Genomic DNA, 72,089 nt, shown 5'->3' on the forward strand with positions numbered 1-72,089 from the left:
CCTGGGGGCTTTGTAGTGAAAGGTTGTGAAAACAAAGTTTATAAACTGAAAAAATATTTGTATGGATTGAAACAAGCACCTAAACAATGGCATGAAAAATTTGATCATGTAATTTTTTCTAGTGGTTTTAGAATCAATGAATCTGACAAGTGTGTCTATACTAAACTTGTGAATGATGCCTGTGTGATTGTATGCTTGTATGTTGATGATTTGCTTATACTTGGTACAAACATGGATATAATTGATTCCACTAAGAGCATGCTGAATGAGAACTTTGACATGAAAGACTTAGTCCCCGCAGATGTAATCTTAGGGATGAAAATTAGAAGAAATTCTAACGGTTATAGTCTTAGTCAATCTCATTATGTTGAATATGTGTTTAGAAAATTCAATCATTTTGATTGTAAACCTGCTTATAATCCGTATGATCCTTGCTGTAAACTCAAAAAGAATATAGGTAATGGAGTATCACAACTTGAATACTCACGAGTTATAGGAAGTCCGATGTATTTGATGAACTGTACTAGGCCAGACATTGCTTATGCTGTGAGTAGGTTAAGTAGGTATACTTGTAATCCAAGGCAGGAACATTGGGATGCACTTTTTAGAGTGTTGAGGTATTTGAAATACACTTTGACCTTTTGTTTGAATTATGAAAGGTATCCTGACGTCCTTGAGGGATTTTGTGATGCAAACTGGATATCAGACTCAGAGGAGTCCAAGTCTACGAGTGGATATGTTTTCACTTTAGCAGGTGGGGATGTTTCTTGGAAGAGTTCCAAACAGACCTGCATAGCTCGATCCACTATGAAATCTGAGTTTATTGCGTTAGATAAAGATGGAGAGGAAGCCGCTTGGCTAAGATGCTTTTTAGAAGACATTCCTCTCTGGCATAGGCATGTGCCAGCTATAGTTATACATTGTGATAATTAAGCTTCCATAGCTAAAGCTAAAAACAGCTACTATAATGGGAAGTCTATACATATAAGAGAAGACACGATACCCTAAAAAAACTAATCTCAAAAGGTTTTATTTCCATTGATTGGGTTATGTCTAAGGAGAATATCGCGGAACCTTTGACGAAAGGTTTGTCCAGGGAGATAGTTAGTGATGCATCTAAGGGGATGGGGCTTAGGCTCATTAAATAAACTTTCAATGAAGGATACTCAACCTTGCTGACTGGAGATCCCAAGATCAAGGTTTTGAATGAGACAACTAATTTGTGGCGGGTTAAGGTAAACACTATCAGAGAATTTCATTCTCTGCCCCTTCCCCATGTTGTAGACGTGATAATGTGACTGCATGTGAGGATGACTTTCTATTAAGTCTTAATGAGTTCTATAGTTTCAATTTAAGATTAAAGTGGGGTGTAGCAGTAAACACTCTTGATGGAACTCACCTATGTGAATGTGGAAGTGGATCGCTTCCTACGAGAAGAGAGCTGATTCTCTAGAGCATTCGGAGAAATGGGATTTGTCCAGTGCCAAAAAGGACACAACGGCACGAACTCGAAAGCACCTATAGAGATATCGCGCGTGGCTATTATCGCGGATTACACAAAATGATGGCAGTTCAAGACATCCCGTTCACTGTCCATCAAGTAGTTCCGGCAATTTCCCACTAAGCAAAGGTTCAAGACCTCATGGACACCTCTTGCCTACAGTGGTATTTCTCGCTCTCCGTTTTCTGATTTTTGTATCGGTATTTCATTCATGTGGGGGATTATTAGAGAAAATGAGTTTATATTTATGTTTGGTTTTTGGTCTTGGTGGGATTGGAGCTTAGGATCTATTGGTCACTAAGGACACTAGCTCATTTTCACTATTTGTGAATGAACCTTTAGTCCCACATAGGGGAAACTAAAGATGATACCTCTCCATAAGTATTGAATTTCTTGATATTAGAGTGGCCCTTGGGTCATACACACTTTTGTGTGAGGTAGAGGACTTAGGCAATGGGCTAGTTGGTGCAATCACACATTTCACACACGCGCGGTGCTTCGCACCGAAGCACGCACGCACGCCGCCGTCCGGGCGGGCGGGCGGGACGGGCCGGGCTCGGGTGTGGGTCAACCAAGACTTATCTTTTTGGAAAAATTTCTTTTTGAATTATTTCCTTAAAGAATTTAAACTAAATTAATTTTGTCTTAATTATGGGGGGGCGTTTGACCCGGTGGGAATTATTTTGTTTCCATATTTTTCTTTGTGTCGACATTATATGCAGGACCGTTTTATTGCTGTTATGAAAAATCTTGAAATTAATTCGGATATATTTTTTCTTTAATTCAAAATTTATTCTCTCATTAATCGCTCTTAATGCACAATCAATTCGATCTCTCTCTTCTCCCCTATATAAACCACTCGACTTTTCCATTTCAATTTGTGTCCAGAAGAGCTACTATCCTCTTCTTTTCATCTCTCTCCCTCTGTGTGGTTTTTACATTCTTTGTGCCATTGTTGTTGAGTACGTAAGAGTGGGCAAGTACTGTAGTGATAACAGTGCTTGCATCGGGCAGTTTTATCCTGGATACGACTTGACCACAAGGTATAGACATCACTCATTCTTGAGACGTACCGGTCAACTATCGTGTTAAGGACAGCATGTTGAACACGTGACTCTGTCCTCTATTTGCTATCTTTGAGTATTTAAGCTTTCCAGAAATTAATATTTAACAATTTTTCTTGAGTTTTATTGTTACAGCTCAAACATAAAGTCTAGTAACTTTTCTTTATTGCTAGTAAAATTGTTAATCTTACATTCTTCAAGAACATACAAAATATAACTTTCATATATTCATCACACAAAATCCTTCTTTTACAGCAGTAATAAGGGCTTAGTTGATACTTTTTGAAGAAAGTCTTTCTACTACTATTGAAGGAAACTCGTCCGAAGTCCATCAGAATGAACATAAAACTTTAAGAATTTCCTTCCAAGATGAAAATAGAACCCCAAGAACCTGAAAAAATATTACTTTGCGACTCTTTATAACTGATTTGACGAAAGTATGTTATCATTCTCATCCACCTTGTTCACATGCGCGTCATCAAAAGCCACTCAAAGTGCGCGCACAAAAAGGGCAAATAATATAAATACGAAGAAAAGGAAGATTTTCGAAATTGTAGATGTGAGAAGGAAAATGGTTTACAAGTGGCAGAATAAGCTTATCATCATTAAGCTTAATGTTTCTGATAAAATACATGGGAACCTGCTGAAAATGTAGAGGAAAAAAAGATTTTGGGAACCATAAACGTGACAAGGAAGAGGCTTCATAACCGACATACTGAATATCTGATAAAATGACGTGATTAGCCTGAGGGAACGAGTAATCCAAATGCGAAGAAAAGAAAGATTTTTGAAATAGCAGACGCGGGAAGGAAAAGGGTTCACAACACGCATACTGAATATCTGATAAAGTGGCATGGTTTGGCCTGAGAGATCAAATACATGGTGTCCCATGGAGAATGTGGAAGAAAGAAGAATTTTTATGAGCTTGGATTGGGATCAAACCTGTGAACTCAAGTTTGATATCTTGAAGTAAATTACTAGCTAGACAATTTTCCATAGAATCTCTGGTTGTTGTAATAAATCGATTAGAACATATGTTGCGCTTATATTTGAAGTTTTTGTAAATATAAGCATGAGGCAGAAACATGTACATGTTTATGGTTAATTATTGGTACGATACAAGGAAATTAAGAAACATAAACAATGAGGATCTCCCAGTAATAAACCTTGTTGCTAAAATAAAACGATGAACGAAAAGAGTTTATGCACAATTTATAGATGTAAAACGCAAAGTAAAGTGTGTTTAATTGTTTAGATACTGTCGAATTATGACGACATATTGCAACAATTTGCCAAGGTTCAATGCACTTATCTCGTGCAGTTTAATGTTCATTGTATATTAGTAAACAAGAGAAAGAACTAAGATTAATGGTGGCATATGCCATATGGAATTAAAAGCACACAAGATTCCAATTAAAGATTTGGCAAATCTAACCTATTATTATACAGATTAATGTCCTAATAAAATTTGATCAACAATATTTCTAGAAATCTATCATAGCATAAGATCGATGTACATATATGTTGGAAGCTTCTATTTTTTTTCCTATGGAGTTCAATCTACAGAGCACAGTCCATTGCTTTGTCAATGAAAGTCAGACCGTTTTTTAGGGGTTGGCCAAACAAGCCTTAAATAGTAGGACTAAAAGCAAGCACGCAAAATAAATCGTTTTATTCAAAAACCAACATTCCTAATCATTTCAAATTCTAACATTCCCTTACACCACCACCTATCATCGGCAAAGGTCATTCTCTTGAAAAAAAACACCAAAAAACTCTTGATTGGAGTGAACAGAAGATCGAATTGGAGTTATGCCGCGCTATGAATTATCAACCTGGTCAGAAACAAAGTTTAAAATAATTCTAAAAAGATCAACTTTACGGATTTTAAATTTTTTCTTGAGAAAAGTTGCAAAAAGGAAGTTGGTTATGGACAAGGACGAGCAAACTGCAACTACGTATTTGTGGTATACTGTCTGCGATCTCATCTTTCCTAACCTTATTGGTAACAAGGTGGTTTGGTTTTGTTAAGGATCGAGCAAGAGAGAGGAGAGCATAAACGCGGAAGCATTGAACGTCTACATTGATAATAATTCTTGGTATATTAATTCTCATGGCTTAATAGCCTATTTATATTGTTCACAAACTTGACGACCACTCAAGATACTTTCCTAACTAAGATCAAACTCTAAACATAGAACACTTTCCTAATATAACTCTCACAACTCTCCTAAATATAGTCTTTCCTATATTATTTCCTAATACCCTCCCTCAAGATGGATAATGTAGATCACGAATGCCCATCTTGGACCAAAGAAATTTAACTTCGTTTTTTTTTTTTTTTTTTTTTTTTTTTTCCAACGCTTTTGCGGAAAAAAAATCTTCAGATCATAGTTTAAGGACATTTCGGTCCTCTTCGTAGTTTAAGGACATTTCGGTCCCCTTCGTAGTTTAAGGACATTACGGTCCCCTCTTTGCAGTTTAAGGACATTTCGGTCCCCTTCGTAGTTTAAGGACATTTCGGTCCCCTTCGTAGTTTAAAGACATTTCGGTCTTCTTCGTAGTTTAAGGACATTTCGGTCCCAATGCAAGTTTAAGGACATTGCGGTCCCATCTTCGTAGTTTTAGAACATTTCGGTTCCATCTTCGTAGTTTAAGGACGTTTCGGTCCTCTCTTCGTAGTTTAAGGACATTTCGGTCCCATCTTCGGAAGAATACATGTTGTACTCTTGTTTTCTTGGTTTCTTCGATAGAATACTTTTTGTACTCTCTCGACAACTCATAGGATTTTAACCTACTATTGTTGTTCTTTTTCTCATCACCTCTTGGTGATTGGTTTTTTTTTTTTTTTTTTTTTCACAACATGAATGTTGTTTCTTCTTCTCTCTTGTTCCAGTCACGCACTTCTCGTGAAACCTTCACACTTCTTTGTTCTTCAAGATTCTCTCACAATCTTGTCGTCTTTACAAAGTCTGCCACACTTTGTAGGATCTCTAAGTTTCTGCCACAAACTCTTCAACCACACTTCACTTCTTCCAACATGTTGAACAACTTTCTGCAACACCTCTAACAGAAACTATCACACTTCTTCTGTTACGCTTCTGTAACGATTCTTCTTAACTGTGACATCCTTTAGTCACACTACTTGTTCATCTGTAACAATTCTGTAACTGTGATTGTTCTTTGTAACACATCACGTACTATTACTGACTTGCAATAACACTTCCTCACTGTAACACTGACCTGAACAAGGAATCTAGTTTCTTGTTCATCTCAAACTCCTTATTGGTTCTTCACTGTCACCTCTTAATCCTCTCAGTTAATCAACTCATAGATCTCCGACTAGGATCAACCTCTTCCCTAATCATTGTAGAACTTTTCTTGCTATTCGTCTTCTATTCTCGGCCTCGGCCTTGTTCTCATTCGCAACTATATCTCATCTTTCAACAATGGCAGCAGATCATACATCTCAATATTACTCACCGCCATGAATCACAGTGGAAGAAACAACTCCATCTTCAGTGGAGCACCCATTCTCGAGCTGTCCATCTCCAGCTGATCACGATAACTCCCAACAATCACCGATCATCATCAAAACTGCCATTAATGACAGTTACGTAGTGATTCCTTCACTGGCATCATCTACAACAGCAGCAAAGCCAAGGTCGAGTTATCCATCTCTGCCATTCGAGTTCCATTCAACTGCATGTTCTCGAGTTCTCATCACTGCTCACAACTCCAGCCAGCAATCAAGTACTCCCATGTTGTATGAACTGAAGACGAAGAGTCTCTCTTATTCAATTTTTTTTTTCGTTAACTCATTACCTAAACCCTAACAGCAGGATCGATTTCGTCACCTTTATTGACTGCAACACACAACATCAGTTAAGCACGTCAACGGAAGAAGACTCCAATTAACGACAACAGATTCCATGACTTGCTTCTTGTCTTATGGTTCATGGGATAACCCTAACCCTCACGACACAACTAACTCATCTCAGTTTTTTGTTATATCAACAACAATCACCACCTTCCATCAAAGGAATTCAATGGCATCAAGCTAGTTTCAGTCCCTGTTTCACCATCTGAGATGCATCTCTTCGGCTCAATTACGCACACTAACACGACTTTAACAAGTCTTCTTTTGCAACCTTCTCGTCCAGGAAAAACTCAACTACGAACATCAGCAACTTCTTCCTTTTTTTTTTTTTTTTTTTTTTAATCTAAAAACCCTAAAAACATCATAACTTGAAACAAAAACTACGTACCATCAATTCTCTTTAACTCTTTCTCCTCTCTCTTCCTCTCACCTCGCTCTGATACCATGTTAAGGATCCAGCAAGAGAGAGGAGAGCATAAACGCGGAAGCATTGAACGTCTACATTGATAATAATTCTTGGTATATTAATTCTCATGGCTTAATAGCCTATTTATATTGTTCACAAACTTGACGACCACTCAAGATACTTTCCTAACTAAGATCAAACTCTAAACATAGAACACTTTCCTAATATAACTCTCACAACTCTCCTAAATATAGTCTTTCCTATATTATTTCCTAATAGGTTTCCCTTTATTAACGGATTTTTCCAATGGCAATGTGCATAAGTACTCTCGGGGAACTGCTGTCGTTTTGTACCTACCCGATCAACTCGTGTACCGCTCATTCCCTCGGAATTTTCATGTACACCTTAAAAGAGGCTTCCTTGGACAACTTAGTAGGGTCTCATTTTTTGACGAGCTTTCTGGTTTCTATTCAAACGGCCCTGGGCACAAGTCGTATATGATGAATTCTATGAGCATGTACCACGGTCCAACCATATTAAATGGTGAATTCTGAGAGTCTGTGACCCTAGTCTGGTTCGGGGAGTGTTGAAAAAAGACCAAATTATTCTTCTCTATTCTCTTAATCCTTGTACAGGAGAAAATAGAAAACCGGTCGGGAACCCATCTCGCATCAGCTTTTACACGGTTGCAGTTGTGGCAGACCATTTTGTCGATCGTTCAACTGTACCATGAACCAATACATTCATCTAAACTTCAATTGAGTTTTCATTTTGTGCCCAAACATAAAATACCCACCCATCTGAATCTAAGATAGTCCAAGTTTGCTTCCAAGAAAAGAAATTTTAGGAAACTCAGCTATAATTACAATTACAGGGATTTCTATTAAGAGGTTTCTTAGACTTGCTGCATGGGTCTATAAGCAATGGAGAAGAATTTAGAAAATGAGTTGTAGGGATGCAGTTCCTTTGTGGATAGTAGTAATTACTTTTTTGCAATGTAACTGTTGATATAATCCAGGACCAAGAAGTTATTTTTAAGAAAGGACTGGTACACTGTCACCTAATTTTTTTTCCATTTCTATTAGAGTGAGCTGAATTTTTTTTTCAAATTAAGGGTATTAATTCACGATATATTGTATATTTATGAGTAGATTTTAGAGTACTATAGCAGGTGATACTTTCATTATCAATCCCCAGATGTTATAAGAGAAACAAAAAGGGAATACGAAGAAACAAAAAGTGGACAGAGTTCTACGTTAGTTTCCAAAATGGATATACCCTTGGCCTTGGAAGCTTCAGAAGAAAACATTTTGATGTTTGTAAAAATATCATAAATTCGACGCAGACAACGTAAATAAAACAACAAAGTTTTTGGATCCTATTTTGACATGAACAAAAAATAAAGTAAGAAGCCAAACTCTTACAACCGAGTAACATGGTGTGAAATGGCCATTCCCGTAAACTGCATAGTAGGCGTAATTACCAAAAATAGGATATTTTTTGGTGTGTCTTTCAAAAATATCAGAAATGTAAATTAATATGGGATACTGTACCATTTTTATCCCTAACAAATAATTTTATTACATTTTTGTCCTAAAAATTAGTGGACCTTCCATTTTTTGTTGTTATTATTTTCAAATATTATCATGGATAAACAAATTGGTTAATGATAGTGCGTTCGCGAATAAGGAAGGTAAAACGAATGAGACCAAAACTATAAATGAAAGGATATAGTTAAAAAATTAACTATTTTTTTTTTTTTGTAGAAAAGGCGTTTATTGATTTTTTTCTTTTTCTTTTGCCTGTTGTATAGCTTTTGATTTTTGTGTAGGTACATTTGTAAATATTGATTGTGTTGTATGTAACTTATTTTTGTACTTTAAATTAAATCGTAATGTATTTGATTGTGTTATCTAGGATCTTCCTTTATTTTCTGTTTTACAGTTTTCAATAATGTATTTGATTCTTGATATAAATAGAAGATACAAATCTACACATTGGGTGTGGAAGATATTCACCAGAATCTATATTCTAAGTTGGTATCAGCCATCGATCCAGCTTACGTTTCCGCACCTTCCAAACACACAAAAAAAAACAACACAACAAAACCCAGCAAGCAAAAAAAAAAACCCTAAACATCTGCTATGGCAGCAACTACAAACAACATTCGCCAAATTCAGATTCATCACCTGATCACTTTAAAACATACAGAAACGAATCACTTTTTGTGGAACACCCAATTTAAACCTATCCTCAAAGGATATGGTTTAACCGGTTTCATCGATGGAACCCAACAGAAACCACCTAGAAATCTTCCTGAGAGTGAAGATATAAACCCAGATTATACTGATTATGAATCCAAAGATTCATTGCTAGTTGGATGGCTCAACTCCACTATAACTCCTGAAGTTCTTGCCAAAGTGGGAGGCCTGGACACAACAAAGCAGGTATGGGATACCTTGGAGGAGGAGTTCGCACCTAAAACTAAGGCTCACCAGATGAGTCTCAAAAAGCAACTACACTGCATGAACAAAGGTAATAAAATTTTAAAATCATACTTGAGCGAAGCTAAAAGTTTGTTTGACCAGCTTGCAGCATCAGGCTATTCGGTGACTGCAAATGAGATGAAGCAATCCATTAGTAATGAATTGAATCATTCCTATGACCCAATAGTGACTGCTTTAAGCACCAATGAAGAACTTGATATACAAACATTGACTGCTCATCTTCTCACTTTTGAGATGAGGCTTGAATAGCAGTTAGCACAAATTCCACAACCCCTGGAAAATATTGTTTCTTCCAGCTCAGCATCATCAAGCAGGAATTAACCTAGATGGTTCAAAAATCAACCCAGAGGACCACCACCACCAAATAACAATAACAATCGTCGTCAGCAACAACCACAGAGAAATCTTACTCAAGCAGAACTACTGTGCCATATCTGCAAGAAGCGGAATCACACAGCAGATCGTTGCTGGTGGCGCTACGAAAGAGGCAACACCAATCAACAGAAAGCACCTGCGACTTATATTGCCTCACCTGGAGGACCATCTGAACAACAGTGGGTAACTGATTCTGGTGCTACTCACCATTTAACTGCTGATGTCAACAACCTATGCAATCCTCATGAATATGATGGAACCGATCAAGTTAGGGTTGGTAATGGTACGAATCTACAGATTGAACATATTGGTAACGCTACTTTCACATATAATTCTCGTCGTTATCTTTTAAATCGTGTATATCATGTACCAAGATTAAAACAAATCTACTCTCAGTTTATCAGTTCTGCAAAGATAATCATGTATACTTTGAGTTTCACACAAACTTCTTTGTTGTGAAGGACAAATGCACGGGAGCAACGCTGCTAAGGGGGAGGAATGAGAATGGGCTTTACATATTCGATGGTATAGGTGACATAAACCAGTCAATTTATCCACAGTCTTATCTCTCTGCAAGTCTTCCTGTATGGCACCAGCGCCTTGGTCACCCAATGCTTAGCACAGTTTCAAAAATAATTAGCAATTTTTTGCTTCCTGTTTTAAATAAGAAGTTTGATTTCTGTCACTCTTGCCATGTTCGCAAGAGAAAGAAACTTCCATTTTCTCTAAGCACTACAACCTTTGACAAATTTCTAGAAATTGATTTCGTTATTACATGTAGTTAATGGATGTTTCTCACATTATACTTGGGTCTTTCTTATGGTGAAACGTTCTGATGCTTTACAAATTTTCACTCAGTTTCATAAACAAGTAGAGAACCTAACTGGTCATAAGATTCAAATCTTCCAATATGATAATGCTCTTGAATACAAAAAGTTTACTTCTTATCTAAACAATTCTGGAATTCAGCATAGGTTCTCATGCCCACACACTTCAGCTCAGAATGGTCTTGCAGAGTGTCGCATTAGGCACGTAACTGAGAGTGAGCTTGCACTTTAATTTCATGCACATTTACCAAAAGAATTTTGGTCTGATGCTTTTACTACTGCCTGCTATCTTATTAACAGAATTCCCAAATCTACTACACATACAAAAACTCTTCTTGAATTGTTATATAGTAAACAACCAGATTATAACTTTTTACGTGTCTTTGGTTGTTTAGATTATCCTTGCCTTCGCCCTTACAATGCAAATAAATTAGAGCCTAGGTCTCTTCCTTGCATATTTATAGGTTACAGTACAACACATAAAGGATATGTTTGCCTCCATCAACCAACAAATCGGCTATATATCTCACAACATGTGAGATATGAAGAGAACTCATTTCCATTCTCTCCTCCATAGCAGCAAGCTCCTGATATTTTTCAGCCATCTACTGCTACAAGCACGGATATTCTTGGCTCATCAGTTTTCAGACCAGCACCACAAAGACAGTTGCAACACCAACATTCTGAATCTCCAGTTTTGTCGCAGCCAACATTATTGTAGCACAACTCACCAGCACCTACTCCATATGGTTCACCCATGCACTCTGCAGATACATTAGCAGTGTCACCCTCAACTGATATCTCATCATCCAAAAATACCCCTGAAGTACAATCGTTACAGCAAGAACAGTCACCTGGTCACACAATGGTAACTCGATATAAGGCGGGTTTTACAAAACCGATACAAAAAATGTGTCTTACAACAACAAAGTATCCTTTACAAGATGAGGATTTTATGGAACCTACTTGTTACTCTAAGGCCTGTAAGATTCCGCAGTGGAGAGATGTTATGGACAGTCAAATAAATGCACTCATCCGTAATGGTACTTACTCACTGGTGCGATATGAAGATGAGATGAATGTGGTAGGCTCAAAGTGGGTCTATCGAATAAAGCGAAACCCTGATGGCAGTATACAGCGTCACAAGGCTCGTCTGGTGGCTAAAGGGTTTACTGAAGGCTTAGATTATGGAGAAACTTTTTTTCTGTTGATTAAACCATGTATAATCAGGCTAGTTCTTTCTATTGAAGTCATGAATAAGTGGTCTTTGCGTCAGCTAGATGTGGAAAAGGCGTTTCTTCATGGTCTCTTGGTGGAAGAAGTGTACATGAAGTAGCCTGCAGGTTATGTTGATCCAAGCTTTCCTAATCACGTGTGCAAGTTGCATAAGTCCTTGTATGGACTCAAGCAAGCACCTCGTGCTTGGTTTTCACGTCTCAGCAGTCATCTACTACAGCTTGGATTCACTGCATCCACAGCAGACTCCTCGTTGTTTGTCAAAAACTCATGCGCTTTTATTATCTATGTCTTAATCTATGTTGATGATATCATTGTGACAGGTTCTGACAATACCCTAATAGATAAGTTGATCACTGATCTGGGTGCTGCTTTTGCAGTCAAAGACATGGGCAGGTTGTCTTATTTTCTTGGGGTTGAGATGTTGAATCATGTCCAGGGTATAATTCTATCCCAACGCAAATACATAGCTGATTTACTGCATCGAACAAAGTTAGATGGCATCAAACCTGTTTGTACACCTCTAGCCGCGAATATGAAGATTCACAAACAGGGAAGTGAGAAGTTTGAAGACCCTACACTTTACAAAAGTGTAGTTGGAGCATTGCAACATTTGCATATTACTAGACCTGATATCGCTGTGAATAAGTCCTTTCAGTATATGCATGAGACGTTTGTGGAGCATTGGGAATTTGTAAAACGAATCTTACGATATTTGAAGCAGACAATCAATTATTATTTGCCTTTCAAACCAAACAAGGATTATACTCTTAATGCTTATTCGGATGCCGATTGGGCAGGCAGTCTGGATGATCGCAGGTCAACTAGTGGGTATTGCATCTATTTTGGGGGTAATCTGATATCGTGGAGTGCGAAGAAGCAGAAGACAGTTTCGAAGTCAAGTACTGAAGAAGAATATCGTGGTGTTGCCACTGCCACTTCAGAGTTAACATGGATCCAGTCTTTGTTGAAGGAGTTGGGTATTAACACACCTACACCTTCCTTATGGTGTGATAACCTTGGTGCTACATATCTCACTGTAAATCCTATATTTCATGCGCGTACAAAGCGCATCGAGATTGATTACCATTTTGTTCGTGAAAGAGTGGCTAGGAAACAACTTACTGTGAAGTTCATCATCTCTAGAGATCAGCTGGCAGATATATTCACTAAGGTCTTGTCTTCTCCCAGATTTCAACAAATCAGAGACAAGTTGAACATCCGTCAACTCCAGTTCAACTTGAGGGAGGATGTCAGCACAACTAGTTAGAGTCTCATAGAGAACTCACAGTTATCTCCACAGACTACGGAAGCTGTTGAACAAACCTAAACCTAGTCTGGTCATCAATAATCTTCTCCGACTATTATCTAGGATCCTCCTTTATTTTATTTTTTACAGTTTTCAATAATGTATTTGATTCTTGATATAAATAGAAGATACAAGTCTCCACATTAATATTATCTAACAATGAGAAGATACACTTTTAGTCTCACACTCCCACCAAGAAGACTGTTGGAAGTACTTAGCATGGTGTTATTTGATAAGACTCTAATGCCTAATCCCTCAGATCACACAGGCCTACAGATTCTTTCCGAACTTTCAGAATGCATTTTGTTCTTGCCATTACCATCTTTCCATAATTCAAAACTTGATCTATTCTTTATTTACTCTAAACTGAGAAAATGGGTCTTGACTAAACATACTGGTAGTCCAAACTTGGACCACATAATCAAAGTAACCTAAACTAAGCAACATATTTCCACCAAAATTTCAAATTTTCATTTCATAATTAAAAACCAAAAGTTTACCATTGCAAATATCGGTTGCTTGCAGTTTAGATTTTGTTTTCAATAGATATTTGGTCATGAATAACACATTCATGAAGTCACATGTAATAATCAAAGTAAACTAAGAATACACAACAATTTCCACCATTTCAATCAACAAAAACACCAACATTTCATAAAAACAAACTAACACAAACGGCCTTTCTTGCTAAATAGAAATCGGTCCAATGCATATGTATATCAAATTTTGACACTAATATGAGGCTACAAATAAAAAACTAAAACAAACAAAAACATAAACGAAGGAACGGTTACTTGGACGAGTCTGCGACGGTGGCACCTTTCTTTCAGTAATTGTGAGTTAGTATCGCAATTCCTGTGCTAAGTTACAATACTTTCACAGTTATGACATATCAGTTATTAAGAAATCCAACATACCAAAAGATACTTACCAATCAATTCCAACTTAATTCACTGGTGCTAGTACTAATGCCTGTATTGAATCGTGATCAGCTTCAAAAACCGTGTTATACAATCATATCATTGCCATTCATAACACTCTTTTGGGAACCAACGATCACAAAACTAGTAATAAGATTCCTTTCAATCATATTATTACCAGTAGTAACAAAACTCCTTGAGAATGAACTGCAAAGTACTTGGCTCCAGTACTGTGATAAAATGATGCATCTCAGCTGATGCTATGAGCAAAATCGTAGAACTTGGAAGTGGTGGGTGTGATCTTGTGATAAATACAAACGAGAAAACATCTAGTTGAAATCATAGGTCTAGGGAATACCTACATTACTATTGTCAGAAACCACACCCCTCTCTACAAGGGGCATTGCCCTTACTATCATCCCTCTAGTTGTACTGTTGAAAAATGTCAAAGTTAAACAGTACAATCATTGAATCAATTAAGGGTGAACTTTAAAAAATCAATGAATTAGAGAAACCATTTGTGAGGATGAAAGTGCTTACTGATCCTGCGGCGAAGAAAGAACCTCATGTTAAGAAGCATTTTAGGTATTACTTGTTACCAGCAGTGTTCATTTTGCCATGTCTATGCATTATTACAAGGCTTGGAAAAACATCGACTTTAAAAATATTATCTGGCAACAACAAGATATAGACCGTGCTTTGAAAAGCAGTAATGCAAGCTAATAACGATAGTAAACAACAGAAATAATTACATTTTCGGTTCATTTCAGAAGTGACTGCATGAGACAAAAGAAGGGCTTTAAGTTGGAGATACTATAGTATGGTGTAACAAGTGAGAGACGCCATGAAAATATTCAAACACAAGCAAGTGACTCTATGTACTGATGAACATAACCCCGTGTGCCTGAGCCTCGAGACATGGTGAAACGAGTTTTTGGATCGAAATGATAAATCTCCTTATAGGCCATCTCTTTCAGATCATAGGATATAACTTGAGCAGCATTTATCAACAGCACCAATTTTTTCGATGATTTCTCTTCGGCTTCCCCGAGAAACAAAACTAACATGTGATATTCAACTGTGTTAAAATGCAACACCATCTCTGGGTATGCATTTATAATTCTTTCCAGGTCGAGCTTGTATATAAGATTCCACCCACTGTAATCTGTTTCCATCTCAAAGATGTTGTAATCTCTAGGACAAGATTCAAGAAACCCTACGAGATACAAATGATTTCTACAATCTCCAATGTACGTAAAAACCCACACATCATCATTAGGTACATCTGGCAACGGCAGCGGCTTTACTAAATCTTGTTCGATATCAAAATACACTGACGCCTCGTTTTCACCAGTCGAGATCCAATGGAGACAACCATTCCAGAACACACCTGACCTAAAGAAACTATGCCAGAACACACCTGGCCTAGAGAAACTGAGGGGAAGTGTTGAAAAAGGACTTGCTGCAGATAACCTCCATGAGTTTGTTTTAGTGGAATATATTTCGATGTTATAGAGATCAGGTTCTATTTCCCCTAAATCTTTCCAGATGCAGATAACTTGATAATGATCTGGAGCCTTGACTGGATCAAAAGCTAAGGATACACTACGAACTCCATTCCAAAGACGATCAGTGACGATATCTCTAAAGGGGGAGGGAGGGAAAGATTTGGATTGTTTTGTAGTTGGATTGTAAACATAAATGTGGTAGGTTACCAGACAAGGCTGCTTGCTCGTCTGGGCTGTTATCCTGGTGCAACATAATAGACCATTGCAAGAATGATTGATTCTTAGGCTAGTTTCAATAATGGGACCTTCCCAATTTCGCGGAGGAACTTCCACAAAATCTAGGGTTTTTAAGGGAACTCCTCCGCCAACAGTATTACTATGCTCATTATTGATGAGAAAGACAAAAGGAAATTCAAATTCTGGATCATCAGGAGGACCTGAAGGACGTCTTAATATCTCTATGAACAACCCAGGGATTTTGAAACTGCTGTTCCTTAGAGTATAATTCTTAGCAAAATATGAGTCAGAAATTAGAGAGAACCAATTTTTGGATACTGATTTGAAGATCAATAGAGATTTCACAGGTAGACATAATAAAATCTGTGTTAAAATATCAGAATTGTTGGCTACTTGTGTCGATGATAACGATGAAGAATTTTCTATAGGTAAATTCATACCTGATGACGATGATGATTGGCTGTCATTTTTACTGCCCGAAGACGACATCCTGATCCAAATCAAAGCGAGAAACTGATTCAGATCTACTAATCTATTCAAACGCCGGCGAATCAGAACTCTCAGAACCTAGAATCCCTCTCTTTCTGTCAAATTATTATAAAGAATCCCAAAGACATTGCGGTCCATCCATCCTTTGCACGACTCGGACTATGGGGAAAACCTCCCTAAATAAAACAATGATGCCAAAAAACGATGGTCCCAAAAAAACCGCTCATCCTATAATGCTATAACCTCTTTGTACTCAAGGCCAAAGTTAAAAAGCCCAAGCGAAGATGAGATTCAAAGGACATTTTGGTAAACCCTAATTTTGTGCTGGGGTATATAAGAATAAAAGTGAGTGAGCGAGTGGAAGTGGATAGAGACCAGTGAAGCCGCCGCCGGAATCGAACAAAAATAATCTCAGATATCTCATCTGATTACTAATGAAATTTGATTTCGGCTCTACATTGTAAATGAAGATTACATAAATCCATTTTGGCTCTACATTACATGCCCATAGAACTATAAAACTCTTCTGTGACTTGTCTTGCTCATTGTAAATGTAATCTATCAATTGGCCTTACATTTGTTTACAATTCAATAATTTAAACCCCTCTAGAGATGTTTACGGAGTATAATCTAGTTCAAGAATCTTGTCGGATTGTAAATATAGTACTCCAGTAGTGTTAAGTTATGACGATATTCGATTAATGTGTTCAACTGTTTTTGACGGATATGGCCAACTTCATGGTTGCTCAACGATTGCCAAGATCAAGTGTAGTACACCTTTGTAAGACCCGAGACCTGCAGTCCGAGCAGCAGTCAATACTAAGAGATTCAATGATATCAAGAATTTTTTTTTTGTAAACAACTAGTTGTCCAAATATTGAATTGTAAACAAATGTAAGGCCAATTAGAAGTTTGAAAAATCTAGTTTGGCAACCAACTTTCAACAGAGGTAATTAGCTTTTAGCTTTGATCTTTCTTCAATTCGATACTATGCGATGAGATCATTATTCTTTTTCTTCTTTTTCTTTTGCAAGAAGACGAGTTGTCAAGGAGACTCCAACCAGAACAAGGTATATCCGAAATCCGATCAAAATCCCATACTACACCACCACTTTAACTGTTTTATCCGATTATGTAAATGATATTTCAAACGTAATGAATGATCTCCAAACGAGTACAATGAATTTACATCAACGGGATATGATTCATGTCATGTCTTTGTCCCTGCATCTGGGATGGAGGACAACCATGTGAACTTACTCTAAACACGTTGCATTAAGATGATTTAGAAGAGTCTTCGGATAATACGCACAAATGGGGCACCAATTTTAGACACAAATGAGAGATAATACGCACTCTGCTCTCTATAAAACAGTATAGTCAACATGCAAACTTAAGTCGAAAGATTCCAGGACCATTTGTATGCTCCCTATGATGGGAAATCAGGTGCATATTAGGGCAGATAAAAGGTGGGAGAGTGAGTTATACCAATCCTTGGTAATATTATAAGGGATAGCTTTGGTTATCAAGTGACTCGTTACAGTGATTACAACTCAAAAAAATAAACTATCACCAACAAAGAATTGTTTAACGAATTTCATGAATTAGGGACAAATTTACAATTCACCTTTGAGTGTTGGCATTTATTTTGAAGTCTATTATTGGGCTCCAAGAATTTAGTTACGAGGATTCATAAGATCACAAAGTCATCAAATAATATTCAACAAAATCCCTTATCCTATCATTTTTATTAATGTCTAAAATGCCCTCATTTAATTAGTGTGAAAGATTACATTAACCAAATTAAGTAATATTATTGATCAGATTAGATTAATAATTTGATTTATTAATAAGGTTTGAAAATCAATAACCAAAGTCCCAAAAAAAGGAAAATTGGGATCACTTTTTCTTTTTTAAGTTTATATTTGGTTAGGAAAATGAACCACAGAATACCATACGGTGGTAAATTCAAAATCTTCCAACCGTACACAAACACATACGGTAGTAAATTTTAGAATCTTCCAACAGTACACAAACACATTGAAGACTACGATTTGGAATTGAGCTAATACGGTTGGGATAATAACTTTGATTTTGGTTGAAATTAAATATACAATTCGGAACTCCAAACCGTAGTAAAGTTCAAATGAATCATGGTTTGAGAAAAGCACGTACGATGGGAGAGGTGAGTTTAATTTTCTGGAAAGCTCATCTTATACACAACTTAAGCTCACTTGGAGATATATTTGTTAGAGAAAAATATCATACCTGAGATCCAGAGGATTCGGGAAAGCAGAAGACTGAAGCAGAAGACTGAGGCAATTGTACCTCTGCGAATAACAGAGGCACGAAAGGGGGGAAAGAAGTATAGTAAGGTTATGTTATTGGCGTACACACAATCGCACATTCGCACAGATGCACACATCTTGACACTTTCATATGTGATTAAACAGGGGTATATATTTATCTTCATATTCACACACATACTATCATATTCGCGCATGTATCATTTCACTCACGCAAGAAAAAATACATGCAATACCTTATCTGATTTTATAAATAGTAAAGAAACGAACATGCGCCATCAGAAAAGAAAGCAGCTGAAGAAAAACAAAGAGAGATAAAGAAATGGCATTCATCAAAAAATTGAATAGAAAGCAGTGTATGTACAAAGGAAGGAGTTTATAATACAAAGAACATGGACTTCATCAACATACTAAAAGGAGAACCAAAGCAAATATTTATTTCTTGCCAGCATCATCTTCATCAACCTCCGAATCCTGATCTTCCTCGACTTCATCATCCTCATCATCAGTTTTCGCTGTCAGAAATCTCAGAATTTTCTTCATTCTCGACTGGGTTCTCAAATTCATAATCTGGGAGAGGAATGTTATGTTGAGAGCACATACTACCAACCTCTTCCTTAAGAGACTCATCACGAACGCGAATGGCCTCCTTTGTTAAGTTGGAGACACTAACCCGAAGTTTTCTTTTAAGCCTGCGATACTTAGCATCAAGAGCACCATACTTCGCTTCCGCACAGTCAGATTCTGCAGCAGCCTTCGCTTTAAGACTCTAGATTTCAGCCAAGTGTTTCTTCTCAGCGCATGCGAAAAAAAGGAATCAAAGTCAAGGTCGCACGAGCATAACCTTATCAATGAACAAGAGGCAGAATTATTAAAGACAATAAGGAACCTTCTCTTTCGGAGATGAGGGTTTTAACAAGAGAGGCATGATCAGATTCTAAGATGATATTTGTAGCTAGCCCCAGTCCACTTAAATTCCGAATCTCTCTCTATCAGAAGACGAGAACGAAGGTCTTTCTCGCGTGCGAGGAGTGCATTTCATTCACTGATAGCACTCTCCCTATCTATTTGAACCTTTAGTAGACCTTCATGGTGTTTCTTTAGAGCCTTAGCACCGTTTTCAACCACCTTATTCTTCTGAGAGATAAGAGTATTCCTGCTTGCCTCCAAAATTCTAAATTTTTCCTTATCCTCGCGAAGGCGATTTTGAAAGTTTTTCATACAAACAAGTAAGGGCCTATGATCACTAATAAGAGACTCGTATTTCAACTTCACTTCTCCCCAGACAAGGTCATTTAAGCCTCGCATGGGAAAGTATTCTAAAGAAGCATTAAGGAGCTCCAGAAGGACATCGATATCCTCAGGAAGACGAGCTGCCTCATCAATTAAATTACAAACGTCTGCAGAGTTAAAATATAGGGGGAGCATATGAAAACATGGAAAAGGGTTATAAACTATAGGGGAACAAAAGACAACACACCTATTAATTGATTGTTTCGCCTGCGAAGGGTTTCGGCCTCTTGTGCCTGATTTGAAAGCTCGCCCTTAAGCCTCGCACACTCAGTCTTGAGAAGTACATTCTTCCTGTGCGAATCTGAAGCAATTGCATGAGAAACTCGCGCACCCTACAATTATCAAGAAATAAAAAGAGTAAGAATGATAAGGAAGAGTAAAACTTAAAATTAGGGTCATCACAGTTAAGAAAAGGGCAAACCAAGGAAGTTATAGCAAAGAGGAGTCCCGGAGATATGGCAGAGGCAGACCCTGGCAGGGATTCATGACTTAGAGTGGGAGCATTACACATAGAAGAAATCGTCTGACAAATGCGAGTTAACTTATCGTAACCAGTCGTTGCAAGAGAATCTCTAAAGATATGAGACAGCTGAGTCATGGGCGAATCTAAAGAAGGCTCTTATGAGAATGGCAGCTCGCTCCCTTGAAAGTCAGGGACCGAGAGGCAGGAAGACGAAGCAGAAGGGGTAATCTTCCTCCTCTTTGAGGGGTTGTCCTTATTAGAGACACACCTCTTGGAGACAGTAGCAGCATGGGTAATCTTTCCCTTGAGCTTCGCATCATTAGAAGGTATCGAGCGAGTGAGATCTTCCTCCTCACTATCAAAAGAGCTCTCACCAACCGGGGCATCAACCTCAATATCATCAAGCTTCACAGACAGATAAATATAAGAAATAGAGGCAACAATATTGTTAAAATAAGATAAACAGTATTTCTTACTTTATCAGTGAGTGAGTGAAGATCTTCTAAAGTACTAGGCTTCTTAGAGCGCCTATAATTACTCTTCATTCTGGAAATCTGAAAACGAGGAGAATAATGAGGCAAGGAAAAAAGAGTTATAAAACGGATAATAAGGGTACGAAAGAATACATACCACTTTCTCCTCCTCAGTCCAAATAAATTCCCCAATGGGAGTAAGGCAAGAAACCCGTGGGAAGAGGATTGATCGTCCTATTGTTACCATAAACAGTAATACAGGATCCTTCCAGAACTACAGGGAATACGTCCAAACGATTATCATTTGAATGTCGCGCGGTACGATTGGTTTTATCATTCCAATCAACATCTCGCATGATCCTGTCACTCTCTGCGATGTCGTCCTTCCTTATTAAGCAAACAACCCGAGAAGACACAACCTTCATCATCGCCACATCATAATTGTCAAATAATATCTCAAGATTATACTCTGCAGGATTGATCTCTGCATCAGCATACGCCGTATTCCTATATTCTGTAGGATAAAGGGATCCCAGACCAGCAGCTCTACGAGCGAACTCGATTATTATTCTAATCGCTTCGCCACTTAGTTGAAATATCGCACGCTTGAAATATCGTGCGAGAGAATTCGGTAAAAAAGAGGAATTCGCATATCCAAAAGAGGGATAGGAAAACCAGCAAGAAGTTGTCCCGCTGAGATGATGACCTTCTGATCGTTCCATTGATCAGACCTGAACCGGTTTGGGTTAAGAGTCATAGTAGGACTTGATTCAGGAGGAACGGATAATTCGAAGCCTTTATCTCCAAACTCCACCTTGAGTCTATCAAAGTGATCGATCATTTTCCATCCTGGTTTATGACCCATGATTGTTTCTTAAGAAAAGGGTTGAAAATATACGATGATGATCAAGAAAACAAGAAAAGGGATGGGAAGCGATGGAGAATCAGGGGAAGTGATAGAGAATTTAAACACTAATTAGGGCGAGATGTGTCCGAAAATTGGTTAATCGTATTGAAGGAAGAGTAGGTTGCAGTAGAAAGAATAGGAAAGTTACAAAGCTTGGAAAAGAGAGGAGAAAGTGAAAGAAAATATTGAAGAAAGGTTTGATATATTTAAAGATTTCGCTTCCGTCTTTTCGAAATCCTACGCATTTATGACTGATAAGAAAGGAAGCGACAGTTGCAGGAACCGATCGCAACGTGTCAATAAATAAGGCAGTAAATACAACACGTGGTGAGAATAAAGTCCGAGATCTCGGAAAAACTAATAGAAAAGGAATACCAAAAGATGGTAAGGTGCGAGTAATCGCATGACATGCGAAGAAGGAGGTAAAAATAATTTCTCTCATCATTCCTTCTAGTGAAGATCAACGAGAGAAGAGGAAAAATGTAGGGGTTAAATATCGCACCTTCATATATCGTGCGAAGAAGCCTCATCATAAAGGAGCGAGGTCAGTTCGCAGGTATGGATTCCAGAATGACGAAGCCAATGACGTCACGAACTCACGAGTAAAATATGAAGATATGTGCTAAGTCCATGAGAACGTGCGAGATCTCCAAGAAAGTGGGTGCAATCCAATCGCACGACAGATCCAAAAAAGGGATTTTGTTAGCTGTCCTCCACTATGTAAAAATACGATAAATTGGCCTAACCAACTTAAAGTTGGGGATGATGCTTTTTAGAGAAAATTAGATTAGAATTTTAAGAGAGAGAAAATTATTTGTTCTCCAAGTTAAGGTTAGGGCTGCACAACGGGTAGGGTGGGTAGGATATGGCTTATACCCGCCACCCTATCCGTTTACTGGCGGTTAAAAAAATCTTTACCCGCCACCCTACCCGACAAATAATGGATAGGGTAGGATACGATTAAAAAACTGGCGGGTAGGGTAGGGTTGGCGCGTATGGGTAGGGTATGTGCACCCCTACGCAGGGTGGGTAGGATATGGCCTATACCCGCCACCCTATCCGTTTACTGGCGGTTAAGAAAATCTTTACCCGCCAACCTACCCGCCAAATAGTGGATAGGGTAGGATACGGTTAAAAAACTGGCGGGTAAGGTAGGGTTGGCAGGTATGAGTAGGGTATGTGCACCCCTAGTTAAGGTTTTACTTTATCCTTGTATCCATTGCTTTCACATTAATAAAGATTGTTCGTGTTGTCTTCTTGGTTTGTTTTCTAATACTAAGTAGGGTGTGGTAGTGGGATTTCTCGCTACTACAATTGCAGTTTACAATGAAATTGGATGTTGTTTCCATATTGTAGAAGTTTTATGAGTAAATTTTTCTTTTCAATTTCAGTGAGTTAGTATTATGTCCCCAGAAACCAAAAACTACTAGAGCAACTACAGTTAGATTAGATGAAACCAAACAAAAGAGCAGAATATAAACGAAGGAAGTTCCTTTACTTCAATTGTACGATTAGCCCCATTCAGTTCAGACATTGCGATTCACATCCTCCTCCTACATTTCTGTGGAAGAGACTTGTAAAGCCTGGGACCATGACTTCCTCTTCAAAACAAGCTGTAACCATAGGCCCAGAAGACTTAATCTTACTATCCTAGCATGTTTGGATAAAAAAAGCAGAAATCAATCCCATATGTCTAAAGCAAAAACGATACTAGAAGTAGTAGAAGTCAGACAGTGAATCTAACCGTGAGCGTAATCATTTGTTCGTAATCCTATGAAATTTGTGCGTTGTAGCAGCGACTGTGATGGAATGTATGTTTCCTCACCATTTTTTTGTTAACCGTACACAGGAATGCCGGTTTGATTCTACGACATGTTTTAAACATAACTCGTACTGTTTCTAATGATTTGAGTTAAGTCTAACTTATAAACTTTTGCGTATCTGCTCAGTCTGTTGAAAAATGAAATAAAGTCTAGTAACTTTTCTTTATTGCTAGTAAAATTGTTAATCTTCCATTCTTCAAGAACATACAAAATATAACTTTCATATATTCATCACACAAAATCCTTGTTTTACAGCAGTAATAAGGGCTTAGTTGATACTTTTTGAAGAAAGTCTTTCTACTACTATTGAAGGAAACTCGTCCGAAGTCCATCAAAATGAACATAAAACTTTAGGAATCTCCTTCCAAGATGAAAATAGAACCCCAAGAACCTGAAAAAATATTACTTTGCGACTCTTTATAACTGATTTGACGAAAGTATGTTATCATTCTCATCCACCTTGTTCACATGCGTGTCATCAAAAGCCACTCAAAGTGCGCGCAAAAAAAGGGCAAATAATCTAAATACAAAGAAAAGAAAGATTTTCGAAATTGTAGATGTGAGAAGGAAAATGGTTTACAAGTGGCAGAATAAGCTTATCATCATTAAGCTTAATGTTTCTGATAAAATACATGGGAACCTGCTGAAAATGTAGAGGAAAAAAAGATTTTGGGAACCATAAACGTGACAAGGAAGAGGCTTCATAACCGACATACTGAATATCTGATAAAATGGTGTGATTAGCCTGAGAGAACGAGTAATCCAAATGCGAAGAAAAGAAAGATTTTCGAAATAGCAGACGCGGGAAGGAAAAGGGTTCACAACACGCATACTGAATATCTGATAAAGTGGCATGGTTTGGCCTGAGAGATCAAATACATGGTGTCCCATGGAGAATGTGGAAGAAAGAACAATTTTTATGAGGTTGGATTGGGATCAAACCTGTGAACTCAAGTTTGATATCTTGAAGTAAATTACTAGCTAGACAATTTTCCATAGAATCTCTGGTTGTTGTAATAAATCGATTAGAACATATGTTGCGCTTATATTTGAAGTTTTTGTAAATATAAGCATGAGGCAGAAACATGTACATGTTTATGGTTAATTATTGGTACGATACAAGGAAATTAAGAAACATAAACAATGAGGATCTCCCAGTAAAAAACCTTGTTGCTAAAATAAAACGATGAACGAAAAGAGTTTATGCACAATTTATAGATGTAAAACGCAAAGTAAAGTGTGTTTAATTGTTTAGATACTGTCGAATTATGACGACATATTGCAACAATTTGCCAAGGTTCAATGCACTTATCTCGTGCAGTTTAATGTTCATTGTATATTAGTAAACAAGAGAAAGAACTAAGATTAATGGTGGCATATGCCATATGGAATTAAAAGCACAGAAGATTCCAATTAAAGATTTGGCAAATCTAACCTATTATTATACAGATTAATGTCCTAATAAAATTTGATCAACAATATTTTTAGAAATCTATCATAGCATAAGATCGATGTACATATATGTTGGAATCTTTTTTTTTTTTTCCTATGGAGTTCAATCTACAGAGCACAGTCCATTGCTTTGTCAATGAAAGTCAGACCGTTTTTTAGGGGTTGGCCAAACAAGCCTTAAATAGTAGGACTAAAAGCAAGCACGCAAAATAAATCATTTTATTCAAAAACCAACATTCCTAATCATTTCACATTCTAACATTCCCTTACACCACCACCTATCATCGGTGGTAGCTAAAGTTCATAAAAACATAAAACAAGTTCAAACAACAACAACATAACAACTCCCAAAAAAATCCAACGAAATGATTTATCGAATTCTCATTATTTTTTGGCTAATATGTTTACTAATCCCAACTTTTTGGTTCAGAAAAAATCTATGTTTTGGGTAAGTCCATCGAAAAGATATGAAAACAAATAAATAACATAAAGGAGAGAAGAAGTTTCACAATAGTTTATGATGCAAACACGGAATAAAGAGTGAGAGTTACCCATATCCAAGCTCAAGAGTCTTCTCTCTAAGGGGGGGCTTTCGGGAGAGGAGAAATTAAAAGATTATAAGGAAAGAAAAATGGCGGGCTTTTTAATTTTTTTATATGGGTGGAAAATAATGGGTTGAGATCGAACTCACGGGAGTATGGTACCAACTTTTTTTCTGCTGAACAAATGAAAACAAATTCACGGGAAATCATAATCATCCCTAAAATAAATGTGCAAAACACGCCTCCCCCAACTACCTTCCTCAACTGAACTCCGCCCTAAAATTCACCTTGCCAAACGCACTTTGAATGTGGAACTTAGAATTACGTTTCCTGCAGTACGTTTGGTTGCCCAAGTCCTTGGAATCATGTTTATAATGAAATTACTTTCCAGCAAATCCTCCATATGGAGCCCAATCCCTCACCCTAAGATTTATCGGAAAACTTATCATGGGAATTGTGGACCCATTCTTGTAATTCTAAAATTCCAAATTTATACGATTTTAAGATTCTTCGGGAAATGCCAATCATACATTGACTTCAAAACAAGGAAGTTGTATTAATCTTAGGTAATTTAAATGTGTTAAACGGTCTGATGTAGTTCTAATGCTCCCTCCCACTGTGGAGGTAGAAATTCGAACCCCTCAATTGGCAGAACCAACTCCAATTTAAGGAGTTTGAAAGTAATCTATGAATCACTAGTTTAGGGTATACAAAAAATTACACACGAGATTATGAAACTATAAATTCTTCGAAATTGTGAATTTTGCAACCCACCAACCATAACCTTTTTTTCTCATACAAATGGAATATCACAGAGATACTCAATTGTAATTTAAATCATTTTTTTAAAAGAAAATTAGTGTCCAATCGTATAATCACCGAACACAGCTCTTGGCTAGCTTGGACCTTGTGGTGGGTCTGTAATTTTGACGGCTTAGATGGTGGTCTAGTAACATAAATTTGGTGTGCTCAGATACAATATAACATAGCTTCGATTATAATCTTCAGGACTAGGGTTTGGTCTCATTCTGAGAAATTAAAATCGAAATCGAAATCGAAATCAAAATCAAAATCAAGATGATGATTGATCCAAGAGTCCGGTATAACACGGAGAGAATCAAATCGATGTTTATGGAGCTGCCAGCAAAGAAAAATGTTGGTGATTTGAAAGAATCTGATTTAAAAGGGAAAAAAGTACTGGTTAGGACTGATTTTAATGTTCCTTTGGATGCTAATCTCAACGTTACTGATGATACTAAGCTTATCAATGCTCTTCCTACTCTCAATTACTTGATTAATTATGGAGCTAAAATTATTATCTGCAGTCATCTTGTAAGTATTTTATTATTATTTTGGGTTTATTTCCTAATTAAATTTCTAATTGATGAGCCCTATTTTACTAAAATCACCATGATTTTGCATGGAAATGAAAAACATGGTTTAGGAGCGATCATATACAGTCATAGTTTAAAAATCAAAAATTAGTTTTTCTTCAGTTTATTGCAATGTATGTATATGTTGAAGATTTGATGACAGGGAGAATCTGTACAAGTACAAGAATAACTTGAGGAAATAAGGTTGTGATGTTATAGGGTTTAGGATCAAAAGACCCCTTTGTTGCTTGATTAATGTCTGGGACTCCTTGATTACTGTTTGTGTTTCTATTTTAACTTATAAGTTCTATTCTAATTATAAATTCGCTTTCAGGTAGCCCCTCATGGTCGTAAGTACAGCTTGAAGCCTGTTGTGTCTAGACTATCTGAGCTCCTTGGAGTCGATGTGAGTTTTTTACCTAAAGCGATCTTGTTTATTGGAACTTGTACCTTGTAATTGTTCTTATTTGGTTTTGCCCTCCTTACCAGGTTGAAATGACAAAGGGATGTATCGGGATGAGAGTTCACAGTTTGGTTTCCAGAATGCCAAATGGAGGTGTCGTACTCCTTGAAAATGTGAGATTATACAGAGGAGAATTGAAGAATGCCCCTGCCTTGGCGAGGATACTAGCATCTTATGCCGACCTCTATGTCAATGATTGTTTTTTAACTGCTCACAGAACTGATGCTTCCTCGGTTGGAGTCACCAAGTTCTTACGGCCATCTGTGGCTGGTTTCCTTATGCAGAAGGTATGCCATTTCATTTTATTTAGTGCACCCAATATATTTTGACAGAATCCGTCATCTCTGTTTCTAGTACTGCTACTGTTGAGTGCAGCTGGCCTACCATGATTTCACTGCTAGTTTTCTGGACATTTACATTTTTGGATGACAAAGAAATGAGCTTGTTATAATTCATATCTGAAATATAGGTGTATACAATTCAGAGAGCGACAACAGTTTGCAGATTAGCACATGGTCCGTGTTTAGTTTGCCATGCCTAGATTCTGGATCATATTCTAAAAAGTTTATCATATAGTATGTGCTTTGGGTTCTATGGTGTTCAGGTTTTTCTTTTGCTGTAAATACCGAATGGATAAAATCCAGGTTTAATTTATAATCTTTGTTTAGGAACTTGACTATCTTATTGGAGCTGTATTGAAACCCAAGAGGCCTTTTGCTGCCATTGTTGGGGGTATTAAGCTCTCACGGGAGATAAGAGTAATTGAATATTTGCTGGAGAAAGTTGATATCCTCATTTTGGGTGGAAGAATGATCTCCACATTCAACAGAGCCAATGGCTTACCCGTCGGATCATCCCCTGTTCAGGAAGACATGATTGATACAGCAAAGTCAATTATCGAGAAGGCTAAGGTCAGGGGAGTGGTTCTTCATTTACCAGTTGATGTTGTGATTGCTGACCAGTGTGCACCTGATGCGAGCTGCAAGGTTTGTTTCTTATACTCTTTTGAACTGTGCATCATATCTGATGATGCCTGGGCGTATGGTTCCACTTACATTATTATTGGGTAAATTTTGTTAACTTGGATGTTATATGGTGCAGACTGTAGCAGCAGGTAGTGTTCCTGATGGTTGGATGATTTTGGATATTGGTTCGGATTCAATCCAGGCATTCAATGCATCTCTTGATACAGCCAAGACTGTTTTACATCATGGTTCGTTAGGAGTTTATAATTTTGACAAGTTCGAACATGGAACGGAAGTATGTGTCTCACTTACTATTTTTTGTTATTATTATATGCTGTTCAGTTATATAAATAGCGTACGGCACGCACAGTTAGCTAACTTAATCCTGAAATGTATTGCAACTTATTTCAGGCAATCACCATGAAGTTGGCTGAGCTAACTGGAAAGGGAGTAACAACAATTGTTGGAGGTGGTGAGTCAATTAAAACTATCCACAAACTAGGTTATGCTGAAAAGGTAAGCCACACCTCAACAGGAGGGGTTTCCAGTGATGGGCTATTGGAAGGAAAGTTACTTCCTGGTATTTATTCTTTAGATTCAGGTTGTTGATGATATTGTCTTTTGGAAATACGTTTGGAAGATACGATTGGTTGATATTTTGAACTGGGATATTTATCAGTTTATGTAGGATCTGAGTAAGTAAACACGGTTTTTAGTTTCGATGTTAACAAATGATATTTTGAACTGGGATATTTATCAGTTTTTAGTTTCGATGTTAACAAATGATTTTCTATCAAATGTATTTCTATATTTGCTGGGTAGGAGAAAGAATACCAAATTCACTGTCTTAGTAAACTTTGGGTAGGAAGGTTAGTAGGGTTTTTGTGTGAAGGTGGCATCTCTGGCCCCTATCGAAATAGCTGAGCTGCCATGTAGCATAAAAAGTTTGGAGGTACATTTTGGGTAAGAGTTTCCAGAATTTACCCATTAAGCTGTGTTGCAACGATACGGATACGGTATCGGATACAAGATACCAATACTCTACTATGATACACCAACTTGAAAAACTAAAATACGGCGATACGGCATATCAGTAGTTTAACAGAAATATATTATACACATGATAGAAACTTAACAAAATACATACATGTATGATTAACCTCACTAGAGAGAAGAAGTCTGGATAACAAGGAAGAAAGTCTAGAGCAAGATCACTAGACAGGTTTGGAACTAATATTTTGTCACTATAGTTAAAACTTCTCATAAATTCTAGTAAAATTCCTAATTTTCTAATATTAAGGTATTGAGATCTAATATTTAGTTAAAGTTTTCTAACTGAGTTGTATCTTGAAGTATTGGAAATATTAGTACGCGTATCCGTGTAAATACCTATCGATACGGCTGAAAATTGAAAATGCCTCAATCATGATTACCAACATATCAGATTTTCAAATTTCAGCAGTTGTAGCATGTGGAGTAGCCTCTCTCCATCCAAAAATTGAGAATTTAACAAATCATTCTTATATTTCCAGAACATCTCCAATTGCTTCCAATAGACCAGATAAAGTTTAATACCTATTTCTCCAATGTTTTAATAGAACTTTGAATAAGACTTCACTAATTCGAGATCTGTCTAGTGCAGCACTCATAACAGACTTCATTGATTCGAAATTGGAGATTACCAATTTATCTTTTTGGTTAATTTATCTCATACAGATGGTCCATTTAGTACTAGAGATGACTAAACATTCACCAAAAGATTTTATTATTTATCTGACTAATTTTTTTTTGGGAAATTTTGCATTTTGAAAATGAAAGAATAATTAAGAGCAAAGAAATTGATAAACACAAACACACAATCATAAATTCTTAAGACAGAAAAGCATTACCAACAAATTACCAAGTTCCATGAACAAGAAAATGAAACGAAAATTATCATGCACTCAAAATGCCTTAGATCTATAAACTAGAAGCGCCTGGGTAAATCAGGAGTACTTGGGGCTAAGTCATCCTCATTATTGTCATCATCACCACCATCATCACCATCATCATCTGATTCATCTAAAGCTAGGTCTAGCGGAGGCAGATTAGCCTGAAGATGAGAGCTGCCATGTAGCATAAAAAGTTTGGAGGTACATTTTGGGTAAGAGTTTCCAGAATTTACCCATTAAGCTGTGTTGCAACGATACGGATACGGTATCGGATACAAGATACCAATACTCTACTATGATACACCAACTTGAAAAACTAAAATACGGCGATACGGCATATCAGTAGTTTAACAGAAATATATTATACACATGATAGAAACTTAACAAAATACATTCATGTATGATTAACCTCACTAGAGAGAAGAAGTCTGGATAACAAGGAAGAAAGTCTAGAGCAAGATCACTGGACAGGTTTAGAACTAATATTTTGTCACTATAGTTAAAACTTCTCATAAATTCTAGTAAAATTCTTAATTTTCTAATATTAAGGTATTGAGATCTAATATTTAGTTAAAGTTTTCTAACTGAGTTGTATCTTGAAGTATAGGAAGTATTAGTACGCGTATCCGTGTAAATACGTATCGATACGTTTGAAAATTGAAAATGCCTCAATCATGATTACCAACATATCAGATTTTCAAATTTCAGCAGTTGTAGCATGTGGAGTAGCCTCTCTCCATCCAAAAATTGAGAATTTAACAAATCATTCTTATCTAAGACCCACATATATTTCCAGAACATCTCCAATTGCTTCCAATAGACCAGATAAAGTTTAATACCTATTTCTCCCATGTTTTAATAGAACTTTGAATAAGACTTCACTAATTCGAGATCTGTCTAGTGCAGCACTCATAACAGACTTCATTGATTCGAAATTGGAGATTACCAATTTATCTTTTTGGTTAATTTATCTCATACAGATGGTCCATTTAGTACTAGAGATGACTAAACATTCACCAAAAGATTTTATTATTTATCTGACTAATTTTTTTTTGGGAAATTTTGCATTTTGAAAATGAAAGAATAATTAAGAGCAAAGAAATTGATAAACACAAACACACAATCATAAATTCTTAAGACAGAAAAGCATTACCAACAAATTACCAAGTTCCATGAACAAGAAAATGAAACGAAAATTATCATGCACTCAAAATGCCTTAGATCTATAAACTAGAAGCGCCTGGGTAAATCAGGAGTACTTGGGGCTAAGTCATCCTCATTATTGTCATCATCACCACCATCATCACCATCATCATCTGATTCATCTAAAGCTAGGTCTAGCGGAGGCAGATTAGCCTGAAGATGAGGCGGTACTAGAGAAGCAAATACAATCGAAAGAGGATCGAATTGATAAACACATACATTAGTTGCATTATTCATAACACGACCACCTTCACTGTATAATACTAGTTCAGCTATATCAATACCGGCGTGATTTGCAATTGCAGCCTTCAACTGCAAAACTGGACTCTGGAAGTCAAGATAATGGTATACTGAAAATGTATCGAAAGGGTGGTTTGGTTCGTGGTTAAAAACGACCTCCACAGAACTCCAATCGAAAATTTCATTGGGTGGGGGGAATGGTTGTGTAAGTGGACCAAATGGATTTGCTAGTAGAAATGGTATATCCATTTCTTCTTTCTCTGGTTTTTCAATTTCTCTGGTTTTTCAATGTGTACGAGGAAAAGGAAAGAAGAAGGAGTGGCTGTTGTTTTAGGGTTTGCGTTAAAAAAACAGAGGCGCAAATAGTTACTTCTTATAAAGATTTACGAATCTAATTTAGGGTTCACTAGTTGGTGTAGAATGTTAGTACTAGAAATCACACAATGTATAAAACTTCTCAAAAGAAGAGTTTTCTTTTGTTCAAAATCTCCCTTTCTTCCTTACAGACGTGGCCATATATAGGCCTTATGGAATATGTCAATATCTCTTATGATTAATGCTAATAAAGAGGAAATCCTACTAAATATAATATCATGCCAATACTTGTAAGATATCTCTTATTTCCTAACAAAATAACAAATAGGAAAATATTCATACATGGCTAACGGATATTCTTTCGTCGATCCCTTCCTTCCAAGTAGGATTCTGCCATATCTTGCACTACATCATTCTCCCCGGAAAAGAGGAAATTCGCCCTCGAATTAGGCAGGTTAAGGGGTGAACGCGGATCAAGGGGTGAACGCGGATTAAATCCACAGACCACTTGGAAAGGGCTAAACCCGGTGCTCTTATGAATGGCTCTGTTGAAGGAAAATTCTGCTTGAAACAAATGCCTGTCCCATTGTTTAGTATGAGAACCCACCAGGCTGCGAAGTATATTCCCAAGAAATCGGTTAACAACCTCTGTCTGCCCATCCGTTTGAGGGTGATAAGCACTGCTGAATTTCAACTCCGTAAGCAATAATTTCCAAAGACACCTCCAGAAATGACTAAGAAATTTAGAATCACGGTCCGATACAATGGATTCTGGGAGACCATGAAGACGATACACGTGTTGGAAAAACAAAAATGCCACATGAACCGCATCCGTAGTTTTTTTGCAAGCTATAAAGTGCGTCATTTTGGAAAATCTGTCAACTACGACAAAAACAGAATCCATTCCATGTTGAGTGCGAGGCAAACCCACAACAAAGTCCATACTAATATCATTCCAAGGCTTAGACGGAATTGGTAATGGCATATAAAGACCAGCATTTGTCGAAGAACCTTTAAATACCTGACAGATATGACAACGAGAAAAGAAACGTTGTACCTCTTTAAACAAGCGGGGCCAAGAGTATGATGCTGAAACCAACTGGAAGGTCTTGTCACGACCAAAGTGACCCTCGTTATGCAGTTCTTGAACGACACATAAACGCCAGCTACAGTCAGGAATGCAAAGTCGAGTTCCCTTGAAGAGAAAACCATCCAACAGCGTGAACCGGGCACTGTTGCCAGCATGCACAGCGTCCAGAATTGAGCCAAAATAGGGGTCAGTCTTGTACAAATCAGCAAACGACTCCAAACCTAAGACCTCCGTCCATAGTGACGTTAGTAGACTTCGTCGACGACTAAGACCATCAGCCACACGATTCTGTGCGTACTTGGCCTTGTCCGCAAACAATCCATGAGGCCAGGAGTTTTCATGGGTTAGCGTCCTTTTATAGAAGGTTTATTCCCCACTTTAGCACTATTGCAGCAGCAATCACCGACTGCATGAAGAATAGCAAGTTTGCTTGGACAGACGCAGCTACAGCAAGCTTCATCTTGCTGAAGGAGAAGCGTTCTGCCCCTATATTGTCTTTACCAAATTTTTCTTTACCATTTGAGGTTCATACAGACGCCTCTAAGGTTGGTATAGGTGCAGTCCTCAGAATTTTTCGTTAAATATCCAAGCATATTTTCATCCCTTGAATACTCCACCATTCTCCCCTTCTCATAAAAAATTCGCCCTCGAATTTTGCCAGTATTAGTTCTTGTATAAATAATTCGTCCATGAAAATATTTATAATCCGTCGACTTAAATAATCTTGGCATAATTTCTATTGGACTCAAAAATATTTGCGCTTTGAAAATGTGAAGTTGATGTCGTCGATCCACCTGACTACATACTGCTTTTAGAGAGTATGAATCAACATAACTAGAACATAATATGATCCCATCATCAGGATAAATATCATAAATTGGTGGTAGATTCCAATCCACGGCAACATTATTTTTCTCAACCACAGAAAAAGAAAAAATGCCATCAAACCTTGGGATTTCAAGTTTTAATCCGGACTCCATCGAATCTCGTGGATCATGTGCAACTCCTTGAAATCCTTCTTCCTTGTCGCCAAGGAAGTTTTTTTGTTCATCACCGGTCACTTCCTCCACTCGTTGTAGGCTAGGACCATGATGGGGCTCTTGCTGATGATGCATTTCAGCCAATTGGAGGGTGAGCGCCTTAACCTTCCGTTCTAGATCATCTATTACCGCTTTCTCTTTCTCATCACTGAGAGCGGCTCTTCGAACAACATCATAATTTCTTCCTCGAAACATGATGCAGGAGCGTTGCCTGTCTCTGAACCAACTGATGCAGGGCGGAAGCGTTGAATAGTATTAAATCCAAAACCACATGTTTCCGAGATACCACTCTCAAGGAAAATACTACTTTTCAATTAATCAAAATCTTCTCCTCTAATATGAAAACATGGAGCTCTTTATATAGATAACTTCCAGACAAATAATCAAAATACTTATTCCTTAAAATACGAGATTTCTAAACTAATATATAAAATCCCTAAATAAACAATTATATTTCTAAAATATTATTAATAAATGAAAACATCTTAATTAATTACAATATATCTTTCTAGATAATTAAAATATATTAAATAATAATGAAAATATCCAAGCATATTTTCATCCCATGAATACTCCACCTTTACTGATGCAGGGCGGAAGCGTTGAATAAAATTAAAATCTAAAACCACATATTTCCGAGATACCACTCTCAAGGAAAATACTACTTTTCAATTAATCAAAATCTTCTACTCTAATATGAAAACATGAAGCTCTTTATATAGATAACTTCCAGAAAAATAATCAAAATACTTATTCCTTAAAATACGAGATATCTAAACTAATATATAAAATCCCTAAATAAACAATTATATTTCTAAAATGTTATTAATAAATGAAAAAATCTTAATTAATTACAATATATATTTCTAGATAATTAAAATATATTAAATAATAATGAAAATATCCAAGCATATTTTCATCCCATGAATACTCCACCATTCTCCCCTTCTCAGAAAAAATTCGCCCTCGAATTTTGCCAGTATTAGTTCTTGTATAAATAATTCGTCGATGAAAATATTTATAATCCGTCGACTTAAATAATCTTGACATAATTGCTATTGGACTCAAAAATATTTGCGCTTTGAAAATGTGAAGTTGATGTCGTTGATCCACCTGACTACATACTGCTTTTAGAGAGTATGAATCAACATAACTAGAACATAATATGATCTCATCATCAGGATAAATATCATAAATTGGTGGTAGATTCCAATCCACGGCAACATTATTTTTCTCAACCACAGAAAAGAAAAAATGCCATCAAACCTTGGGATTTCAAGCTTTAATCCGAACTCCAACGAATCTCGTGGATCATGTGAAACTCCTTGAAATCCTTCTTCCTTGTCGCCAAGGAAGTTTTTTTGTTCATCACCGGTCACTTCCTCCACTCGATGTTGGCTAGGACCATGATGGGGCTCTTGCTGATGATGCATTTCAGCAGCAATTGGAGGGTGAGCGCCTTAACCTTCCGTTCTAGATCATCTATTACCCTTGCTCTTTCTCATCGCTGAGAGCGGATCTTCGAACAACACATAATAATTTCTTCCTCGAAACATGATGCAGGAGCGTTGTCTGTCTCTGAACCAACTGATGCAGGGCGGAAGCGTTGAATAGTATTAAATCCAAAACAACATGTTTCCGAGATACCACTCTCAAGGAAAATACTACTTTTCAATTAATCAAAATCTTCTCCTCTAATATGAAAACATGGAGCTCTTTATATAGATAACTTCCCAGACAAATAATCAAAATATTTTTCCTTAAAATACGAGATTTCTAAACTAATATATAAAATCCCTAAGTAAACAATTATATTTCTAAATATTATTAATAAATGAAAACATCTTAATTAATTACAATATATCTTTCTAGATAATTAAAATATATTAAAATAATGAAAATATCCAAGCATATTTTCATCCCATGAATCTCCACCTTTACTGATGCAGGGCGGAAGCGTTGAATAAAATTAAAATCTAAAACCACATATTTCCGAGATACCACTCTCAAGGAAAATACTACTTTTCAATTAATCAAAATCTTCTCCTCTAATATGAAAACATGGAGCTCTTTATATAGATAACTTCCAGACAAATAATCAAATACTTATTCCTTAAAATACGAGATTTCTAAACTAATATATAAAATCCCTAAATAAACAATTATATTTCTAAAATGTTATTAATAAATGAAAACATCTTAATTAATTACAATATATCTTTCTAGATAATTAAAATATATTAAATAATAATGAAAATATCCAAGCATATTTTCATCCCATGAATACTCCACCATTCTCCCCTTCTCAGAAAAAATTCGCCCTCGAATTTTGCCAGTATTAGTTCTTGTATAAATAATTCGTCGATGAAAATATTTATAATCCGTCGACTTAAATAATCTTGACATAATTGCTATTGGACTCAAAAATATTTGCGCTTTGAAAATGTGAAGTTGATGTCGTTGATCCACCTGACTACATACTGCTTTTAGAGAGTATGAATCAACATAACTAGAACATAATATGATCTCATCATCAGGATAAATATCATAAATTGGTGGTAGATTCCAATCCACGGCAACATTATTTTTCTCAACCACAGAAAAAGAAAAAATGCCATCAAACCTTGGGATTTCAAGCTTTAATCCGAACTCCAACGAATCTCGTGGATCATGTGCAACTCCTTGAAATCCTTCTTCCTTGTCGCCAAGGAAGTTTTTTGTTCATCACCGGTCACTTCCTCCTCTCGATGTTGGCTAGGACCATGATGGGGCTCTTGCTGATGATGCATTTCAGCCAATTGGAGGGTGAGCGCCTTAACCTTCCGTTCTAGTCTCTATTACTATACCGCTTGCTCTTTCTCATCGCTGAGAGCGGACTTCGAACAACATAATTTCTTCCTCGAAACATGATGCAGGAGCGTTGTCTGTCTCTGAACCAACTGATGCAGGGCGGAAGCGTTGAATAGTATTAAATCCAAAACAACATGTTTCCGAGATACCACTCTCAAGGAAATACTACTTTTCAATTAATCAAAATCTTCTCCTCTAATATGAAAACATGGAGCTCTTTATATAGATAACTTCCAGACAAATAATCAAAATACTTATTCCTTAAAATACGAGATTTCTAAACTAATATATAAAATCCCTAAATAAACAATTATATTTCTAAAATATTATCAATAAATGAAAACATCTTAATTAATTACAATATATCTTTCTAGATAATTAAAATATATAAATAATAATGAAAATATCCAAGCATATTTTCATCCCATGAATACTCCACCATTCTCCCCTTCTCAGAAAAAATTCTCCCTCGAATTTTGCCAGTATTAGTTCTTGTATAAATAATTCGTCGATGAAAATATTTATAATCCGTCAACTTAAATAATCTTGGCATAATTGCTATTGGACTCAAAAATATTTGCGCTTTGAAAATGTGAAGTTGATGTCGTTTATCCACCTGACTACATACTGCTTTTAGAGAGTATGAATCAACATAACTAGAACATATATGATCTCATCATCAGGATAAATATCATAAATTGGTGGTAGATTCCAATCCACGGCAACATTATTTTTCTCAACCACAGAAAAATAAAAAATGCCATCAAACATTGGGATTTCAAGCTTTAATCCGAACTCCAACGAATCTCGTGGATCATGTGCAACTCCTTGAAATCCTTCTTCCTTGTCGCCAAGGAAGTTTTTTGTTCATCACCGGTCACTTCCTCCACTCGATGTAGGCTAGGACCATGATGGGGCTCTTGCTGATGATGCATTTCAGCCAATTGGAGGGTGAGCGCCTTAACCTTCCGTTCTAGATCATCTATTACCGCTTGCTCTTTCTCATCGCTGAGAGCGGCTCTTCGAACAACATAATTTTCTTCCTCGAACATGATGCAGGAGCGTTGCCTGTCTCTGAACCAACTGATGCAGGGCGGAAGCGTTGAATAGTATTAAATCCAAAACCACATGTTTCCGAGATACCACTCTCAAGGAAAATACTACTTTTCAATTAATCAAAATCTTCTCCTCTAATATGAAAACATGGAGCTCTTTATATAGATAACTTCCAGACAAATAATCAAATACTTATTCCTTAAAATACGAGATTTCTAAACTAATATATAAATCCCTTATTAAACAATTATATTTCTAAAATATTATCAATAAATGAAAACATCTTAATTAATTACAATATATCTTTCTAGATAATTAAAATATATTAAATAATAATGAAAATATCCAAGCATATTTTCATCCCATGAATACTCCACCATTCTCCCCTTCTCAGAAAAAATTCTCCCTCGAATTTTGCCAGTATTAGTTCTTGTATAAATAATTCGTCGATGAAAATATTTATAATCCGTCAACTTAAATAATCTTGGCATAATTGCTATTGGACTCAAAAATATTTGCGCTTTGAAAATGTGAAGTTGATGTCGTTGATCCACCTGACTACATACTGCTTTTAGAGAGTATGAATCAACATAACTAGAACATAATATGATCTCATCATCAGGATAAATATCATAAATTGGTGGTAGATTCCAATCACCGGCAACATTATTTTTCTCAACCACAGAAAAATAAAAACTGCCATCAAACCTTGGGATTTCAAGCTTTAATCCGGACTCCAACGAATCTCGTGGATCATGTGCAACTCCTTGAAATCCTTCTTCCTTGTCGCCAAGGAAGTTTTTTTGTTCATCACCGGTCACTTCCTCCACTCGCTGTAGGCTAGGACCATGATGGGGCTCTTGCTGATGATGCATTTCAGCTAATTGGAGGGTGAGCGCCTTAACCTTCCGTTCTAGATCATCTATTACCGCTTGCTCTTTCTCATCGCTGAGAGCGGCTCTTCGAACAACATCATAATTTCTTCCTCGAAACATGATGCAGGAGCGTTGTCTGTCTCTGAACCAACTGATGCAGGGCGGAAGCGTTGAATAGTATTAAATCCAAAACAACATGTTTCCGAGATACCACTCTCAAGGAAAATACTACTTTTCAATTAATCAAAATCTTCTCCTCTAATATGAAAACATGGAGCTCTTTATATAGATAACTTCCAGACAAATAATCAAAATACTTATTCCTTAAAATACGAGATTTCTAAACTAATATATAAAATCCCTAAATAAACAATTATATTTCTAAAATATTATTAATAAATGAAAACATCTTAATTAATTACAATATATCTTTCTAGATAATTAAAATATATTAAATAATAATGAAAATATCCAAGCATATTTTCATCCCATGAATACTCCACCATTCTCCCCTTCTCAGAAAAAATTCGCCCTCGAATTTTGCCAGTATTAGTTCTTGTATAAATAATTCGTCGATGAAAATATTTATAATCCGTCGACTTAAATAATCTTGACATAATTGCTATTGGACTCAAAAATATTTGCGCTTTGAAAATGTGAAGTTGATGTCGTTGATCCACCTGACTACATACTGCTTTTAGAGAGTATGAATCAACATAACTAGAACATAATATGATCTCATCATCAGGATAAATATCATAAATTGGTGGTAGATTCCAATCCACGGCAACATTATTTTTCTCAACCACAGAAAAAGAAAAAATGCCATCAAACCTTGGGATTTCAAGCTTTAATCCGAACTCCAACGAATCTCGTGGATCATGTGCAACTCCTTGAAATCCTTCTTCCTTGTCGCCAAGGAAGTTTTTTTGTTCATCACCGGTCACTTCCTCCACTCGATGTTGGCTAGGACCATGATGGGGCTCTTGCTGATGATGCATTTCAGCCAATTGGAGGGTGAGCGCCTTAACCTTCCGTTCTAGATCATCTATTACCGCTTGCTCTTTCTCATCGCTGAGAGCGGATCTTCGAACAACATAATAATTTCTTCCTCGAAACATGATGCAGGAGCGTTGTCTGTCTCTGAACCAACTGATGCAGGGCGGAAGCGTTGAATAGTATTAAATCCAAAACAACATGTTTCCGAGATACCACTCTCAAGGAAAATACTACTTTTCAATTAATCAAAATCTTCTCCTCTAATATGAAAACATGGAGCTCTTTATATAGATAACTTCCAGACAAATAATCAAAATACTTATTCCTTAAAATACGAGATTTCTAAACTAATATATAAAATCCCTAAATAAACAATTATATTTCTAAAATATTATCAATAAATGAAAACATCTTAATTAATTACAATATATCTTTCTAGATAATTAAAATATATTAAATAATAATGAAAATATCCAAGCATATTTTCATCCCATGAATACTCCACCATTCTCCCCTTCTCAGAAAAAATTCTCCCTCGAATTTTGCCAGTATTAGTTCTTGTATAAATAATTCGTCGATGAAAATATTTATAATCCGTCAACTTAAATAATCTTGGCATAATTGCTATTGGACTCAAAAATATTTGCGCTTTGAAAATGTGAAGTTGATGTCGTTTATCCACCTGACTACATACTGCTTTTAGAGAGTATGAATCAACATAACTAGAACATAATATGATCTCATCATCAGGATAAATATCATAAATTGGTGGTAGATTCCAATCCACGGCAACATTATTTTTCTCAACCACAGAAAAATAAAAAATGCCATCAAACATTGGGATTTCAAGCTTTAATCCGAACTCCAACGAATCTCGTGGATCATGTGCAACTCCTTGAAATCCTTCTTCCTTGTCGCCAAGGAAGTTTTTTTGTTCATCACCGGTCACTTCCTCCACTCGATGTAGGCTAGGACCATGATGGGGCTCTTGCTGATGATGCATTTCAGCCAATTGGAGGGTGAGCGCCTTAACCTTCCGTTCTAGATCATCTATTACCGCTTGCTCTTTCTCATCGCTGAGAGCGGCTCTTCGAACAACATAATAATTTCTTCCTCGAAACATGATGCAGGAGCGTTGCCTGTCTCTGAACCAACTGATGCAGGGCGGAAGCGTTGAATAGTATTAAATCCAAAACCACATGTTTCCGAGATACCACTCTCAAGGAAAATACTACTTTTCAATTAATCAAAATCTTCTCCTCTAATATGAAAACATGGAGCTCTTTATATAGATAACTTCCAGACAAATAATCAAAATACTTATTCCTTAAAATACGAGATTTCTAAACTAATATATAAAATCCCTTATTAAACAATTATATTTCTAAAATATTATCAATAAATGAAAACATCTTAATTAATTACAATATATCTTTCTAGATAATTAAAATATATTAAATAATAATGAAAATATCCAAGCATATTTTCATCCCATGAATACTCCACCATTCTCCCCTTCTCAGAAAAAATTCTCCCTCGAATTTTGCCAGTATTAGTTCTTGTATAAATAATTCGTCGATGAAAATATTTATAATCCGTCAACTTAAATAATCTTGGCATAATTGCTATTGGACTCAAAAATATTTGCGCTTTGAAAATGTGAAGTTGATGTCGTTGATCCACCTGACTACATACTGCTTTTAGAGAGTATGAATCAAATAACTAGAACATAATATGATCTCATCATCAGGATAAATATCATAAATTGGTGGTAGATTCCAATCACCGGCAACATTATTTTTCTCAACCACAGAAAAAGAAAAACTGCCATCAAACCTTGGGATTTCAAGTTTTAATCCGGACTCCAACGAATCTCGTGGATCATGTGCAACTCCTTGAAATCCTTCTTCCTTGTCGCCAAGGAAGTTTTTTTGTTCATCACCGGTCACTTCCTCCACTCGTTGTAGGCTAGGACCATGATGGGGCTCTTGCTGATGATGCATTTCAGCCAATTGGAGGGTGAGCGCCTTAACCTTCCGTTCTAGATCATCTATTACCGCTTTCTCTTTCTCATCGCTGAGAGCGGCTCTTCGAACAACATCATAATTTCTTCCTCGAAACATGATGCAGGAGCGTTGCCTGTCTCTGAACCAACTGATGCAGGGCGGAAGCGTTGAATAGTATTAAATCCAAAACAACATGTTTCCGAGATACCACTCTCAAGGAAAATACTACTTTTCAATTAATCAAAATCTTCTCCTCTAATATGAAAACATGGAGCTCTTTATATAGATAACTTCCAGACAAATAATCAAAATACTTATTCCTTAAAATACGAGATTTCTAAACTAATATATAAAATCCCTTATTAAACAATTATATTTCTAAAATATTATCAATAAATGAAAACATCTTAATTAATTACAATATATCTTTGAAGATAATTAAAATATATTAAATAATAATGAAAATATCCAAGCATATTTTCATCCCATGAATACTCCACCATTCTCCCTTTCTCAGAAAAAATTCTCCCTCGAATTTTGCCAGTATTAGTTCTTGTATAAATAATTCGTCGATGAAAATATTTATAATCCGTCGACTTAAATAATCTTGGCATAATTGCTATTGGACTCAAAAATATTTGCGCTTTGAAAATGTGAAGTTGATGTCGTTGATCCACCTGACTACATACTGCTTTTAGAGAGTATGAATAAACATAACTAGAACATAATATGATCTCATCATCAGGATAAATATCATAAATTGGTGGTAGATTCCAATCCACGGCAACATTATTTTTCTCAACCACAGAAAAATAAAAACTGCCATCAAACCTTGGGATTTCAAGCTTTAATCCGGACTCCAACGAATCTCGTGGATCATGTGCAACTCCTTGAAATCCTTCTTCCTTGTCGCCAAGGAAGTTTTTTTGTTCATCACCGGTCACTTCCTCCACTCGATGTAGGCTAGGACCATGATGGGGCTCTTGCTGATGATGCATTTCAGCTAATTGGAGGGTGAGTGCCTTAACCTTCCGTTCTAGATCATCTATTACCGCTTGCTCTTTCTCATCGCTGAGAGCGGCTCTTCGAACAACATCATAATTTCTTCCTCGAAACATGATGCAGGAGCGTTGCCTGTCTCTGAACCAACTGATGCAGGGCGGAAGCGTTGAATAGTATTAAATCTAAAACAACATGTTTCCGAGATACCACTCTAAAGGAAAATACTACTTTTCAATTAATCAAAATCTTCTCCTCTAATATGAAAACATGGAGCTCTTTATATAGATAACTTCCAGACAAATAATCAAAATACTTATTCCTTAAAATACGAGATTTCTAAACTAATATATAAAATCCCTAAATAAACAATTATATTTCTAAAATATTATCAATAAATGAAAACATCTTAATTATTTACAATATATCTTTCTAGATAATTAAAATATATTAAATAATAATGAAAATATGCCAGCATATTTTCATCCCATGAATACTCCACCATTCTCCCCTTCTCAGAAAAAATTCGCCCTCGAATTTTGCCAGTATTAGTTCTTGTATAAATAATTCGTCGATGAAAATATTTATAATCCGTCGACTTAAATAATCTTGGCATAATTGCTATTTGACTCAAAAATATTTGCGCTTTGAAAATGTGAAGTTGATGTCGTTGATCCACCTGACTACATAAAGCTTTTAGAGAGTATGAATCAACATAACTAGAACATAATATGATCTCATCATCAGGATAAATATCATAAATTGGTGGTAGATTCCAATCCACGGCAATATTATTTTTCTCAACCACAGAAAAAGAAAAAATGCCATCAAACCTTGGGATTTCAAGCTTTAATCCGGATTCCAACGAATCTCGTGAATCATGTGCAACTCCTTGAAATCCTTCTTCCTTGTCGCCAAGGAAGTTTTTTTGTTCATCACCGGTCACTTCCTCCACTCGCTGTAGGCTAGGACCATGATGGGGCTCTTGCTGATGATGCATTTCAGCCAATTGGAGGGTGAGCGCCTTAACCTTCCGTTCTAGATCATCTATTACCGCTTGCTCTTTCTCATCGCTGAGAGCGGCTCTTCGAACAACATCATAATTTCTTCCTCGAAACATGATGCAGGAGCGTTGCCTGTCTCTGAACCAACTGATGCAGGGCGGAAGCGTTGAATAAAATAAAAATCTAAAACCACATATTTCCGAGATACCACTCTCAAGGAAAATACTACTTTTCAATTAATCAAAATCTTCTCCTCTAATATCAAAACATGGAGCTCTTTATATATATAACTCCTTATCAATTAATAACAAAATATTTTATTTAATTATTAAAAATACTTACTACCTTATCTAATGGATATTTTCTAAACTAATAAAATACTAAAATAAATACTATTAGATACTTCTAAAAGTTACCTAAATAATAAAAGAGAAAATATCTTAATTAATTAAATATTATTTGCTAAATAATAATAATAAATCAAAGAAAAATAACAATAAACGAGTATATTCACTTTCCCTAAATACTCCACCATTCTCCCCCTTCTCAAAAAAAATTCTCCCTCGAATTTTGCCAGTATTTGTTGTTGGGTAAATAATTCTTCGATGAAAATTCTTATAATCCTTCAACTTAAATAATATTGACATAATTACTATTGAACCGGAAAATACCTGCGCATCGAAATAGTGAAGTTGATGTCGTTGATCCACCTGATTACATACTGCTTCAAGAAAATATGGACCAACATAACAAGAATATAACATGATCTCATCATCAGGGTAATCATCATAGACCGGTGGTGAATTCCAATCCACGATAACTTCATATTCTTTAGTTCCAGAGAAAGAAAAAATATCATCAAAACTTTGTATTTCATGCTTTAATCCGGACTCCAACGAATCTCGCGGATCATGTGCAACTCCTTGAAATCCTTTCTCCTTGTCGCCAAAGAGATTTTTGTTTTCATCACCGGTCACTTCCTCCACTCGTTGTAGGCTAGGACCATGATGGGGCTCTTGTTGATGATGCATTTCAGCCAATAGGAGGGTGAGCGCCTTAACCTTCCTTTCTAGATCATCTACTACCACTTCCTCTTTCTCATCGCTGAGAGCGGCTCTTCGAACAACACCATAATTTCTTCCTCGAAACATGATGCAGGAGCGTTGCCTGTCTCTGAACCAACTGATGCAGGGCGGAAGCGTTGAATAGAACTAATATCTAAAACCTCATATTTCCGAGATACCACTCTCAAAGAAAATACTACTTTTCAATTAATCAAAATCTTCTCTTCTAGTATGAAAACATGGAGCTCTTTATATAGATAACTTCCAGACAAATAATCAAAATACTTATTCCTTAAAATACGAGATTTCTAAACTAATATATAAAATCCCTAAATAAACAATTATATTTCTAAAATATTATTAATAAATGAAAACATCTTAATTAATTACAATATATCTTTCTAGATAATTAAAATATATTAAATAATAATGAAAATATCCAAGCATATTTTCATCCCATGAATACTCCACCATTCTCCCCTTCTCAGAAAAAATTTGCCAAATGGAGGTGTCGTACTCCTTGAAAATGTGAGATTTTACAGAGGAGAATTGAAGAATGCCCCTGCATTGGCGAGGATACTAGCATCTTATGCCGACCTCTATGTGAATGATTGTTTTTTAACTGCTCACAGAACTGATGCTTCCTCGGTTGGAGTCACCAAGTTCTTACGGCCATCTGTGGCTGGTTTCCTTATGAAGAAGGTATGCCATTTCATTTTATTTAGTGCACCCAATATATTTTGACAGAATCCGTCATCTCTGTTTCTAGTACTGCTACTGTTGAGTGCAGCTGGCCTACCATGATTTCACTGCTAGTTTTCTGGACATTTACATTTTTGGATGACAAAGAAATGAGCTTGTTATAATTCATATCTGAAATATAGGTGTATACAATTCAGAGAGCGACAACAGTTTGCAGATTAGCACATGGTCCGTCTTTAGTTTGCCATGCCTAGATTCTGGATCATATTCTAAAAAGTTTATCATATTGTATGTGCTTTGGGTTCTATGGTGTTCAGGTTTTTCTTTTGCTGTAAATACCGAATGGATAAAATCCAGGTTTAATTTATAATCTTTGTTTAGGAACTTGACTATCTTATTGGAGCTGTATTGAAACCCAAGAGGCCTTTTGCTGCCATTGTTGGGGGTATTAAACTCTCACGGGAGATAAGAATAATTGAATATTTGCTGGAGAAAGTTGATATCCTCATTTTGGGTGGAAGAATGATCTCCACATTCAACAGAGCCAATGGCTTACCCGTCGGATCATCCCCTGTTCAGGAAGACATGATTGATACAGCAAAGTCAATTATCGAGAAGGCTAAGGTCAGGGGAGTGGTTCTTCATTTACCAGTTGATGTTGTGATTGCTGACCAGTGTGCACCTGATGCGAGCTGCAAGGTTTGTTTATTATACTCTTTTGAACTGTGCATCATATCTGATGAATGCCTGGGCGTATGGTTCCACTTACATTATTATTGGGTAAATTTTGTTAACTTGGATGTTATATGGTGCAGACTGTAGCAGCAGGTAGTGTTCCTGATGGTTGGATGATTTTGGATATTGGTTCGGATTCAATCCAGGCATTCAATGCATCTCTTGATACAGCCAAGACTGTTTTACATCATGGTTCGTTAGGAGTTTATAATTTTGACAAGTTCGAACATGGAACGGAAGTATGTGTCTCACTTACTATTTTTTGTTATTATTATATGCTGTTCAGTTATATAAATAGCGTATGGCACGCACAGTTAGCTAACTTAATCCTGAAATGTATTGCAACTTATTTCAGGCAATCACCATGAAGTTGGCTGAGCTAACTGGAAAGGGAGTAACAACAATTGTTGCAGGTGGTGAGTCAATTAAAACTATCCACAAACTAGGTTATGCTGAAAAGGTAAGCCACACCTCAACAGGAGGGGTTTCCAGTGATGGGCTATTGGAAGGAAAGTTACTTCCTGGTATTTATTCTTTAGATTCAGGTTGTTGATGATATTGTCTTTTGGAAATACGTTTGGAAGAAACGATTGGTTGATATTTTGAACTGGGATATTTATCAGTTTATGTAGGATCTGAGTAAGTAAACACGGTTTTTAGTTTCGATGTTAACAAATGATATTTTGAACTGGGATATTTATCAGTTTTTAGTTTCGATGTTAACAAATGATTTTCTATCAAATGTATTTCTTCAATATTTGCTGGGTAGGAGAAAGAATACCAAATTCACTGTCGTAGTAAACTTTGGGTGGGAAGGTTATTAGGGTTTTTGTGTGAAGGTGGCATCTCTGGCCCCTATCGAAATAGCTGAGCTGCCATGTAGCATAAAAAGTTTGGAGGTACATTTTGGGTAAGAGTTTCCAGAATTTACCCATTAAGTATTGGTTTGACAGTTCTAGTGTGGAAAAGCATAAAATATGTTACTTACTACCAGTTGTTTTGTTTCATGTGCTTAGTTCTTAAAAATAACAAAACCCTTCGTCCTTCTGAAAACCAAATTGTAGCAAGAGAGAATTATGACCGAGACAGTTTAAGGTCAGATTTCATTAACTAAGAAAATGTGCCAAATGGGTAGGTGCATCCAAAGTCCGTCTGCTAGAAGGGAACAAAAAGGCCTCTTTTACCGTTTAAAGCAATGACTTCATTCCTGGAAGGCTAAAAATTACAAATTCTATGGCATGAAACACCAAAAAAAAAAAGCATATGGATGGCATGCTTCAATTGGTTCTAACTGCAGTATGCGTTCTATGTCATCAAGTTTTCTTCGGAGTACCATATTCATCGGGAAACACCAAGCAGGTTACCTGTACTGATCATCACAAAAGATTGAGATAAAACTGTAAGGAATCTGGTGATAGTACGAACAGTATACATTCAAATTACCTTATCCTTGGTTTCTTGCTGAATTTCGAAATTCTATCGTTTAGTTAGGTCGAACTCATATTTTATTGCTGAGTTTCGAAATTCTTTTGTTTAATTAGGTCGAACTCATATTTATTATGTCACACATTTCTTCTTCTTTGATGATTCTGATGTTATATTTAGTTTTTTGCTTCTGCAATTGTATGAAGTTGGAAGTTAGTATAACAATTGATGATATATGTATATCGGTTGTTTTTTAATCTTGAAGAGATATTTGAAAATTTATCTATAGTTCCAACAATCATGCTTGATTTCTTGCTGAATTTGGAAATTCTATTGTTTAATTACCTCGAAACTCTAATTTAAAATGTCAAATTTTGCACACATTTTAATGCTGTAATTAGAGTTTCTGATTCAACAAATCTGTTAGTAGGTTATGTTGTTTGCCAGAATCTTGAGAGACTACTCTTGATTTTAGGGCAAAAAATCAAAACCAAACAGCATAGACTAAAAATTATGTCTTCTTTTAGGCGGATTACGTTTAAATGTCCAATAGTTCCATTTATGATTTTACGTAAAGCCTCACAACAACAAAGTCAGCTATCTTTAAACTAGTTAACAGTTGTAGTTTGAGTCATGCTACTTACAAGTGTTTGATTGATTCATTTTTCTCCCATGGAGTTGTTATTTGGAAATAACCTTTGATAGTTCAATCTCCTTGATCTGAATTTGTGAATGCTTTCAAAAGAAAAATTCAAAACACCTATGCGGCCTTTGTTCTACATGATGCAAATTAACCAACATTTAAGTTGAGTGAAACAAATTAGACGACTTTGACGAGGCATTGCAGAAGGGGATGCATTCCACTTCGTAGGTTGACTGAGATGTAATTCTCACAACCAGGTCCACATGTATGTTAGTAAATATTTTTGCTTTCATTTATGTAGTTTTACCTTTTGACCGGCGAGTTTCACGTTGGGATTACCCGGGTTCAATTCTGTTAATAACGAAGATATTGAGGCAGGGTAGTACCTTTTAAAACATTGAGTAGTTGATGGTTGCACAGACTCATGGCCTTCATATCTGTGGCTCTAAAGTTGAAAACTTCTTCATGTTTGCCAAGAAATCTGGAAGTGTCACAATTCATAAACTCCATTCTTACTTGGGCAAGTATGGGCAAATGTTTAGGTGCATTCTGGTAATGTCTAAAAACCAAGATATTGAGGCTGGGTTATGCATAGGACTGTAAAAGTAATTAGCGCTTAAACCTTGCATATGGACACTCATTTTGGCTTAAGTTGTTGTTCAGATAACGGCCAGCTAGTAAACATTTATAGACTATTTTCAATGCTGCAAAAACATAGGAAAAACTTTACGTTTTAGAAGTTGTTTCAAACACCTGGAATCACAAAATTATAGTAATTAAGTGGTTGTTTTGTTTTGCTTAATTGCCTCCATTCCAATTCATGTGTTAATTAAGGGTGTATATAAAGGAATGCTCTTAGCTGAAGGTCAAATATCAAGTAAGAGTGTAAGACTAGTTAAAGGTCAGTTTAGTAAATATCTCATCTCTTTGTATAAATCTACCAAACCCTCACATTTTTCTAAAATCTTTACAAAACTACCAGTGAGGCCGTGTTGGGTGAAAAACCTCTAAACTGGAGATTTGATAAAGAGAGTTTGACATTACCAGAATCAGATGATTGTCATAATGACTTCTCTTCTCAAATCGAATTACTTAACTTGATTTGCTACTGTAAGATCTGTAAAATCACTGTGTTGGATATTTTCATTGTCCTGGCCCATAATTAATATATATTCACATTCAGGTTTGGTTTTTCTCCGCAGGAAATTGTGTTGAACAGACCTGTTAGGCGCTAGATTGGACGCTGTTCTATTCGACGTTCGACTGCGACGCTGCTCCATCCAGCGTTTGACCGTTTTTTTTAACTAACAATTACTTTTTCCAGAATTTCATTTCTATATGTTTGGCAATTTGTTTCAATCGTATTTTGTTTCAAAATTTGGAAATTTATCAAAGTAAATGTAGCCATTTGAGAATTTGTAATCTTCCATTACATTGCAAAACAAAGTTACAATGTTTTTTGAAGAAACTAAAAATACATTGAAATTGAAATCCTACTAACTGAAAACATAAAAAACTGCATTGAAATTGAAATCCTATTTCTAAATAACTTAAAACATTAAAAAGTACATTGAAAGTGAAATAAATAAAGTATAACACTCCATAAAAATGAAAAACTTAAAAACACTCCATAAACAACAAATAAACAAACTTAAACACCCCATAAAAAATAAAAAAACTTAAACACTCCGTAAAAATAAATAGTACTTAAAAGTATAACACTCCATATGGTTTCATAAACACTATGACAAGTAATTTAATTCAGGTCAAAAGAAATTATGGGGTTGTTGGCCGAACTGAGTATCATAAACAGTGTTAGGCTCGCTTTCCCCCAACAACGCATCGGTAAATTCATTTCCTCCTTTTTGATGTTGTGCATTACCTCGTGGTGATGTAGTAGATCCATCTTCGACCCTAGGAGTGTAAAATCCTTGACCCGTAGCCCATTCATATGAACCACCTAATGCGAGGTCTTGGTATGTAAAAGCTTCATTTGGATTTTTTGGATCATGGATAGATGGTACGGAAGAAGATGTAGATCTGCCGGATGAGGAACATGAAGTTGTAGCCAATTTGTACGACTCGTCCCATGCGGCTTGACGAGATCCAAGATGGTATTAACATGATTTTTTCATCCAACTAATGCAATTTTCCTACAAGTATAAAAATTAGAGAATTTAGTCGAATATTCAAGAAACTTAAAATGACAATGAGTACAAAATTTAAATGTACTTACCACTATCAAATTCATCTCCCGAAAGTTATACGGACAAGGAACCCTTGGAACTGGTATTTGACGTTCTACACCGGCTTCATTGGAAAATGATAAAGTGAATTCTATCTCCGGCAGTTGTGATGGGGGCTCATTCTGTTGTGATAGGTATATGGCTGCGACATCATGTCAAGAGGATAGTGACTAGGAAACAAACTGCGAGGAACAACTGAGCTACCCACTGCTATCTCGTCGACGTTCTTTGCATGGTATGACTCAGTGACATAAGGTTCAACACTCTTCTTTGTCCACCAAGTGTTATATTGATCCTCAGTGACTGTATAATAGTCATTGACCTCTTCTAAAATATCATCTTCATCAATTGTTTTCATAATGACCAGAAGGTGACTGACAAAGAAAGGGTTTGCATGTTACGAAAGTAGTAATAGTACCAATACTCAAGTACCACAACCATGCCAACTAAATTTGTACCCCTGGTTGACCAATCGTCGAGATATTTATAGGTATTACCTAACGAAGCTAGACCCCAATCATACTCCCCAATTCTATTCAAGTCATCCAATAACAAAACCCAACGTTTATCTACTTTTCCAGTAGAATGCATTAGAATAAAATGACCAAAACACCACATAAAGAATGCTCGTGTCAATGACACTGCACATTCAATATTATTCTGGCCTTTTCTACTTTCAATGTAGTTTTTCAAGACAATTAAGGAAAATGTATTAGTCCTAGAGTCCTATGTACCATGATTTTTGATATCCGAAAAATAAAATAATCCAAAGAAGGATATGTTAGATCACTACCCAACTGCGGCATAACTACTGGTGGTTTACTAGGCTCAACAGTGGGAATTCCTGTTAACATGTACCAATATAAAGGAAGGAGGCCAATCTCAAACTCCCGAAAATGAAAGGTCCTGGTACTTTTCCACCATCTCTCAGCTATGGCTTTAACTAAGGCTCTATCCCCATTGGCGAAATTAAACTCCAAAACAGAGGAAAAGGAACAATTATCACAAAATTGTTGTGCTACCGGATTATCTTGCACTACAATAATGTCTGAAACTACCTCTAAAGCTTACGTGGCGAGAATCTTTCGTAACATCTTGACATACATGTGTATCACATTTATTGTCGAAACTATATCCAACTGGTTTAACAATTCGTCCATACTTGTACTACAATCAATAACAAAGATGGAAAAAACTATCATTATCATTCATTTTCATCCATACAAACTAAATCATCATTATCATTCATTTTAATCATACTAATTTATCATTATAATTCATTATCATTAATCTCATACAACTAAAATATCATGATCATTCATTTTCATCCATATTAAAGTATTATACAAATTCATTATCATTCCTTTTCATCATATAACTAATCAAATTATCATACAAATTCATTATCATTCATTTTCAACATACAACTAATCAAATTATCATACAAATTATAATTCATTTTCATCACAAAAATCAAAATTTCATTTCTATTCATCACACATAATCAAATTAAATCCCTAAGAAAAACATCACAAATAATCAAATTAAACCATACACATATCATCTACATCAACTAAATACCAAATATCAATCATCAAATTCATTTAAATCGCACAAAATATCAAAAATCATAAACTTTAAACCTAAAATTTAAATTTCTTACCTTGAATGATTTTGTGGATGGAATCGCACCAAACCACCTTCAATCAATCACAAATCTGATGATGCACAAACCCACAGAAGGAATTTGTAAAACAACTTCTAGAACTCAAGATCTCTGAGAAACGATATTGGGAGAGAAAATGAACATTTGAAAAGAACTGTTAATGGGGGAAAGGTCGAGTCTTATGTGTATTCATCGAGTCTTCTCAACGCTGAACAGAGCGGCGCGTCAACTTTGTTGACTATGGTCAAACACCGCTTGATTCGGCGTTCTCCAACGTTCTACTGTTCGACATTCAACGTCGAATTTTTAGGCGTTTTGATGCTAGATTGGCCATCCCATAGGGCTTAGGAGGTTGCCCTATCTGACGTGGATGGCCAATCTAGCAGCTAAATATCTAGCCCATAGGACTTAGACTTATGTGAGACTGCCAGGGGGCACTACAAGAAAATCTAGGTATTGCTACATCGTATGTTGCCACACCTTCAATATACGCGTTGCAAAAGAAAATTTCTAGTCACAACACTTTTCAGCTGCAGCTAAAAGATACTCCATCTGTTTCAAAAAGACCGTCCTCTATTCTATTTTGGTCTGTTTCAAAAATGTTTCCAGCTTCTGTTTATAGTCATATTTTTCTAGTTAACTCTCTAACATACCCTTAAGCTTTTATATTCATAAATTCTTTTTTAATGAGACCAAATCTAAAATATTAATGAAATCTGTATAACTAAGGAAACAAATATATCTTCATTCCTTTTTGAAGACAATATATATGGTTCCAAATTAAATTCCATAAAAAAATTTGGTAGTTTTTTTACTAACATTTTTATTGAAATAAATTAGGCAAGTAATTAAGGGTAGGAATGTAAACTACTATGGTATCCTTAATATCTTGACAAAACCAAACCGGACTGTCTTTTTGAAACAGAGGGAGTATGAAGTCATACTCATTCTTAACTCGAGTATATAATGAATTTTAATTTTATTTGATGTTTAACGACATATAATTCACAGATAAAAAAGAAAATATTTACCCACAATCGGTTTATGTTCATGCCCATATAAACCGACTCTGGGTAATCGGTCTATTTTCATGTCTATATAAACCGATTCTGGGTAGAAGCAAGTTTCAAAAATCTCTGTATGTTTTTGAGGTTACAATCGGTTGATACGAATGACAACATAAACCGATTCTGAGTTGGTGTTCTTCAAAAAATTTCAAAATTTCAATTTTTTTTCATGTTCAGATGATCCATTAACACAAGTTAATTTCACATCTAACATGATATTTAGCCACTAATCATCCGAATTAACACTATTAATCGGGGATAAATTAGCCATTAAAAAATTAATTGGTTAAGGAGTTTTCCATTTTACTTCAAAATGTCTTTTTTTTGTCACGTAGTGATAGGTCCAAATTAGTCATCATAGACCCCAATTTAGCCAGGTTATAAAATGATCTAATGAAGCATTATATAAATAAATTTTAGCTCCACATTACATGCCCATAGAACTCTTCTACCTTGCCTTAATCGAGGTTGTGAATGTCATGAAACAATTAGCCTTACATTTGTCGCTGATTCTAGAATTTTTTACCAAATATATTCGGTCAAAATGGGCATGACTCTTGCATCTAAGGTGTTGTTAGCACTGGTCAAGATGGGCCTTATTATCACGCACTCGGCATAATAGGATAGTACTAGTGAACATGCACACTTAAGTCGAAAGATTTGGCTCACGTTTAGCATTTTCTTACAAAATTTCCGGCTAGATATTTGGCAGTAAATTGCTAATGAAAAAGATTTATTTATTGAACAATGAACAACAGGTTTGCATTGGTAATTGCTAAGGAAGAAGCTTGATGAATAATGAAGTGCACCAAATTCTGAACGAAGCCCTTTCAGATATGGAATTTTGATTAGGTTGAGATATCTTAAAAGCAGCCAACAGTTTTAACTAATAAATTATGGGAAGATTACATTGCTTCCTGAAATGCAGGCAGGAAACAATGTTGGTGAAGATCAACGTATCTGGCAGACATGGAGCAAAGTTTTTTCGGTTTCTGAAATGCTACAAGGCTATGGAGAATGATGGTTTGCTTATGTTTTCTTACAAATGTACCTAGAATTAGATTAGAAGACTCGCTTCTCAGTTGAATAGTTTTGATATTTGATTTCAAAATTCCAGATGTCATGCAACAACCTCAAGTTTGCACGATCAGGAGATTTTGGGAAACCCAAAGACATTGTGGTCCATCCATACTTTTCACGACTATGGCCTATGGGGAAACCCTCCATAAAGCCAACAAGACTTCCGATAGAACCATTTTTTGGGGGACCATAGTCTTATTAGACTAATCTCCCTATATTTATAAGGGGTGTCCTAAAGTTAGATAAATACACATTTATCCTTTATTTTAATTTAAATCAAATTAACCTAATAACTATATAAATATAATCATATGTATTTAGTCTAAATGAATCTATTAACTAAAATCAAAATAAAAAACAAAAACACGGTGGAATCTATTTAGTCTTCCATTTCAGCAGATTAAGTTGTAGGACGGGGAGTAGCTTCTATCGTGTATTTCCCTTATAGTAGGTTGAAGATTAAGAGAGGCATCATTGAGGTCAGCTTGAGTCTTGAATAGCTCCCTGCATACAAAAACCAAAAGATGAATGTCAATATTGTGGTCTAAGCAAATGAATAATAGCCAACAAGACTTCATGTAATCGTTTTCTAAGAGTTGTTGAAGCTTGCGATCTCTGATCCGTCATCGTGACGTCAAAAAATCTCAAGAAGTTCGCAGATGCAATTTCGTGATTTTCATAGAAATCCTTAGAACTCTTGCTCAATCATCAGTAGATTACTAAGATTCTTCATTGTTCTTCTCACCGATTGTGATTCTCCATTACAAGATTCAATAGTAAATACATTCAGTAAACTAAGATCACCAATACTAGCATTCAAAATACCAAATAAAGTTTTAAACATATCTCTACCCCATCTACTTTTCTTACAGACCAACACATTGATACACATTACAAAATTTACAACCAAAACCCCAGTACAAAGACATTACTGAATTAAACAAACTAAAATCTTCCATCACCAACTTCACAAAAACCATCAACAATACTTGTTATCAACAAAAAGCAACACAAACTTCACTTACCAAAACCGGCCGAAAAGAGAGAAACACCAAGAATCCTTTTACCAGCATCAACAGCAGAATCCAGAAGACCATGAGTAAGAGTAGAGTAAGCCATTTTTGGAAAAACTTGTTGATCATAATCATTTTTTTAAGTCTGAAAACCTGGCTGCTCTCTATACCCCAAAAGAGAACTCTAAAAGTCCTCTTCATTGTAACTCTGGTCTTCGTCTTCCTCATACCGTTCACTGCAACTGTTGCCTGACAAAGCAGGGGATGTATCACCATCTCCATATGATGAGCTTTCCTCATCATTATCTTCTTCATCATTTTCATCTCTGGAAACATCAAGGAGCTCTTCATCAGATTCACTGGATTCCTCTACAAGAGCGCTCCAGGAAATACTCTCGCAGGGGACTTCTTTTCAACCCTGGGTTTTCCCTCCTGTATGGTTCTAGAAAATATTTTTGGATTGTCTCTCTCAAAATCAAACCTCCTGCGCAGTTTCCAATAAGATACCTCTGCATCTCTTGCTTGTCCTCAGCAGCATTAGAGTCTTCTTCACTGGTGTTTATCTCCTCCAATGAATATTCAAACCCTGCATCATAACCTACCCCGGAATCACTCTCAGTTTCACTTCCATACTTTGGACCTTTCTACGCTTCTGAGATCTCTCCTCTTCTTTCTGATCAGATATAATTACCGAAGCTAGCACTTGGCTAGATTTGATCATGTTGTGATTCCTGGTGGGTTTTTAATTTTGACGGATAAAATCGGGGAGTATTAACATAAATTTGGTGTGCCGAGATATTTTGTATAATAGCCTTCGAGAGTATAATCTTAAGGGTTAGGGTTTGGTCTCATTACAAGAAACCAAAATCAAAATCAAAATCACGATGATGACAGCGACGAATTCTGATATAAGAATCCTGGTTAACATGGAGAAAAAACGGAGTCTAAGAGCGTCCATAATGGACGACTAAACCCAAGTATTTGGTCCAAATACATGACGCAGTGGAAGAGAGTAAATATCAAAAACCAGACTATACCCAAATTCCAGACTATATTTGGTCTGGGACCAAGACGAAAACCAAATTTGGTCGAGCGGAGATTAAAAATCCGTCTGGAATGGGGCGTTGGTATAATAACCGTTTGGAGTGGGACGTAATTATAAAGTGTGCCTGATGATTTCAAAAATGGAGACGGACTTTATATGTGAGCCTGATGGTGGGGCGGATATTATATGTGATCCTGATGGTGGGGATCACATTATATGTGATCCTTAATAAAATGGGGCGGATGTGTGGATCATGCGGGGTATAAATGTACGCTCGACTAAATTTTACTCGTGCACCGTAGCGTAGCAACACGGACTAAAACCAAAATTTGGTCCTTTTTTTGGTATTTGGTCTTCGGTTTTGATCGTACCACTGCAGTTGCTCTAAGAGAAAAAAAATGAAAAATAGAGTTAGTGAATAAAAAACAAAGAATTTACAAAGAATGAATTTACAAGAACGGCATATGATTATGTAAATGAAATTTTAAACGTAATGAATGATGTCCAAACAAGTAGAATGAATTTACAAGAACGGCATATGATTCATGTCATGTCTTTGTTCCTGCATCTTGGATGGAGGACGACCAGGTGAACTTACTCTTAACACGTTGCATTAAGATGATTGAGACGAGTCTTCGAATAATACGCACAAATGGGGCACCAATTTTAGCCACAAATGAGAGATAATACGCACTCTATGTTGGAAAAACGATTATTAAAAATACTTTTTAAAGATTTTAATTTAGTGTTTTTTTTGTGAATGAAAACTTATTAGTCCCACATAGTGGAGTTTCCACTCTTTGATTGTTTTTAAGAGACTATATAAGATTTTTAGTCTCACATAGAGGAGAAGCTCTTCTTAACTTGAGTTTGTCAATTATATAAACAAATTCACTTCTTTTGTAAAAGTATGAAAATAAAAGGGGTTGCTCTATATTCTAGAGGGATCCCTATATGGTAAAGGGGTTGCTCTATATTTTAGAGGGACCCCTAAGGGAAAACATGGGAAAGGGGTTTCTCTATATTTTAGAGATACCCCAAGGGGATTCTCTATATTTTAGAGATACCCCAAGGGGATTCTCTATATTTTAGAGAGACCCCCAAGGGAAAATATTTTGTATTGCTTTCTTTAGCATTCACGATTTTCCTTAATGTTTTTATCGGAGTTGCCAAGCTCAAGTTGAGCATCTACTACATATGCTAGTAGTAGGTGTATTATGGTGTTTTATCCTGGAGATATCCGTCCTGTGAGGGCTATAGCATCACTCTTGAGTGTAGCCGGGCGCTAAGGTCTTAAGGACAGCGTGTTCAACACGCGACTCACTCTGTTTTCCAAAGTTTTTCCCTGTTGCTGTTGCGGAGATACGGGGAGCTTGTTCGTTTCGTCAAAGCAATCACTTCCACTATAAAGGAGCTAAGTATCAATAACTTTTTGCTTATTTGATTTTTCTTTGTTTTTGATTATTTCACCCAACAATCTTAAGACATTAGATATTTGTAATAATCGAAAATGGTTGGTCTTGTGAATCATGGATGTTAATTGTGGAGTGAAAAACAAAAAACGAATTTTTGGTCAGCTGTAGAGTTTCGAATTTATCTCTCAACATAGAAGGAATTTCGATGACCCCTTTTGACACAACGTTGTAGACATCCTGATAGTTACCCGCGTAAAATTTCAGAATTTTTGGAGTTGTAAAAATATTTTTTTTGATATTTTACAAAACAGAAAAACGTTTCTGAAAAATTCTGACGAGTAGAAATTTGTTGTTAACTAAATTAATTTTTGTGGGGTAACCATGAGTTTTTTGAAACGCTGATTCAAACGAAGTTTGTATATCTAGATGTTATCTTCAAAACTCATATTTTGCTTTCTGATTTGGAATTGTGATTTATGAATAAAGGTGTCATCTCCGAGGGACATGGCTAATAGCCGCATGTGGTTGGAAACAAATCTTCCAAAGATGGCAAAGGTGAGAACATCGAACGCAACACTAAGCGTGGTCTTCGTAATAAAGGTATGTTTCGTAAACCTGAATCTAGCATTACTTTAATTAAGGGTGATTTTTATGTTTGTAAATTCCTATCCATATGGCAGTAAATTATAGACAACGCAAAAACCTTAATAAGTAGTAAGTTAATGCTAATTTAGTTGAAACAAACTAGAACGAGTTCAGTGGCATGATGTCGGAAGTTATTTTAATAACCCATATGAGAGATATTGATGGGTGGACTTTGGATCCACTAAGCATGTTTGCTAAAACAGAGACCTGTTCACCTCCTATTAGAGGATAAGGGATGTCGAGAAACTCTATATGAGTAACTCATCTGCAACAGAGGTTGCATAAAAGGAAAAGGTCGAGCAGAAGCTCATATCTGTAATATTCTCACATCGAATGAAGTTTTCATGTTCCGGGCATATGCAAGAATCCTGTATCTTTTTATGTTGTAGATGGTAAAAGATTGAAAATCTTAAGTGAATTTAGAAAACTTGTTGTAACTAAGGGCAGCGATTTTTTAGGCGACGGTTATAAGACTTAGGGTCTTTATAAGATTAAAGGAAAATCTGATAAAATGAACATAGTTGATTCTTGTGCTTTTTTTTGTGTGACTTTGACATGTAAATTATAAGTCAATGCATAAACTGGATAGCATAGGCTACGTACCCAAATTTAATTTGGATATTGAGCACAAAAGTTAAATTCGCGTAGAATCAAAATATGATAGAAAACCTTTTAGAAAAATGTTCATAGAAATTCTAAACCCTTAGAATTAATTCACTCGGACCTAGTTGACATGAATCCGGTTCAAACTAGAGGTGGTAAGAAATGGTTTATTGCTTTTATAGACGACTGTACTAGGTATTGTCATATATATTTGCTTAGAGGTAAGGATGATGCCTTAGAACCTTTAAGATGTATAAAATTGAAGTTGAAAAGCAAATGAATACTACCATTAAAACCATTAGGTCTGACCGTGGCGGTGAGTACAAAATTCCGAAAGGAGATTTCTGTGTAAAACATGGCATAATACACGAAGTTACTCCTCCTTATTCACCTCAGTCGAGTGATGTAGCTGAACGTAAGAACCGTACTCTTAAGGAGATGATGAATGCCATGTTAATTAGTTCAGGATTACCTTCGAACTTGTGGGGGGAAGCTGTCCTCTCAGCCTGCTATATTCTGAACAGAGTACCTTTTAAAGGATCAGATAAAACTCCATATGAATTGTGGAAAGGTAGACAACCTTATTACGCATACTTCAAAGTGTGGGGGTGTTTGGCTAAGGTTGCCATCCCTAAACCTAAAATATAGAACCCAAAATATAGCTTCATCCATAACATTTACCGAAACCCCACTCTGCTAAGAAGCTTCATTTAGTGAAATGGACAAAGTCCGTCTGAACCAGACTTGTGATCATGCTAGTTTACCTCCGGGGAGTAAGACCATGGGATGTAAATGAGTCTTTAAGAGGAAACGTAAGGTAGATGGAATTGTGGAAAAATTATGAGGTTAGGTTGATATCTAAAGAATATAAACTAAAAGTAGGTGTACATTTCCTTGATTCTAATTCGCCTGTGACAAGAATTACTTCCGTTGAGATGCTAATTGTTATTACTGCCATAGACCAACCTGAGGACTTTGTAGTGAAAGGTTGTGAAGACAAAGGTTGCAAGTTGAACAAATCTTTGTATTGTTTTCAAATAAGCACGTAAACAGTGACATGCTAGTTTGATCATGTGATAATGAGTAGTGGATTTAAGGTAATGAATCTGACAAGTATATTTGCAAGTAACTTGCTAAGGATGCCTATGTGATTGTATGCTTGTATATTTGATGATATGATTATACTTGATATAATTAATTCCACTAAAACATACGCTGAATGAGAACGTAGACTTGAAAGACTTAGACCTTATTGATGTAATCATAAGGATGAGGATTATAAGATAATCTAACATTTATAGTCTTAGTCATTCTCATTGTGTTGAATTTGTGCTTATGAACAGTCTGATTGTAAGCAAGCCTTACTCCGTACGGTTCTTCTTGTAGATTCGAGAAAAATAAAAGTAATGGAATATCTTAACTTGAATACTCAAAAGTTATAGGATGTCTGATGAATTTAATGAACAATAAGAGTCCATACATTGCGTATATTGTGAGTAAGTTAAGTATATATACTTGTAGTCCAGAACAAGAGCATTGGGATGCGATTAATAGAGTATTATGGTACCTAAAATAGTCTATTACCTTTTGTTTTATTTATTAAAGTAGTAGGTGTACTATGGCGTTTTATCCTGGAGATATTTGTCCTGTGAGGGCTATAGCATCACTCTTGAGTGTAGTCGGGCGCTAATGTCTTAAGGACAGCGTGTTGAACACGCGACTCACTCTGTTTTCCAAAGTTTTGCCCTGTTACTGTTGCGGAGATATGGGGAGCTTGTTCGTTTCGTCAAAGCAATCACTTCCACTATAAAGGAGCTAAGTATCAATAACTTTTTGCTTATTTGATTTTTCTTTGTTTTTGATTATTGCACCCAACACTCTACTATCTACATAACAGTATAGTCAACATGCTCCTTATGATAACAAATTTGACGGCTTAAAGGTCAAAGGCTGCTCATTGTGCTCAAATAAATCAACTTCGCCTCCACGTTTAGCATTTTGTTAAAAAAATTCCGGTTAGATATTTTGCAGTAAATTGATAATGAAAAAGATTTTATTTATTGATTGCAGAGAAGGGATCATGTTATACTCTTATGAAAGATGAAAAGTCATGTAACAACTGGACATTTTGAAATGATGTGCCCCTTCCGTTAGGATGGAAAAAGTGATGCTTTCCATATCAAATTACATTCGAGGTCCCTAAAAGTGCGGCTACTGCATTTGAGAGTCAAAATCACAACTAATCTGCTGCTGAACTTCGTTCTAGTAGTTTTAAGCATTTGGATGCTACAATATCTTGAGACTATGATAATGAGCAAAACAACCATATTCTTAACAATTCACTTCCCTTTTTCAAAATCTCTATCTGATTTTTGTTCCTCATGGTTCACATCATCGAATTATGTACTATTTGTCTTGATCACTTTCTTTCTTATCAAAACTTAATCAATTTATTCGCACACAGCTAGATATTTGGCAATTGATAATGAAGAAGGTTGATGAATAATGAACATAACTGCACCAAATTCTGAAGGAAGCCCTTTCATATATGGAATTTTGATTATGTTGAGATATGTTAAAAGCTTCCAGCAGTTTTTGCTCTTAAATTATGCATTGCTTTCTGAATTGCACCGCATAGTAGGAGGCGAACCTTGATTTTTCATGTTTGGTAAATACTAAAAATTAAGAGATTCAAGCAATGAAGTGGCTATGGACTATGGTCGTGGTTCATTCTCATTAGTTTACATCATACATGAGATATAACTTCACCAATTCATCAATTGGCTTAGTTTAATATGATCAGCGCTATCAAGCACCACAACATGTAACTATCATCGAACAAAAACAAACATTTATAGATAAAGAACAACTTTATAGAAAAAAAAACATCTAACAAAAAATGAAGGCTCCCAACTGATCTTTATTCTATGTTTAGATAAGCCAAAAGTTAAATGTACAACACTACCCCAATTAAATATGAACACACCCTGAATTTTTTCCAACAAAAAAAAATTACATACTTTGTCCCAAATCTATTGCCTATCTAGAAAAAAATGGATTTTTGAGGTAGTCAGTGTAAAGCTGGTGTCTAAATTACTTAAGGTATGGTCCTAAATACAAATTGATACTTGGAAATGCCTCTAATAATGATTAACAATATATCAGATCTTCAATGTTCTGCAGGTCTTCCATTTCAGCAGATTAAGTTGTAGGACGGGGAGTAGCTTCTATCGTGTATTTCCCACATAGTAGGTTGAAGATTAAGAGAGGCATCATTGAGGTCAGCTTGAGTATTGAATAGCTCCCTGCATACAAAAACCAAAAGATGAATGTTAATATTGTGGTCTAAGAAAATGAATAATAGCCAACAGGACTTCCAGTAATCTCTTTCTAAGAGTTGTTGAAGCTTGTGATCTCTGATGCGTCATCGTGACGTCAAAAAATCTCAAGAAGTTCTCAGATGCAATTTCGTGATTTTCATAGCAATTCTTGGAACTCTTGCTCAATCGTCAGTAGATTACTAAGATTCTTCATTGTTCTTCTCACTGGTTTGTGATTCTCCATTACAAGATTCAATAGTAAATACATTCAGAAAACTAAGATCACCAATACTAGCATTCAAAATACCAAATACTCATCTACTTTTCTTACAGACCAACACATTCATACCCATTACCAAATTTACAACCAAAACCCCAGTTCAAAGACATTACCGAATTAAACAAACTAAAATCTTCCATCACCAACTTCACAAAAACCATCAACAATACTTGTTATCAACAAAAAGCAACACAAACTTCACTTACCCAAACCGGTCGAAAAGAGAGAAACACCAAGAATCCTTTTACCAGCATCAACAGCAGAATCCAGAAAACCATGACTAAGAGTAAAGTAAGCCATTTTGGGAAAAACTTGTTGATCATAATCATTTTTTAAGTCTGAAAACCTGGCTGCTCTCTATACCCCAAAAGAGAACTCTAAAAGTCCTCTTCATTGTAACTCCGGTCTTCGTCTTCCTCATACCGTTCACTGCAACTGCTGCCTGACAAAGCAGGGGATGTATCACCATCTCCATATGATGACCTTTCCTCATCATTATCTTGTTCATCATTTTCATCTCTCGAAACATCAGGGAGCTCTTCATCAGATTCACTGGATTCCTCTACAAGAGCGCTCCGGGAAATACTCTCGCAGGGGCCTTCTTTTCAACTCTGGGTTTTCCCTCCTGTATGGTTCTAGAAAATATTTTTGGATTGTCTCTCTCAAAATCAAACCTCCTGCGCAGTTTCCAATCAAGATACCTCTGCATCTCTTGCTTGTCCTCAGCAGCATTAGAATCTTCTTCACTGGTGTTTATCTCCTCCGATGAATATTCAAACCCTGCATCATAACCTACCCCGGAATCACTCTCAGTTTCACTGCCATACTTTGGACCTTTCTACGCTTCTGAGATCTCTCCTCTTCTTTCTGATCATATATAATTACCGAAGCTAGCACTTGGCTAGATTTGACCATGTGGTGATTCCTGGTAGGTTTTTAATTTTGACGGATAAAATCGGGGAGTATTAACATAAATTTGGTGTGCCGAGATATATTGTATAATATCCTTTGAGAGTATAATCTTAAGGTTTAGGGTTGGGTCTCATTACAAGAAACCAAAATCAAAATCAAATTGACGATGATGACAGCGACGAATTCTGATATAAGAATCCTGGTTAACATGGAGAAAAAACGGAGTCTAAGAGCGTCCACAATGGACGACTAAACCCAAATATTTGGTCCAACTACATGACGCAGTGGAAGAGAGTAAAGATCAAAAACCAGACTATACCCAAATTCCAGACTATATTTGGTCTGAGACCAAGACGAAAACCAAATTTGGTCGAGCAGAGATTAAAAATCCGTCTGGAATGGGGCGTTGGTATAATAATCGTTTGGAGTGGGACGTAAGTATAAAGTTTGCCTGATGATTTCAAAAATGGAGACGGACTTTATATGTGAGCCTGATGGTGGGGCGGATATTATATGTGATCCTGATGGTGGGGATCACATTATATGTGATCCTGAATAAAATGGGGCGGATGTGTGGATCAGGCGGGGTATAAATGTACGCTCGACTAAATTTTACTCGTGCACCGTAGCGTAGCAACACAGACTAAACCCAAAATTTGGTCCTTTTTTTGGTCTTCAGTTTTCATCGTACCGAAGTGGGAGCTAAAGTTCATAAAAACAGAAAATAAGTTCAAACAACAACAACATAACAACTCCCAAAAAAATCCAACGAAATGATTTATCGAATTCTCATTATTTTTTGGCTAATATGTTTACTAATCCCAACTTTTTGGTTCAGAAAAAATCTATGTTTTGGGTAAGTCCATCGAAAAGATATGAAAACAAATAAATAACAAAAAGAAGAGAAGAAGTTTCACAATAGTTTATGATGCAAACACAGAATAAAGAGTGAGAGTTACCCAGATCCAAGCTCAAGAGTCTTCTCTCTAAGGGGGAGCTTTCGGGAGAGGAGAAATTAAAAGATTATAAGGAAAGAAAAATGGACGGCTTTATAATTTTTTTATATGGGTGGAAAATAATGGGTTGAGATCGATTTCACGGGAATATGGTGCCAACTTTTTTTCTGCTGAACAAATGAAAACAAATTCAAGGGAAAACGGAATCATCCCTAAAATAAATGTGCAAAATACGCCTCCCCCAACTACCTTCCTCAACTGAACTCCGTCCTAAAATTCACGGCGAACCTTGATTTTCATGTTTGGTAAATACTAAAAATTAAGAGATTCAAGCAATGAAGTGGCTATGGACTATGGTCGTGGTTCATTCTCATTAGTTTACATCATACATGAGATATAACTTCACCAATTCATCAATTGGCTTAGTTTAATATGATCAGCGCTATCAAGCACCACAACATGTAACTATCATCGAACAAAAACAAACATTTATAGATAAAGAACAACTTTATAGAAAAAAAAACATCTAACAAAAAATGAAGGCTCCCAACTGATCTTTATTCTATGTTTAGATAAGCCAAAAGTTAAATGTACAACACTACCCCAATTAAATATGAACACACCCTGAATTTTTTCCAACAAAAACAAATTACATACTTTGTCCCAAATCTATTGCCTATCTAGAAAAAAATGGATTTTTGAGGTAGTCAGTGTAAAGCTGGTGTCTAAATTACTTAAGGTATGGTCCTAAATACAAATTGATACTTGGAAATGCCTCTAACAATGATTAACAATATATCAGATCTTCAATGTTCTGCAGGTCTTCCATTTCAGCAGATTAAGTTGTAGGACGGGGAGTAGCTTCTATCGTGTATTTCCCACATAGTAGGTTGAAGATTAAGAGAGGCATCATTGAGGTCAGCTTGAGTATTGAATAGCTCCCTACATACAAAAACCAAAAGATGAATGTTAATATTGTGGTCTAAGAAAATGAATAATAGCCAACAGGACTTCCAGTAATCTCTTTCTAAGAGATGTTGAAGCTTGCGATCTCTGATGCGTCATCGTGACGTCAAAAAATCTCAAGAAGTTCTCAGATGCAATTTCGTGATTTTCATAGCAATTCTTGGAACTCTTGCTCAATCATCAGTAGATTACTAAGATTCTTCATTGTTCTTCTCACTGGTTTGTGATTCTCCATTACAAGATTCAATAGTAAATACATTCAGAAAACTAAGATCACCAATACTAGCATTCAAAATACCAAATACCCATCTACTTTTCTTACAGACCAACACATTCATACCCATTACCAAATTTACAACCAAAACCCCAGTTCAAAGACACAACTGAATTAAACAAACTAAAATCTTCCATCACCAACTTCACAAAAACCATCAACAATACTTGTTATCAACAAAAAGCAACACAAACTTCACTTATCCAAACCGGCCGAAAAGAGAGAAACATCAAGAATCCTTTTACCAGCATCAACAGCAGAATCCAGAAAACCATGACTAAGAGTAGAGTAAGCCATTTTGGAAAAACTTGTTGATCATAATCATTTTTTTTTAAGTCTGAAAACCTGGCTGCTCTCTATACCCCAAAAGAGAACTCTAAAAGTCCTCTTCATTGTAACTCCGGTCTTCGTCTTCCTCATACCGTTCACTGCAACTGCTTCCTGACAAAGCAGGGGATGTATCACCATCTCCATATGATGAGGTTTCCTCATCATTATCTTGTTCATCATTTTCATCTCTCGAAACATCAGGGAGCTTTTCATCAGATTCACTGGATTCCTCTACAAGAGCGCTCCGGGAAATACTCTCGCAGGGGCCTTCTTTTCAACTCTGGGTTTTCCCTCTTGTATGGTTCTAGAAAATATTTTTGGATTGTCTCTCTCAAAATCAAACCTCCTGTGCAGTTTCCAATCAAGATACCTCTGCATCTCTTGTTGTCCTCAGCAACATTAGAATCTTCTTCACTGGTGTTTATCTCCTCCGATGAATATTCAAACCCTGCATCATAACCTACCCCGGAATCACTCTCAGTTTCACTGCCATACTTTGGACCTTTCTACGCTTCTGAGATCTCTCCTCTTCTTTCTGATCAGATATAATTACCGAAGCTAGCACTTGGCTAGATTTGACCATGTGGTGATTCCTGGTAGGTTTTTAATTTTGACGGATAAAATCGGGGAGTATTAACATAAATTTGGTGTGCCGATATATATTGTATAATAGCCTTTGAGAGTATAATCTTAAGGGTTAGGGTTGGGTCTCATTACAAGAAACCAAAATCAAAATCACGATGATGACAGCGACGAATTCTGATATAAGAATCCTGGTTAACATGGAGAAAAAACGGAGTCTAAGAGCGTCCACAGTGGACGACTAAACCCAAATATTTGGTCCAACTACATGAGCAGTGGAAGAGAGTAAAGATCAAAAACCAGACTATACCCAAATTCCAGACTATATTTGGTCTGAGACCAAGACGAAAACCAAATTTGGTCGAGCGGAGATTAAAAATCCGTCTGGAATGGGGCGTTGGTATAATAATCGTTTGGAGTGGGACGTAAGTATAAAGTGTGCCTGATGATTTTAAAAATGGAGACGGACTTTATATGTGAGCCTGATGGTGGGGCGGATATTATATGTGATCCTGATGGTGGGGATCACATTATATGTGATCCTGAATAAAATGGGGCGGATGTGTGGATCAGGCGGGGTATAAATGTACGCTCGACTAAATTTTACTCGTGCATCGTAGCGTAGCAACACGGACTAAACCCAAAATTTGGTCCTTTTTTTGGTATTTGGTTTTCGGTTTTGATCGTACCGAAGTGGGAGCTAAAGTTCATAAAAACATAAAATAAGTTCAAACAACAACAACATAACAACTCCCAAAAAAATCCAACGAAATGATTTATCGAATTCTCATTATTTTTTGGCTAATATGTTTACTAATCCCAACTTTTTGGTTCAGAAAAAATCTATGTTTTGGGTAAGTCCATCGAAAAGATATGAAAACAAATAAATAACAAAAAGAAGAGAAGAAGTTTCACAATAGTTTATGATGCAAACACGGAATAAAGAGTGAGAGTTACCCAGATCCAAGCTCAAGAGTCTTCTCTCTAAGGGGGAGCTTTCGGGAGAGGAGAAATTAAAGGATTATAAGGAAAGAAAAATGGAGGGCTTTTTAATTTTTTTATATGGGTGGAAAATAATGGGTTGAGATCGAACTCACGGGAGTATGGTGCCAACTTTTTTTCTGCTGAACAAATGAAAACAAATTCACGGGAAATCATAATCATCCCTAAAATAAATGTGCAAAACACGCCTCCCCCAACTACCTTCCTCAACTGAACTCCGCCCTAAAATTCACCTTGCCAAACGCACTTTGAAGGTGGAACTTAGAATTACGTTTCCTACAGTACGTTTGGTTGCCCAAGTCCTTGGAATCATGTTTATGATGAAATTACTTTCCAGCAAATCCTCCGTATGGAGCCCAATCCCTCACCCTAAGATTTATCGGGAAACTTATCATGGGAATTGTGGACCCATTCTTGTAATTCTAAAATTCCAAATTTATACGATTTTAAGATTCTTCGGGAAATGCCAATCATACATTGACTTCAAAACAAGGAAGTTGTATTAATCTTAGGTAATTTAAATGTGTTAAACGGTCTGATGTAGTTCTAATGCTCCCTCCCACTGTGGAGGTAGAAATTCGAACCCCTCAATTGGCAGAACCAACTCCAATTTAAGGAGTTTGAAAGTAATCTATGAATCACTAGTCTAGGGTATACAAAAAATTACACACGAGATTATGAAACTATAAATTCCTCGAAATTGTGAATTTTGCAACCCACCAACCATAACCTTTTTTTCTCATACAAATGGAATATCACAGAGATACTCAATTGTAATTTAAATCATTTTTTTAAAAGAAAATTAGTGTCCAATCGTATAATCACCGAACACAGCTCTTGGCTAGCTTGGACCTTGTGGTGGGTCTGTAATTTTGACGGCTTAGATGGTGGTCTAGTAACATAAATTTGGTGTGCTCAGATACAATATAACATAGCTTCGATTATAATCTTCAGGACTAGGGTTTGGTCTCATTCTGAGAAATTAAAATCGAAATCGAAATCGAAATCAAAATCAAAATCAAGATGATGATTGATCCAAGAGTCCGGTATAACACGGAGAGAATCAAATCGATGTTTATGGAGCTGCCAGCAAAGAAAAATGTTGGTGATTTGAAAGAATCTGATTTAAAAGGGAAAAAAGTACTGGTTAGGACTGATTTTAATGTTCCTTTGGATGCTAATCTCAACGTTACTGATGATACTAAGCTTATCAATGCTCTTCCTACTCTCAATTACTTGATTAATTATGGAGCTAAAATTATTATCTGCAGTCATCTTGTAAGTATTTTATTATTATTTTGGGTTTATTTCCTAATTAAATTTCTAATTGATGAGCCCTATTTTACTAAAATCACCATGATTTTGCATGGAAATGAAAAACATGGTTTAGGAGCGATCATATACAGTCATAGTTTAAAAATCAAAAATTAGTTTTTCTTCAGTTTATTGCAATGTATGTATATGTTGAAGATTTGATGACAGGGAGAATCTGTACAAGTACAAGAATAACTTGAGGAAATAAGGTTGTGATGTTATAGGGTTTAGGATCAAAAGACCCCTTTGTTGCTTGATTAATGTCTGGGACTCCTTGATTACTGTTTGTGTTTCTATTTTAACTTATAAGTTCTATTCTAATTATAAATTCGCTTTCAGGTAGCCCCTCATGGTCGTAAGTACAGCTTGAAGCCTGTTGTGTCTAGACTATCTGAGCTCCTTGGAGTCGATGTGAGTTTTTTACCTAAAGCGATCTTGTTTATTGGAACTTGTACCTTGTAATTGTTCTTATTTGGTTTTGCCCTCCTTACCAGGTTGAAATGACAAAGGGATGTATCGGGATGAGAGTTCACAGTTTGGTTTCCAGAATGCCAAATGGAGGTGTCGTACTCCTTGAAAATGTGAGATTATACAGAGGAGAATTGAAGAATGCCCCTGCCTTGGCGAGGATACTAGCATCTTATGCCGACCTCTATGTCAATGATTGTTTTTTAACTGCTCACAGAACTGATGCTTCCTCGGTTGGAGTCACCAAGTTCTTACGGCCATCTGTGGCTGGTTTCCTTATGCAGAAGGTATGCCATTTCATTTTATTTAGTGCACCCAATATATTTTGACAGAATCCATCATCTCTGTTTCTAGTACTGCTACTGTTGAGTGTAGCTGGCCTACCATGATTTCACTGCTAGTTTTCTGGACATTTACATTTTTGGATGACAAAGAAATGAGCTTGTTATAATTCATATCTGAAATATAGGTGTATACAATTCAGAGAGCGACAACAGTTTGCAGATTAGCACATGGTCCGTGTTTAGTTTGCCATGCCTAGATTCTGGATCATAATCATCATATTCTAAAAAGTTTATCATATTGTATGTGCTTTGGGTTCTATGGTGTTCAGGTTTTTCTTTTGCTGTAAATACCGAATGGATAAAATCCAGGTTTAATTTATAATCTTTGTTTAGGAACTTGACTATCTTATTGGAGCTGTATTGAAACCCAAGAGGCCTTTTGCTGCCATTGTTGGGGGTATTAAGCTCTCACGGGAGATAAGAGTAATTGAATATTTGCTGGAGAAAGTTGATATCCTCATTTTGGGTGGAAGAATGATCTCCACATTCAACAGAGCCAATGGCTTACCCGTCGGATCATCCCCTGTTCAGGAAGACATGATTGATACAGCAAAGTCAATTATCGAGAAGGCTAAGGTCAGGGGAGTGGTTCTTCATTTACCAGTTGATGTTGTGATTGCTGACCAGTGTGCACCTGATGCGAGCTGCAAGGTTTGTTTCTTATACTCTTTTGAACTGTGCATCATATCTGATGAATGCCTGGGCGTATGGTTCCACTTACATTATTATTGGGTAAATTTTGTTAACTTGGATGTTATATGGTGCAGACTGTAGCAGCAGCTAGTGTTCCTGATGGTTGGATGATTTTGGATATTGGTTCGGATTCAATCCAGGCATTCAATGCATCTCTTGATACAGCCAAGACTGTTTTACTTCATGGTTCGTTAGGAGTTTATAATTTTGACAAGTTCGAACATGGAACGGAAGTATGTGTCTCACTTACTATTTTTTGTTATTATTATATGCTGTTCAGTTATATAAATAGCGTACGGCACGCACAGTTAGCTAACTTAATCCTGAAATGTATTGCAACTTATTTCAGGCAATCACCATGAAGTTGGCTGAGCTAACTGGAAAGGGTGTAACAACAATTGTTGCAGGTGGTGAGTCAATTAAAACTATCCACAAACTAGGTTATGCTGAAAAGGTAAGCCACACCTCAACAGGAGGGGTTTCCAGTGATGGGCTATTGGAAGGAAAGTTACTTCCTGGTATTTATTCTTTAGATTCAGGTTGTTGATGATATTGTCTTTTGGAAATACGTTTGGAAGATACGATTGGTTGATATTTTGAACTGGGATATTTATCAGTTTATGTAGGATCTGAGTAAGTAAACACGGTTTTTAGTTTCGATGTTAACAAATGATATTTTGAACTGGGATATTTATCAGTTTTTAGTTTCGATGTTAACAAATGATTTTCTATCAAATGTATTTCTTCTATATTTGCTGGGTAGGAGAAAGAATACCAAATTCACTGTCGTAGTAAACTTTGGAGTACCATATTCATCGGGAAACACCAAGCAGGTTACCTGTACTGATCATCACAAAAAATTGAGATAATACTGTAAGGAATCTGGTGATAGTACGAACAGTATACATTTAAATTATCTTATCCTTGTACTGCTAGATTGGCCAAAAAGTGTTGTAAATCATGAAAAAAGTGTAGAAAAAAGTTAACACTCTTTCTGGCTACTTCTCTCTCCTAGTATTTGCTCGCAGTGGAACTATCAGCGAGATTGAAACGCTGAATAGTGCGGCGCCAAAAAGTAACACAAACGCTGAATGGTTCGGCGTTATGCGAATATTCCAGAGAATAACGCCCAATTGTTAGGCGCTAGGTTGGACGTTGTTCCATTAGGCGTTCGACTGCGATGCTGCTCCATCCAGCGTTTGACCCTTTTTTTTTAACTAACAGCAATTTTTTCCAGAATTCCATGTCTATATGTTTGGCAATTTGTTTCAATCGTATTTTGTTTCATAATTTGGAAATTATCAAAGTAAATGTAGCCATTTGAGAATTTATAATCTTCCATTACATTGCAAAACAAAGTTACAATGTTTTT

At 36.2% G+C, this 72,089-nt stretch overlaps 5 protein-coding genes across 6 annotated transcripts; 3 read left to right on the forward strand and 2 right to left on the reverse strand.

Moving 5' to 3' along the window:
• Positions 1 to 14,879: 14,879 nt before the first annotated feature.
• Positions 14,880 to 16,259, reverse strand: LOC113343511 (F-box protein At5g07610-like). The gene has a single exon (XM_026587666.1). The coding sequence runs from the start codon at positions 16,257 to 16,259 to the stop codon at positions 14,880 to 14,882; it is 1,380 nt and encodes a 459-aa protein (XP_026443451.1).
• A 2,663-nt stretch (positions 16,260 to 18,922) lies between these two features.
• On the reverse strand, positions 18,923 to 21,867 carry LOC113343553. 2 transcript variants are annotated; one of them, XR_003357291.1, is made up of 5 exons: positions 20,952 to 21,867; positions 20,798 to 20,875; positions 20,280 to 20,726; positions 20,046 to 20,190; positions 18,923 to 19,355 (listed from the first exon to the last, which is right to left on the reverse strand). XR_003357291.1 is itself a non-coding variant. In XM_026587708.1 (5 exons), the coding sequence occupies exons 3-5, from the start codon at positions 20,454 to 20,456 to the stop codon at positions 19,604 to 19,606; spliced, it is 684 nt and encodes a 227-aa protein (XP_026443493.1). In that variant the 5' UTR covers positions 20,457 to 20,726; positions 20,798 to 20,875; positions 20,952 to 21,867; the 3' UTR covers positions 18,923 to 19,603. The 2 variants fall into 2 exon arrangements, 1 of the variants encoding a protein (XP_026443493.1); XM_026587708.1 differs by having other exon boundaries at positions 18,923 to 19,965.
• Positions 21,868 to 26,526: 4,659 nt separating this feature from the next.
• Positions 26,527 to 29,102, forward strand: LOC113343551 (phosphoglycerate kinase, cytosolic-like). Its single transcript, XM_026587707.1, has 6 exons — positions 26,527 to 26,850; positions 27,226 to 27,297; positions 27,381 to 27,641; positions 28,023 to 28,340; positions 28,456 to 28,614; positions 28,731 to 29,102. The coding sequence occupies exons 1-6, from the start codon at positions 26,596 to 26,598 to the stop codon at positions 28,926 to 28,928; spliced, it is 1,263 nt and encodes a 420-aa protein (XP_026443492.1). The 5' UTR covers positions 26,527 to 26,595; the 3' UTR covers positions 28,929 to 29,102.
• A 15,974-nt stretch (positions 29,103 to 45,076) lies between these two features.
• On the forward strand, positions 45,077 to 47,181 carry LOC113343512 (phosphoglycerate kinase, chloroplastic-like). The gene is made up of 5 exons (XM_026587667.1): positions 45,077 to 45,096; positions 45,480 to 45,693; positions 46,075 to 46,392; positions 46,509 to 46,667; positions 46,784 to 47,181. The coding sequence occupies exons 1-5, from the start codon at positions 45,077 to 45,079 to the stop codon at positions 46,979 to 46,981; spliced, it is 909 nt and encodes a 302-aa protein (XP_026443452.1). The 3' UTR covers positions 46,982 to 47,181.
• Positions 47,182 to 68,852: 21,671 nt separating this feature from the next.
• LOC113343431 (phosphoglycerate kinase, cytosolic-like) lies at positions 68,853 to 71,467 on the forward strand. The gene is made up of 6 exons (XM_026587610.1): positions 68,853 to 69,176; positions 69,552 to 69,623; positions 69,707 to 69,967; positions 70,358 to 70,675; positions 70,792 to 70,950; positions 71,067 to 71,467. Exons 1-6 carry the CDS (start codon positions 68,922 to 68,924, stop codon positions 71,262 to 71,264), a joined length of 1,263 nt encoding a protein of 420 aa, XP_026443395.1. The 5' UTR covers positions 68,853 to 68,921; the 3' UTR covers positions 71,265 to 71,467.
• Positions 71,468 to 72,089: the final 622 nt, after the last annotated feature.

The sequence above is a fragment of the Papaver somniferum genome, unplaced genomic scaffold, assembly GCF_003573695.1.
Source record: "Papaver somniferum cultivar HN1 unplaced genomic scaffold, ASM357369v1 unplaced-scaffold_6, whole genome shotgun sequence".
NCBI lineage: Eukaryota > Viridiplantae > Streptophyta > Magnoliopsida > Ranunculales > Papaveraceae > Papaver > Papaver somniferum.

Excerpts from the sequence above, each read along its gene's own strand:
- LOC113343551 (XM_026587707.1), top strand. The coding sequence starts at position 26,596 with ATGATGATTGATCCAAGAGTCCGGTATAACACGGAGAGAATCAAATCG. Across the intron at positions 27,298-27,380 it reads CTGAGCTCCTTGGAGTCGAT|GTTGAAATGACAAAGGGATG; the intron begins GTGAGTTTTTTA and ends CCTCCTTACCAG. Across the intron at positions 28,615-28,730 it reads AGTTCGAACATGGAACGGAA|GCAATCACCATGAAGTTGGC; the intron begins GTATGTGTCTCA and ends AACTTATTTCAG.
- LOC113343553 (XM_026587708.1), bottom strand. The coding sequence starts at position 20,456 with ATGACTCAGCTGTCTCATATCTTTAGAGATTCTCTTGCAACGACTGGT. Across the intron at positions 20,191-20,279 it reads TCTTTGCTATAACTTCCTTG|GGTGCGCGAGTTTCTCATGC; the intron begins GTTTGCCCTTTT and ends TGATAATTGTAG. Across the intron at positions 19,966-20,045 it reads GCGAAACAATCAATTAATAG|ACGTTTGTAATTTAATTGAT; the intron begins GTGTGTTGTCTT and ends TTAACTCTGCAG.
- LOC113343511 (XM_026587666.1), bottom strand. The coding sequence starts at position 16,259 with ATGTCGTCTTCGGGCAGTAAAAATGACAGCCAATCATCATCGTCATCA.
- LOC113343512 (XM_026587667.1), top strand. The coding sequence starts at position 45,077 with ATGATGCAGGAGCGTTGCCT. Across the intron at positions 45,097-45,479 it reads ATGATGCAGGAGCGTTGCCT|AAAAAATTTGCCAAATGGAG; the intron begins GTCTCTGAACCA and ends TCCCCTTCTCAG. Across the intron at positions 46,393-46,508 it reads CACCTGATGCGAGCTGCAAG|ACTGTAGCAGCAGGTAGTGT; the intron begins GTTTGTTTATTA and ends TATATGGTGCAG.
- LOC113343431 (XM_026587610.1), top strand. The coding sequence starts at position 68,922 with ATGATGATTGATCCAAGAGTCCGGTATAACACGGAGAGAATCAAATCG. Across the intron at positions 70,676-70,791 it reads CACCTGATGCGAGCTGCAAG|ACTGTAGCAGCAGCTAGTGT; the intron begins GTTTGTTTCTTA and ends TATATGGTGCAG. Across the intron at positions 70,951-71,066 it reads AGTTCGAACATGGAACGGAA|GCAATCACCATGAAGTTGGC; the intron begins GTATGTGTCTCA and ends AACTTATTTCAG.